At 37.0% G+C, this 60,948-nt stretch overlaps 4 protein-coding genes across 4 annotated transcripts; 2 read left to right on the top strand and 2 right to left on the bottom strand.

Moving 5' to 3' along the window:
* Positions 1-1,200: 1,200 nt before the first annotated feature.
* On the bottom strand, positions 1,201-4,802 carry LOC103042013 (toll-like receptor 13). The gene is made up of 2 exons (XM_007259068.3): positions 4,727-4,802; positions 1,201-4,110 (listed from the first exon to the last, which is right to left on the bottom strand). Exon 2 carries the CDS (start codon positions 4,072-4,074, stop codon positions 1,201-1,203), a length of 2,874 nt encoding a protein of 957 aa, XP_007259130.3. The 5' UTR covers positions 4,075-4,110; positions 4,727-4,802.
* A 5,954-nt stretch (positions 4,803-10,756) lies between these two features.
* LOC103035902 (toll-like receptor 13) lies at positions 10,757-19,751 on the bottom strand. The gene is made up of 2 exons (XM_007259051.4): positions 19,188-19,751; positions 10,757-14,198 (listed from the first exon to the last, which is right to left on the bottom strand). The coding sequence occupies exon 2, from the start codon at positions 14,116-14,118 to the stop codon at positions 11,224-11,226; it is 2,895 nt and encodes a 964-aa protein (XP_007259113.3). The 5' UTR covers positions 14,119-14,198; positions 19,188-19,751; the 3' UTR covers positions 10,757-11,223.
* Positions 19,752-21,673: 1,922 nt separating this feature from the next.
* LOC103036216 (toll-like receptor 13) lies at positions 21,674-26,807 on the top strand. Its single transcript, XM_049469846.1, has 3 exons — positions 21,674-21,901; positions 22,067-22,141; positions 22,639-26,807. The coding sequence occupies exon 3, from the start codon at positions 22,764-22,766 to the stop codon at positions 25,596-25,598; it is 2,835 nt and encodes a 944-aa protein (XP_049325803.1). The 5' UTR covers positions 21,674-21,901; positions 22,067-22,141; positions 22,639-22,763; the 3' UTR covers positions 25,599-26,807.
* Positions 26,808-28,421: 1,614 nt separating this feature from the next.
* Positions 28,422-39,950, top strand: hpxb (hemopexin b). The gene is made up of 10 exons (XM_007259049.4): positions 28,422-28,533; positions 29,651-29,673; positions 30,956-31,081; positions 31,337-31,500; positions 32,919-33,072; positions 36,577-36,789; positions 36,886-36,969; positions 37,084-37,214; positions 38,081-38,228; positions 39,617-39,950. Exons 1-10 carry the CDS (start codon positions 28,469-28,471, stop codon positions 39,841-39,843), a joined length of 1,335 nt encoding a protein of 444 aa, XP_007259111.3. The 5' UTR covers positions 28,422-28,468; the 3' UTR covers positions 39,844-39,950.
* Positions 39,951-60,948: the final 20,998 nt, after the last annotated feature.

Here is a 60,948-nt window from a genome sequence, read left to right as displayed (position 1 = left end):
GTGGTGGTATGATGTGTTTAATACACTGCTGGATATACATGATTAAACTCAGTAAACTCAGTAAATGACTGTTTATTAGCTGATCAGGTGGAAACACAATTTTGGGGCAGTGATCAGGGTTAAGAAACTGCTTTAAACTACAAACATAAAGTACTGTACTAAATTCTGTCTATCCAGCTTCTAGATAACTAGTTAGCTAAATGAATTTCCGTTCATTATAGCTCACAGTAAGTCCTGTAATCCTAAATTAATAAAGACAGTTTAAAGATGTAATAGTGATTAGCTGATCAGGTACAGGGCAAGTTGAAAATTACATATATAGTTTATTTTTTTTCTGTAACGTTGACTTCCAATCTAGCTAATTCCAAAGTTAAGCTAACTCACTAACACAACTGCAGTTTATTAATCACAGTGGGTTTTGATCTGTGTGCTGCTTCAGAGACGTGTATTTTTAACCAGCTAACAGAAACATATTACAGTTTATGTGGTTAGCCTACCGTTACCTTTCTTTAAGAAAAATCACCGTATATCCAGATCTGATTTAAAATCCACCTGTTTCAAATACGGTTCCTACGCCAATGCATGCTAGTCTTTACGTCGAACGGTTGCACAACGTCACGCACGTCAAATGTCCGGGAGACAAAGGTTCCTACGCCAATGCATGCTAGTCTTTACGTTGAACGGTTGCACAACGTCACGCACGTCAAATGTCCGGGAGACAAAGGTCCGTGTGGTATGACAGTCAAAGAGCAGTCTCGCGACACTGAAATTTGGATCCGACACAGACAATTTGTCGGCTCCGAAAAAGTCGGGTAAAAATCAGGCTAAATTCGTGTATTCTGGACTACAGCTGCTAATGGAAAAGAGCATGATCTGAGATTCATTTAAACTGCAACATAGCTTGATTTTTTGGAAAATTATAAATAAATGAAAAATGAAATGTTAAAATTATTAAGAAAACATATTTTTTAAATACATGTGTTACTTAATTGCTAAAGGAATATACATAACCAGGCAACACTGCAGACATAGCAAAAAAACAACCCAACTCACATCAAAGAAAATTAAAATGTACAAGAATTATTTGAAATTGTAGTAACATGTTCATTTAGAGTGAATTGTTACACAATATATTGTCTTTATATGAACTTTAAACAACTATTCTGCAGACAAAAAAAAATCCTCCAGAAATAATTATTCTCAATTTTTAGAGCTCCCTGTAATCTCCAAAGCTGCTCTTAGCTTCTGCCAGAAGACCTGAGTGTCTATTCCAGGTTTGGGCCAGCTGAGGTAGGTACGCTTCTTTATTAGACTCCTCATCCTGTAATATGGAGACAGATGCTGGGGCTGAATGTCCTCCAGGAACACTAAAATAAGAATGTCCTTCTTCTCGTCAAAGAGTCGGAAACTGGCCACCTGGATTTCTCTGGAACACCACTCGCTCTCCAGGTAGTGGCGACTGATCACGCAGATGGTCTTACGGCTGCTGTAGATGCCCTCCACAATGTTATCCACGATTGGTTTACCTGGCTGGAAGTCTCTGTGGTGCAAACACAACCTCCAGCCCTGCTCTCCCTCCAGCTTTGGTAACAGCTCCTTCATTACCCAGAGTTCATCATGGGTGTTGTAGGAAATGAAAGCATCGTACTGGAATCTTTGTACTGTTTCGTTCTGGTTGTGCTGTTGTTTTTTGTCATAAAGAAAAGCCAGAAACAGATAGTAGGTGTATACAATCTGCCATTTCAGAAAGTGGTAGAGGAACGAACTGAGCAGAGTCAAAAGTATGAAAAAGGTAGTGGAGATAAAGCACAACAGCCCCACATTAACAATGCATGAGTCTCTGTCGAGATCTAGAAGTCGACTTCCTCTCAGATTGGATGGGTAGTTGCATGTGAACTTGTCCAGGCTTAAAACTTGTGTGTCATTGTTGTGAACTGCCCAGTCGATAAACCAGGCATTGTCACAGTCGCAGGAAAATTCATTGCCTTGTAGGTCCAGATGGGACAACTTTGAAAAGGCGTTGATCAAATTCTCATTGATGACAGCAATAGAATTCTTTCGAACCAAGAGAACTTGTACTTCATTAATGTTTGCTTGAATAACAAAGTCCAGTGATTGAATTCCTGTCTGAATCATGGTGAGAGCGCTGAGTTTTTTGAGTGGCTGAAATATGTCTGCTGAGATTGATATCAAGTTGTTTTTGCTAAAATCCACTAACCACAGATTCGGGGTGTAAGTAAAGGTTTCAGGATGTAGAGAGTTTATGTTAATATTGCCAGCCCAGAGTTTCTTTAAGTTTGCCAATCCTTCCAGAAGATTGGAAGGAAAATATTTCATACCATCTGTGCCCTGACTAAAAATGATCAGAGAATGTAAAGAATTCAGATTTTTAAAAGGCGGAACACTGAGGCTGCTCTGGCTTGTGTACGAAATGCGATTGTTATTTAAAACCAGTTCCTTTAGATTTGGAAGTCCAGAGAAAATTGAAGCACTTATTGAAGATTTTGTGAGCTTGTTTGATTGCAAATCCAGTATAATCAGATTGTCTAATCCTTCGAAAGCACCTTCCTCAAGAATTTGTATCTGGTTATCTTGAAACTCTAGATGTGTAAGATTTAGCAAACCCTTAAAAATGCCTTTTTGGATGGTGCTTAGCTTGTTGTGAGATGTATCTAAGCGCTGCAGACTCTGGAGACCCCTCATAAAATAACCTTTTAAAGTGAAGAGTCTAGCTGAACCAATCAAAAGTACTTTCAAATTCTGAAGGTCTTGAAAAGCACAGTGTTCCACTGATGACAGAGGATTTCTATAAATATGCAATGTTATTAATCCTGTTAGATTGGTCAAATCCGAACAAGCTACAGTCGTAATGGAATTGTAGCCGAGATCTAAGACTTTTAAACAGGAAAGGTTTCTAATGGCCTTTGGAACTTTCTTCAATTTATTATGGGTAAGACTCAGGGTATTGAGTTTACCCATTGATTTAAACGTTAGTGGTGAAATGTTAGTCAGATGGTTTTCTGCTAAGTCCAATAGTATCAGGTTTTTGCAGTGTTTTAGCTCATTCTCTGATATAGAATTAATGCCATTGGACTCCAAACGAAGAGATGTTAGGGAAGTAATCAGGCAAGCATCCTTAACAAGAGATTTTGCCTTCTCTTCTCCAAAGTAGTAAAGTCTAAGATTGTCCAGTGTAGAGTTGAAGGTTCGCAGCAATTCTTTTGTTTCTTCTGTTGCCAGTTGTATTCCACTTATGTTAAGTCTGTTGACATTTCTGAAGTAGTCTTTGTTCTGCACTTCCCACTTAATGCTGGTGTTAATCAATGCCAGGTCTAAAGTTTCAAGGTGAGGAAAGATGTCAGCTGTTATTCTAAACAACTGCAAAGGATTGTGGGACAGATCCAGGGCTTTCAGTTGTATGGATGTGTTTGAAACTTGCAATGATTCAAAAGAGGCAAACCCATTTTTCCCGATGTGCAGTTCCTGAATATTAGGCATCAGAAAGGCAGGCTGGGCTTTATGTATGGAATGTAGATGGTTTCCTGACAAGTTCAGCATTACCAAACTGCGAAGAGGAAGAAAAGCAGAAGAACTTATTTCTGAAATGCGGTTTTCATTCAGTCGAAGGAAAGTGAGGTTAAACAGGTTCTGGAAGAGTCCATCTGAGATCGTTTTGAGTTTGTTGAACTCAAGATTCAATTCCTCCAAAGCAGCTAGTCCTCTGAAAGCCCCGTCCTCCACTTCCACAATCATGTTTTTACTAATATTTAGGTGTTGAAGATTGGATAAATCTCTCAAATCATTCCTTTTTATCAATGATATCTTGTTGTAGGAAATGTCCAGCGCTCTTGATCTAGATGGTATGCTGTCGGGTACAGCCTGAAGCTGCCTTTTGTAGCAGAGTACTTTCAAATTTGTGGAATTTAATGAACCTTTGACAGTGCAGTCCTTCAGTGAATATCCATGTGTCAGTGTCAGACTGAAAAGTATATTCAATGCCAGTACCAAGAAAAGGTATTTAGATTGTACTGGTTTATGAAAATTTAAACTTGGCATGGTTGTCATGGTTTTCATTGTCTTTATATAGATGGAAAATTTATTTCCGCAGTCCTGTGAAAGCAACATAAAATAATTACTGCTTTTTACATGTTACTAGTGTTAACAACTGCTTAATTGTTTTTGGTTTGATGGACTAGCTTTTAATTTGCTCAAGGGTGCCCTGGGGACCCTTGACCAAATTCTATATTTTATTGTTTTTTTTATTTTATTTTGCAAAACGTGTGTAAAATTAATGTCAAATTAATTATATTTGACGTTATTTGATATTGACTTTATCATGTTTTACTTACATCACAAATCACACATAATTACACAAAATTCAAACACTGTGAGTTTAAAACTAAAGAATACTATTGCTAGGTACACTATAACAAATATTGACATTAAACAATACTTTAATGCTACAAAATATAACAGAAGTCCTATTTTGTGACAATAAATAACAAAAGTGTTGACATTGCCCAGACAATGCCCAGACATTGGCAAATAAATTTAAAGTACCACAATACACATTAAAATATACTATGAAAATAACTATTAATATACAAAAAGTATATTGCTATGGTATGTATGAGTAATGCTATGAATATTTCCTCCTGCACTTAAACTATATGAAATAGATTAGTAGTAGATTACTAACTGACCTCAAATTTTAATATTTACTTACCAATAAAGTGATGACATTGAAACAATCTTAGTTGAAGAGATTTTTAGCAGTCGTCGTACGATGTGGACGTGTGAATGTAACGTGTATTTTAAAAATGTTTTTTGATGCTACGCTATAGCATCCTGTAAATGAGGAAGAGAAACTATCTGCTCTATTTTTAACATTAATAAGCTCCTCAGGAAATGAAAGTGGTTGGACAGCAGGGTAGTTCAAACTGAGCTGTTCACCCATGATAACCTTGATCTTTGCGCAGCTGCAAAGATCAGCAGTGAACTCCAGCTGGATCGCGTTTTGGATTATTATTCTTCTTCACAGAGGATCATTAAAATATTTGAACAGGTGAAAACTCTTATTAGTATGTTGATGTTAAGCAGTGTAGACTGTGTTAGAGCTTTAAAATGCAGATAATAAGAGAAAGTGAGCTTTTACTGTTCAGGAGCAGCACTTCAGGTTTTATTATTTAGATATGGTCATTAGTTTATTACAGCACACCTGACCAAAATAATCAACAAACAACTAACTAATCAACTAACTATCTGCCCTTGCTGTGGCAAGCTGAATTATACAGCAGGAAAACTAGCAGGACAGTGTTACTCCAGAACCACAGAGCTAACTTACTGAAGAACCATAGAGTCTAAATCACTTAATGTAAAAAGCCCTAATGTGTGTTTTTCCACTGAAACCTATTATAAGGACAAATCTTAATGTGGCTTAATGTATTAAAACATTGAGCCAGAAACACCAAACATCTAAACATGTTGGATCAGCTGTGTGTAACATGCTGTTCGCTGGTGTTGCGCCGAATATAGTCCCCTGCCAATCTCTGCAGCTGCGCTGTGTAATATTTTTCTCATTAGGAGTCATAAACAATCTCGTAATTCAGAGGATCCAGTGTTTTTTAGGAGGTAAATGTACACAGAGTAAAATGTACAGGGTTCTGAACATATTTATGTGTTCCCCCCACAACCACTTAGACATGGAAGCCATACAAGGACTACAGAAGGACGTATGACTTCAGTGGTCTATTTCCTGCTTTTGTCCTCTCCTCTAGCACAGTTAGCTCATTTAAATAATTACTACAGCCCTTACTCGTGCCGTATTACACATGTGTAGTAAGTGGAACTAGTCAGTTTGGCCCAGTAAAACATATTTAATACATCAGAATTACACGAATAAATAAGTTAGTTATAAATATATGTAAATATAGAACATACTAAGTTGTAAAAATTGGGTTTGCAACACTGAATATTAATCAAGCAATCAACCATTATTTACACTGGAGGGGGACCCTCATTTACAATGCCGCAGAGCATTTACAGTTTAAAAGGGATTAAAAATATATTTAAAAAATGAAATTAAAGCTGACATTTACTATAGACAAATAAAATATATACGTAAAAAGGAAAAATACAACATTTAAAAAAAAAATTAAATTTTAAAATTTTAAAAAGTAAAGAATTTATATATTATGAAGAAAAAAATAATAGTAGTGAAGATAAAGTAAAATAAGAATGATAAGAAATTATAAAATTAACATTAATAAACTAAGAACATGGGAGTCATGGAAATATATATATATATATATATATATATATATATATATATATATATATATATATATATATATATATATATATATATATATATATATATTTAGGTGGCAAGTTCTGCAGGCAGACATATGAGCAGAAGAAAGAGCAGAGCTGACTGCTGGAGGAAAGGAGGGGCCTTTTAAAGAAACAGTGCACAATATCTCTTCTTTAGGAGTAGAATATACAAAAACTCTTCTTTACTGCAAAATAAATGATAAAATAAGTAGTTTTTAATCCTTTAAAGTTTCCAGTCATTTGGAGAAAGAAAGTACCATTCCAAGTTTAGATCTCTATAATATCTTACCAGTAAAAGGGAGCAGTTTATAATTTTACATGGTGATTCACTTTAAAGCAAAATATAGAGCTGCAAAAACAATCCTTCCATATAAATATTTCATTTTACTTTCGTTTTCAAGTAATTCCCTGATGGGTAAGTTATTTAGGGCTGTTTAGGCCGCCGTGCCAGCTGGTTTGATTGTGTCTGTATGCTGATGCTATTTGTGTAATGTGGAGGTGCATTTAATGTGAATTAGATGTGAATTAAGACATTTTCTGAGCGCTGCTGCTCATCGTGGCCACAACAAGCTATAAGCTGGCTGCCACCACAATTTACAAAGAAAACAAGAGAAATCCCAACAGAAAGAAATAATATTTCATCAAAATAAATAAAAAGAAAGGACATTTCTGCACAAAATAAACTCAAAAGAACTGATAAAATTATAAGAACGGACCAGAAGCCTAATAATGACAGTTTATGGGGCGGGTCGAGTCGGGCTCGGGCAGAACGGGTATGGGCTCGGGTCGGGTCGGACTGGATTCTACAACATTGTCCAGATTAGATTTGAGATCGGCCCACAAAATACAGCCCGACCCGACCTGAGCCTGTGATGGTTCTGCCAGAAATAGACTTAAAACTCAAAATATTATTTGAAACTGAGAATTATTAAATAGACTTAAAACTCAAAATATTATTTGAAACGGAGAATTATTAAATAGACTTAAAACGAAATATATTATTTGAAAGGGAGAATAATAAAATAGACTTAAAACCAAATATATTATTTGAAAGGAAGAATTATAAAATAGACTTAAAACCAAATATATTTGAAAGGGAGAGTTATAAAATACACCTACATCGAAATATATTATTTAGATATTGCATATAGAAATCCATACTGCCTGTTGACCGGCGTCGGAAAGCGGAAATGTCTCCGCTCAGTAGACCGTAGACCGCATTTTAGCGCATCGTAGCGCAACGTCACTCTCAATGCACATCTCCACATTGTGTCACAATGAATGTTACACCCTTACTGGTCTACTTTTTGACTTTTGTATATGTCGCTAGTGACTGTTTGGCTGCGTGTGTGGTTTTGATATAAAGAATTTATGTAGTTGTGTATGTTTTGTGTGGTATGATGTCTCGGAAGCGTTGTCTACACAGGGGCGTAGCAGCTGATTCTGGGCCCTGTACACTGTCAATGTCAGTGGGCCCCTGTCCATGCCAGTACACAAGGAACGTGAGCGACAAAAAAAAAAAAATCAGGATTCTTTTTCATGGGCCCCTCTCCGTACTCGGGCCCTGGATAGTCAGGTCCCCCTCACCCCCACTACAGACAAGCAGCTCTCCAGCCCAGAAGGTTGATGAACAAACTTGCAGAACAGTAGATCTCAAAGCAAGATGAAAGGAGAAAAAATAAACACACAGCCCAAGTGGGTTCGAAATGAGGTGCGAAATGGAAACAGGTGGAAAACGAAAACGAGTGGAAAATGAAAACGGGCGGTAAACAAAAACGTGCGGAAAACGAAAACGGGTGGGAAACAAAAAACAGGTGGCTATAAAGGGCAGAGGTTCCAGGGTCACGGTTCGCAACTGATATAAACATATATTTTTTGTAGAAACTGTCATTGAAAGTGCTCTGATAAAAGTTTAGAGGTAAAATGTACCTAAAGATGTACTGTGATATACAAAGTTTCTGGTTATTTGAGGCGTAATAAGGATTCTCTATGTGAATGTATGTGAAATGCAAATAAGATGCAATCTTTAAGTGAACCTGCAAAAGAAAGGGAAAAGAGACCAAAGTGAATTGTCTTCTTGAAGTATCCAGCCCTGACCCCAGTAACTGATGGTTGAACATAGTTCTCAAGTACGCAAGCCTCAACAAGATTCCCAGTACCTGCACTGACCACACAGCCCCACATCATAATGGAACCACCGCCAAATTTTAACTGTGGATAGCAGGTGTTTGACTTGGAATGCTGTGGTCTTTTCTCACCATGCATACTGCCCTCCAAATAACTAAATTTTAATTCTATCAGAAGAACAAAACTGTGCCTGTGGTGATCCATTTCCTCTTCTTACAGTGGAAACTGACAGCTGAAATTGCTGAGATTGCTTTTTGAATCCTTCCCCTAAACCATGATGTTGAACAGTCTTTGTTTTCAAGTAATTTGAGTGTCGATTTGAGGCTTGCATATTGCCACTCTTTTGAAAAAGGAGAAAAACTAGCAATTGACCACCTTAACTTTCCTCACCTGTGTATAGGTTGATGGTTAATAAGCTTACCAAAAAAATGTGTGTTTCAATAATTAGTGCACTGTTAAACTGCATATGCAGGAATTGCACAGAAGGTGGAAGTATGCACTTAAACAAATGAGCTAAATGTCCTTGGGTGGGTTTCCTGAAGTTTTATACAATATACAACACAATTTTTCCCTTTTTGTGTTGTATAGGTTGAATTATTATGAGAGTACATAGAAATAACTAATCCCATTATGTAATTAATGTAATATATGCATTCATTGTATTATTATTGTCAACATCTTTTTTAATTATTTGCTGATGACCTTATTGTGGTGCGTTGTTGCGTGTGCAAAATATGTTTGAAAAAATAACAAAAAATATATTCTCACAAAAACTCATTCTATTTTATTTATTGAAGAATGTATCTCCCCGAATATGTTCGGGACTCAGACACAGTCTTAATCTTTAAGTCTAGACGGAAAACTTACTTGTTTAGTTTAGCTTTTGGTAATTAATGTTTTTCCCTTTAGATAAAGTTGCAGATCCAGGGGTTCATGGACAGAGGGAATTCTGGTAAACTGAGTTGCTGGTGCTGTTTTTCTCCCACTGCACTCAGTCACTCAGGTTTGTGGACGGTGGAGTGGGTGGATGCCAGTGTTTCAGGGAGCCTCCTTGTCTATGTTACCTTCTGACTCTCTCCCTTTAGTTATGCTGTTTTATTCAGATCTGCCATTAGCTACACTCTGATAATATTTTATACTCTCTGTTTTACATAAATCCAGTTAATTCCATCTCTCTGCCTTCCTCCGAGTTACTTACTGCCCAACAGTCTGACCCGATACCGATCGATGTTGGACCCCCAGGCTCTCATGTCCTCTGTTCGGCCAGAGTGATGGAAGTTTCTGAAGTCAGCCCTTCTCCATCACCCACCATAGATCAGCTGCTCATCATCCATCTTACTTTCCTCTACAGATTACATCCAAGCTTACATGAACTCTAACTGCTTCCATTAGTGGCGCTGCTGTACTCTTGAATATATAAAACCTATGTGGATGTATAAAGACTTTTTAAAAAATAATTTGGTTTGACCAGTGGTAGGATGGTCCCCCCCTTACACGTGAGTCTTGGTGTCCCAAGATTTCTTCCTCCTCCTCCAGCTCTGAGGGAGTTTTTCCTTGCCTCTGTGCTAACTGGTGGTTCTGTATTCTGTATTTTCTATGTTTAATATTTTGCCTGATTCTTTGTCCTGTGATCACGTTTCTGTAAAGCTGCTTTGTGACAACACCAGTTGTAAAAAGCGCTATACAAATAAATTTGATTTGATTTAATTTGATTTGAATAGAGTGCTTAATATTGTGATAAAAATTGTCATTAACCTCTTACCAGGCATTTGCATGTATATGGACTACAAATGTAGATGATACAAAATATTTTTTTTTCTCTGCTGTAAAAAAAAAAAAGGTTATTTACATTCTAAAAACTTTGGACACTCCTTCATGCTTGTTCACTCTCTATTGCATTTTTTTTTTTTCAAAAAAAAAAATGGAAAAAAAAAAAATAAACAAATAAGGGCAATAAAAATATTCTTCTTGGTAAACTAGTTTTCCATTTGTGCAGTAATTGGGCAACCTTTTTAATCTGGCTTCAGGCATTTTAATTTGAACTGTCAGTTAGGTGAATTTCTTACAGTTATTTTTCTGTATTTTTTTTTCCTTATGAACATCATACTTATTAAAAAAAATACTTATTTAGAACTTAAAACTTAGACTTTTAATGATTTTCTTTTGTGGGGTAGGTTGAGTGCTAACATACATATTTAATAAGCAAAACGCAAGAATTGGGTGCACAAATTTGAATTGTTTTCTAAAATCACCACAGCCACAAAATTATATTGTGTACATAACAATACTGTATATTGTTTAGAAAGTTCATACAATATTTGACCAGGTTGTAACTTGACCATGTGCTTTTGACAGCCGGGTTGTTGGTGGATTTTTAACCATTTTTCCCTGAAATGTTAGAATTCAGTTAAATATCTTGCTAAATATACCTGCCAGTTATGTTTAAGCAAAGTCCACATATTGTCACATATTGTCACATCACATATTGTGATGGTCAATTAATTCCAAAAAATTCATGTTAATCAATTTCATAACCATCTTTGAAGTGTATTTTGGGTCACTATCCCCAAAACCCTCCTCTTTTCTCATTGTGTAATATCTCATTTCCAAAAAACCCTCATACAATTCTTACCACCACCATGCTTCACAGTTAATATAATTTTTTCAGGGTTGAAACCCTCACATTTATTTTGCCATGAGGGTATGTAAGTGAACATTCCTGCAAATGGTTCAGTCCTTTTCCCCACATTATTAGAAAACTTCCTAGGTCCTCCTTATCCCAGAAAGTAGAAGACTTTCCTCTTCATAAGTCCCTTTGGTCTCTAAAGCAACTCTCAGCTTCTCCCAGAAGACACGAGTATCCTCTCCTGGTTTGGGCCAGCTGAGGTAGGTACGCTTCTTTATTAGCTTTCTCATTCGATAGTATGGAGACAACTGATGAGCAGGAATATTCTCCAGGAACACCAGAATGAGAACATCTTTCTTTTCATCAAAGAGTCGAAAACTGGCCACTTGGATTTCTCTGGAACACCACTCGCTCTCCAGGTAGTGGCGACTGATCACGCAGATTGTTTTCCGACTTCTGTAGATCCCATCCACAATGTTTTCCATGATTGGTTTACCTGGTTGAAAGTCTCTGTGGTGCAAACACAACCTCCAGCCCTGCTCTCCCTCCACCTGAGGTATCAGTTCACTCATAACCCACAGTTCATCTTGAGTGTTATAGGAAATGAAAGCATCGTACTGAAAACCACTGGACTTCCCATTCTGTCTCTGCTGCTTGCTGTCGTAGAGAAAAGCCAGTAGGCGATAATAGGCATAGACAACTTGCCATTTCAAGAAATGATGAAGGATGGAGCTAAGCATAATCAGAAGAATGAATATGGTGGTCGAAATAAAATAATAAAAACCCTGATCCACAGTGCATGACTCAAAGTCAAGCGCCATAAGCTTACTTCCCCTGAGGTTTGAGGGGTAATTGCATGTTAATTTATCCGCATTTAAAACTTGTGTGTCGTTGTTCTTTTGCGCCCAGTCAACAAACCAGGAATTGCTGCAGTCACAGCTGAAAGTATTTTCTTGCAGGTCTATAAAGACTAATTTGGGGAATGATGAAATCAGTGTTTGATTGATGACAGCCAGTGCGTTCCTGCTGACTTGCAAGTACTGAATTTCAGTGAGGTTTGCTTGCATGAGAAAGTCAAGAGATTGCAAATCAGCCGAGGACATAGAGAGTCTGCTGAGTTGTTGGAGGGGCTCGAATACTTCTGGGGAGACCGTTGTTAATTCGTTCCTCCTGAGGTCCAGGCTTTGCAGTCTTGGAGTGTGTGAGAATGTTTTTGAATCCAGAGAATTTAGGTTGAGATTTCCTGCTGTAAATTCCTGTAATGATGTCAGTCCTTGCAAAAAGTTTGAAGGGATGTTCGTCATCCCTTTGTGGCCTTGATTGTGAATTGCTAAAGTTTCCAAAGATTCCAAATCTGCAAAAGGTGGATCGATGAGATTGTGCTGATATGAATATGAAAAGAAATTGCTGTTCAGCATAAGACATTTTAGGTTAGCAAGTCCTGAGAAAACGGATGCCTTTAGTGAATCTGTTGGGATTTTGTTTGATTGCAGGTAAAGTACCTTCAGTTTATTAAGTCCATCAAAAGCTCCATCTTCTATGTTACTTATTTGATTGTCATTTAAAAGCAAATGAGTGAGAGATTGTAAATCTCCGAAATCTCCTTTATGAATGGAGTTCAACTTGTTTTGTGTTAAATCCAAAAACTCTAGTTTCTGAAGACACATTCTGAAGCAGTGTTTCACAGAAATAAGTCTGCTGAAGCTAATAATTAGAGTCTTCAAATTAATAAGGTTTTGAAATGTGCAATTTTCAATTGAAGACAACGGATTCCTGTAAATATTAAGAGTTTGTAACTGTATCAGGTTGTTGAAATCTGAACATGTTAAAACCTCAATGCTGTTGAAACTGAGATCGAGGGTTTTCAAAGACGACACACTGCCAATGGCTGTTGGTACACTGTCCAATATGTTTCTGGACAGACTCAGTCTACTGAGTTTTGTCATTGACCCGAATGCCATATTTGTTATGTTAGTGAGACTGTTTTCAGACAAGTCCAGCACTTCTAGATCAGTGCAGTTTTTGAGTTCCTTCTCTGATATGTATTCCATGCTATTCAACTGCAAATGTAGAGTTCTTAGAGATTTTATCAGACATGCCTTTGTAATTAATGGTTTTACTTTTTGCTCTCTGAACTGGTAGAGCCGAAGTGAGGTCAATGAGCTGTTGAAGGTTTGCAGCACGGGTTCCATTTTCTCATGTGTCCCACTTAAATTAAGGGTCCTAACATTTCTGAAGTAGTTGGTGTCCTGCACATCCCATATTATGCTTCCTTTGCTGAATGCCAGATCTAGAGATTCAAGCTGAGGGAAAATATCTGCCGTCATCTTGAAGACCTCTAAGAGATTCTGAGACAGATCTAAGACTTTCAGGTTTAAGGATGTGTTTGAAACCTCTGATGATTGGAAATAACTAAATCCGTTTCTCCCCATGTAAAGCTCTTGAATGTGGAGCAACTGAAAGGCAGGTTGGGCTTGATATATGTGGATTAAATTATTACCGGATAAATTCAGCATTACCAAACTAATAAGGGGAACAAAGGCAGAAGCAGTGATGTATGTAATATTATTTTCATCCAGTCGTAGCAAAGTGAGGTTGAACAGATTTTGGAAGCATCCTGATGAGATGGTAGTGAGTTTGTTGTAGGCTAGATTCAACTCCATCAAGGATGTCAAGGACACGAAAGCCCCATCCTCTATATCCTGGATCAGATTGTGCGACACATTCAGTTGTCTGAGCACGGTAAGGTGGGTGAAATCTGTTTTCTTTATGTTTAGGAGCTTGTTGTTAGAAAAGTCCAGCACTCTTGTTTGGTCTGGCAGGTTTTGTGGAACAGTGTTAAGTTCCCTGTTGTTGCATGACGCCGTCAAATTTACTGGCTCTTTTAGAGAACCTCTCATGTTGCAGTTATTTACAAAAAATCCATTTGATGGAGGTATCTGTACAACACAGGACAGTACTAGCAGGAGGCATGTACAGAATATCACCAATGGGGTGTGATGTCCTCTGTGAAGTATTGTGGACATGTTCATTTTTGTGTATCCAGCACTGCCGTTGTTGATGTGATGCTTCAGGTTAAACTTGGTTAGCGTCCTTGCCAGCACCAAACAATCTAGAAGGAGAGTGAAAAAAGGACTTATTGACACGTAAACCAAAAAGGTTTAAATGTACAGTAGCTAAACATATATAATAAAACTGCCACACATTTCTTGCCTTTGCACCTAATCTGAAATTCAACACCTTCTTTAGCATACATCATTAACCTCCCAAGGTTTATCCATCCATCCCTAGTGTAACGACCACTGGTTGTAATTTTCCCCTTATGTGCTGGCTTATGCTGTTTTCTGTTTGTGTTTTGTAGGTGCAGTACCAAACTTGGCGCACCAGAAGAGACACATTCAAGGCTCCTCCCCTTTCCTAACCTGGAAAAATGTCCTTCTAAGACCAACCTGGAATTTTCATTTTGTGTTCTGTTTGTTTTATAGCTTTTTGTTACAGTTTCTCATTTTTCTTTGGAGAAAAGTAGGAGGTAGATGCCATTTTGTTTGACTACCATTGTCTCCCGTTTTGGTAGCAGGGAGTTAGGGTAGTTTTTTGTGTTTGCTTTCTTTAATTTCAGGTTTAGTTGGTTGTTTCTTTATAGTTGGTTTGTTTAGAGTTGGCCTATGCTCATCCCTCAAGCAAAAGTACTTCTTTTTGTCAATACTATCACAGCCTAATCCTAGACTGAGTCGTAGTGCTTGCTACATGCCCTTGCATCAGATATAAAACCCTGATGCTAGCCGGTGAAGCCAAAAATTGTTCAAATTCTCCCAACCTGGTGGAACTGATCAAACCCAACCTGTACCTAGAGCCCTTTGAACTTCAAGTATGGCTTGACATGAGGAAGTACCTCTCAAGACACGTGGAAGACAATAATTCAGGTAATTTATTCTCTTTCCTGACAACAAGGAGGTGAAATTAACTCTTCCTGATTGTTTAAGCAACAATAACCAGCATTGATAACCAGATATTAATTACAGTAAGTGGTGTACATATCTAAAATTTAAACATAATTGAAAGCGAGAGCGTGACAGTGAGCGCTTCCTCCAAAAGTTATTTTAGGATAGTTCTGAAAGTGACTGAGGAACTCAGCTAAGAGCTCAGCATGGTTCTGTCAAGTGATTAAACAGCCCTCAACCACACATGTGAAACATCATTTGCTGGTAAGCTAGTTGGGTAACCATCATCCTGCTTGGTCTTTCTAGTCAATTTGGTCAACCAGCATGTTCTGGTTGATCATGTCAAACTCAAACATGATGCTAAATAGTCAATCATCTAAACCAGCTTGAACATCTGATTAAGCAATGTTAAATGCTAGGAATATTTGACAGATATTGTTAGAAGTTTGTAGAGCATGAATAAAGGTACCAAATAACAATGCCACATCATAAATGAAGCAGATTATACAAACAACAAAACACAACATGGCAGATGATTTTAGTGAGTCACATTTGATACAGAACAAGTTTCACCAGCAGTCTTGCTAATTACTTGCTAATTAAACATATATTTCGAACAGCTGAAATAAAGTGTCAATATATAAGGCAAGTAAGAGTAAATACAGTAGTTTAAATTTGGGACAAACATAAACATTTGAATGAACATTTCGACATCTTTAATTCTTGATCGAGATATAATTTAAAAAATACTCTAGTGGTAGGACTGCATAACCTTAAATCAAAATTTAGATTAAATAGTACATTATTATTTAGAAAACCAAAAGAAAACTTACCAAAATTACTGCAGAGATAAGATAAACAGGACTAATAGAGCAAAAAGTTTACAAACAAGACATCTGTTTCGACTTTAGTCTTGTTTTCAGTATCATAGTGTACGAGGGAGTGTGACGTACAAATACAGAACTACCCTTTAAAAACAGTCAGTGCACATGCTTTCAAATGAAGACACCAAAAAATGTTTTACAACTTTTTCTGTCAAGACAGCAAAAAAATCCTTGATGAGCCTTCTGTAATTTCGGAATTTAAATGGTACATATAACCTATTGCTACTCCAGAACATGTCAAAAAAATGATAAAACATTTCTAACAGGAAGCCCTGTTCAGTCACCCTTGCAACCATATATTTTTACTCTTGCAGGATGAGTTATCTTATCTTCTCAGTGACCATAATTAGCAAAAAAGCATCAATTTTTCCAAGGCTAGGGTAGTGAATGTAGGGTACTTTAAAAAGTACCAAAATAAGTAAAAAGAAAGGACATTTCTGCACAAAATACTCAAACTCAAAAGAACGGATAAAATTATAAGAACGGATCAGAAGCCGAACTTACTTCAGATTTTTCACCAGCGTCATATTCGGATTACTTTTGTACCTCGGGCTCATAATGACAGTTTATGGTGCGGGTCGAGTCGGGCTTGGGCAGAACGGATACAGGCTCGGGTCGGGCTGGATTTTACAACATTGTTCAGATTAGACTTTAGATCGGCCCACAAAAATCCAGCCCGACCTAACCCGAGCCTGTGATGGTTCTGCCAGAAATAGACTTAAAACTCAAAATATTATTTGAAACGGAGAATTATAAAATAGACTTAAAACTAAATATATTATTTGAAATGGAGAATTATAAAATATCCTTAAGACTAAATGTATTATTTAATTAATTCGAGAATTAAACAACATTTATTTAGTTCAATAGGCACCCATGTGAGTTCCGCATGGTGGGAAATGGAGCAGCGCCCGGTGTCATTCAGCATCAAGATTCCTACATCTTAAAGCCCTTTGCATGCTCTTGTCTCTCGCTCTCTGTACTTGCTTCTGTAGAAGCTTAAACGATGCGCTAAACGACCTTTCAGGAACAAGTTACAAGTCAAGGAATAAATGAATGTAGGTGTCAAAAGAGAAATATTGTTCGCCCTTCATTAACCATTCGATCAGCGTAACAGCCTTGATAAATCCACAAACAGCCACTGTGGTGAGGAGGAGGCACCAGGACAGCTTGATCTTTAATTGAGCGGTTGAGTTTATTTATTCATTTATTGTTATTTTTGGTCAGTTCTGAAGATATTGTATATAGAAATCAATACTGCCTGTTGACCGGCGTCGGAAAGCGGAAATGTCTCCGCTCAGTAGACCGTATACCGCGTTGAAGCGCACCGTAGCGCAACGTCACTCTCGATGCGCATCTCCACATTGTTGAATCTTGATGCATTGTGCTACAATGAATGTTACACCCCTACTGGTCTACTTTTTGACTTATGTTAATGTCGCTAGTAGCTGTTTGGCTGCGTGTGTGTTACTGATATAAAGACTTTATATAATTTTGTTTGTTTTGTGTGGTATGTGGTCTCGGACGCGCTGTCTACATATTTTTTTGAAGCGCAAACGGAGACTGTGTGCCATGCCCAACCATATCTAATCCTATGTCCAGGATAGAGGTTCACGAGGCTGACTTTAGCCTCGGTACAGGTTCACTATTGTCATTACAATCACAAATATTAAAATGAGCCATTTTTTTTAGCAATTGTGTTTAAACGTTTACTCCAGTGAGTATTGGCTCTCACATTTTTCAATCTAAGTTCTTTTCACCAAAAGAACTCTAAATTACGAGCTCCGAGTGGTACAGCAGACTAAGGCGCTGCCACAAAGATCAGGAGATCGCCAGTTCGAATCCTTTTTTCGAAAAAAGAACTCTGGCTTATAAGAATAAGGTATATATGAGGTGCTTTTCAGCGAGCCAGCCCGCATTTCCACCAGTTTTGTGGAACCACCAAACCGTCACATCATACGCCATCAACAGAGGGCATTGCACAGCGGTTGTGAACAGAAGGGGTCAAGGGTTGCGCTAAATAAACTAGTATTCTTCGAATTCCGCTGCAAACGAACGTCCTTGGTTCCGAAACCTACTTTTGTTGGAGGAAAAGGTAACGCTTCCACATTAGGTTTGCGAACCAGAAAGGTGCTGGTTCCACATCCGTAGAAAAGAGCTGTCTGAGTCTCTGTACTTTTATCACATTGGTATTCTTAATGGAAATCTTCATCTGTTGCAGCATTTAAAACAAAGCTATTTACAGCACTGTCACATGGGAACTGGGTGGCTCTGACTTATTTCAAGAACTGCAGCATCTTTCAGGAACTGAAATTACTTTTCAACTCATTCCCTAAAACTGCACAGGACCAGGCCTATTCATGTGCAAAGACAAGTACCCCACCATCACAAACCACAAGTTACAAACCACCAAACAGAAAAATAAATTAATTGTATCTGCTGTGCATTTACTTTTATTTGCATGTTTTTTTGGGTAAATTTAAGTGACCAGTTTTATTTAAAATTTGTATTTTGTCTCTGAACTTTTACCTTCATCCAACTAAGATTTTATTACATAACCTTTTTTCTTCTGTACATTTCATATTGACAATACCAGGGTTGTAAATGTACAGTAGCTGTGTACCTTTACAACCCTGGTGCTCCGAATGTAAAGTCTTCATCTATTGGTTTAACCATATAATACGGTTTAACCGTATTGCCACATAGCATATGGGTGGTTCATGATTCAGGAACTGAAATGTGTGTTCTAATGGTGTGTGTTTTTTTTAGACTGAAGCAGCATCAGACTGAGTACATCAGTGATGAGCAATCTTCAGTACGGCAGTCCTACTTTAACCCAAAGTGCTGCATGCGGTCTTTTTTTAAAAGGTAAGTGTTATTGGCTGTTTTTATTGTTTGGTTTAAGAGTGCTATTTATTAACATAATGCAGTCCAATGCAAATGTTTGGGCAGTCCTGGTACTTTTAAGTGTGTTGTTTAGTTTTAAAAAGTTTAAGTCTTAATACTTAACCCACTAAATACTTAAATCGTAATACTTAATCCACTGTAAGTCCCTGTATGTTTGCTTATATGGCAGTTTTTTTTACTACAGTTTTATTACAATGATTTACATCCATTTCTTATATCCCTACTTTTATCATTCACAGTAGTTTCTGCATTAACAGCTGAGTAATTTACCTAGGGTTCAAGATATTCAAGCCTACAATGACATGTTTATTCTCTGATATGCTCAGTATATATACTGCACTGACCAGAAACAATAGTTAAACATCTTACCATGCTAGGTTGCAGATTGAAAAAGCCCGCAAACTTCATGCATGTGGTGAAGAAGGTGGCAAAAGAAATAAGATGGCTGTGTTAAAATGTATGTGACGCATGTGTTCCTTTGACATGACTTGTAGGTGGTACTTTAGTGATTTAGTGGGTGGTGCATGATCTAAAATGATTTAGAACCATCATACACTAGCAGAGATGTATAGTAAGGAAGTAAAAGTACTTCACTACTGTTCTAAAGTAGTAAAAAGATGTATCTGTGCTTTACTGTTGTATATTTTTTCTCCTGCTGCCACTTTTACTTCACTACATATATTTCCCTGGGTTTAATATCTGGCTTAAGAACCGACAATGATAATCTACGATCCCTCTGCTGAGCACGAGCCCGCGCACGCGCGCGCAATATTAAACCGCTTTTTATTCTTCTGTTGTCTCACGTGATGTCCCACTCCTGATATGTCCTATGCGTGTCCGAGCGCGCTCGTGTGTGTGCGCGAGTTTTTGCGTGCGTGTATATGCACGCGTGTCGGTGTGTGCACGCACGCGTGTATGTATCTGCACGCATGTATGTATCCACGCGCATGTAGCTATGTGTCCGCGCGCGCATGTGTGTGTGTCCGCGTTTGTGTGTCCGCGTGTGTGTGTGGCTGGGAAAAAACATTGAGGGTGAACCTCATTTACAATGTTGCCAAGCAGCATCAAAGGGATTGAAAACATTTAATAAGAAATTAGAAATAATATGGAATAAAATAGAAAAAAAAATAAATGAATAAAAAATGCCAATTTTAAATCAACATTTAATATATATATATATGAATAAAATATATATGTAAAATAAAACATTCAAACAAATTGACACATAAAAAGTAAATAATTTTTATGATTTAAAAATAAGGGAAAGATAATAGTATAAGTAAAGTAAAAAATCATAATTAAAAGTAAAAAAAATGATTTAAAAAAGAAAAAGATCAACTAATTAAAATAATAATAAAATAATTATAATAAATACAAATAAAAAATAAAAATAAAACTAATTTAAAACAGTCACAAGCTGTTGGGTTTGTTTTCCACAATAAAGGGCCATATTTAGATACACATGAAAGAATAAATATGCCATTTCATTGCTCATTGTGAGCAGATGGTCTGGAAAATCCATACTGAGTTTTGAATAGCTTTCCACTTTTAGCTATTTTAGCTATATTAGACCAGATAACGAAGCTTCAGGAGTTTTTTTTATCTAAATAATTTAAAATGTTTTATCTCTTTATCTGCTAAAAAGTTGTTTAAAAAGTAATACACCTGCCCCTCTACATACAGTATTAGGTGTGTGTCTGACTTGAATCTAAATGATTATATTTTTCTGATATGACTCCTGGGAACTTTTCTCAAAATCATTTACAGGCCGTGTTTTTTTAATGGAGGGCAGTGTGGCTCAACACCCCTAAACCTCTGTTCCTTGAATCCCCTCTGCTAAAATGATAAAAATGTTATAAATCATTCCAAACCCACATCATCAATAAAGCCAGAGCAGTAGATGTTCAGTACTGTCACCAGCTGCTCTAATTTATTTGGCCTTCGATAGCTTTAAGTGATTTTACAATAGTGATTTTACAAAGGCTTACTGTTTAGTCTCTCTTTTGGGAAACTTTGCATAGAGACTTAATTTAAGTCTGCATGTAAATGCACTTGTGCTGTTGCTACAGCCAGAGTACTTGTACTTTACTAAAGTTTAGGTCTTTAGTACTTTAAACATGTCTGCACACTAGGGAGCACTTTTAAATATTCTAAAGCATTAATTAATGTTTAGTGTTTTAATTTTAACACAAAACCTAATAAAAATGAACATAGCATGCATCACAAGTCACATGAAATGTTTTATGTTGTATGTATGTGTTTATTTATTTAAGATTATTGGGAAACTTCCTATTTCTATACCCACTGTCCATTTCCTTCTTTGCAGACTATATAGATGCACCTTGTAGTTTTAAAATGGCAGACTGTGGTCTGCTATCTGTTTCTCTGCATACTTTATTGTTATTGTTATTCGATGTTCAGGACCCCAGAGGTCAGTCTTAGCATTGCAGTGACACTGACTTGGTGTGTCAGTCTGTGTTGAGGTGGATATTTATGGTTGGTGGACTATTCTCAGTCCAGCAATAACACTGAGGTGTTTAAAACCTCCAGCAGCACTGCTGTGTCTACTTTACTCATACCAGTTCAGCACACACTAGTTACACATCACTACCATGTCTGTGTCGGCTAAGTAAAGCAATGGATGATTTAATACTGGAAGGGTCATATGTTTATTAGCTGGTGGTGAACTGGGTGTTTTCATCAGATATGTCATCGGGACCTGTAATTAAGCTAAAGTTTCTTAAGAAATGGCAGTATAAATGAGCAAAACCAATTTTGGAGGTCTTTAATAGGCTTTAATAGTTTATCACTGTAGAATAGCTAGCATAGCAGAGAAGCTATGTCACCTTGGTCTAAACCAAAGTTAGAGCTAATTTATCCAGTGTAAATGATTTATTACTGTTGTGTTGTTTTTTCATTTTCTTCCTCTTCCTTTCTCTTTTCTTTTCTGGTTTCCTGCTGAATAGCTCCGCTTTATAATTGCTGAAGTTTCATATTGTGCTGGCTGCAGGAATCACAAACCCGGCTGGTTGGATACTCTCAGAAACCAGTGGGAGGGTCCCACTGTAACAGAATTTAAAGAGGTGCTCACACAGTTTGTTCTTGCATTCAAATGATACCAAGTCGTTGACTGTCAAAACAGTAGCATAATTTTATTGTTATCCGTGGCAACACCATCAGCACTAATAACAGCCTAATAATGTTGCATTGATAACATGAACTTTGTTTTTTTCTGCTTTGGCATACAGGTCGTTAGCTTCTAGTGTGAACAGAAACATATGTGACCTGAGGAAGTCAGGGGAAAACACAAGAATATCATCAAGGTAAGCTATTTCAAAATGACCTACCACGTCTCTGAGTGTGTCATAGAAAAAGGCCTAAAATGTATGGAGCATTGCAAATAGAGTTCATTAAGGCCACAGAGACAGGTGGGAGGCCTGACAGCATGACAAAACTCAAGCTACATGTTTATTCTGCATGTGGTGGCTGTATGAGTTGTCCAACTGGCAACCTATTTTATCCATGAATTCCATGTTCCCCCACATATGGATGCTCCCCCTAGGGGTACTAAAGGAACCATGGGAGGTACATTTGAGGATGAAGGAAGTACAATGGTCAAATGGCTGAGACAGAACCCACGTAAGATTCTGGTTGACTGTAACAATAGGTTTTTTTGGGATGCCTAGTAAGAATTAGAGCCCCTGTCCACCTGACACCCACATAGCGCATGTTCTACCTATGTGAGTCCCACATTACTCTGTCAGTTGGTACCTTCCTTATCTCATCACTCATATTGGTTTCTTTCTGATGATTCCTTTAGATCATATGAAGAGCCGGGCCAAGACAAGACATCCTATTGAAGGCTTTACCTGCAACCTAACAATTATGTAAAGAACCAATATTTCTTTGGAAAAAAAACTTGGACAATTCTCCTTACAACCCAATATGTCGGTTTTTATACTGGTGTCATTTTACCTCCACGCCACTGTGGTGCAAGGCTTCTTTGTGAAAAACTGTAACATAAAAGCAATTCCAACACACTCAACAAACTTTGTGGCTCTATGCAATAAACAGCGCCTTAGCACCGTACCAGAGAACTTACCCCACCACATAAAAGGACTGGATATATGTCAAAATAACATATCAAAGATAAAGAGCAATGATTTGGTATATTTGTCACATCTTAAATATCTGAATGTATCACACAATGTGCTTCAGGAGGTGGAGGATGGAGCGTTCAGGTGTTTGGAGGAATTGCAAGGTCTGAATCTTGCCTTCAACAGACTTACCACTATCCAAGGGTCATTCTTTCAAAATCTGCATAACCTCACTGTTCTTCGCCTTGACAAAAACTCCCTCAGAAGCATCAGTGCCTCCGCCTTTGTTCCTCTTAAGAGTTTGGTGATGGTGAATTTGTCTGGAAATCATCTACAGAACATAGAAAGACTGCAGCCACTTTTCATGTTACCCAAACTTATGCGCGTGCACATAGGAAGCAATGGAATAACCTCTTTTCAATCACTGAAAATATCAAACACATCCTTAAATCTGAAAGCCTTAGACTTGTCCTGGAATCCTTTGCAAGTCTTCAGCCTCACACAGGATGTCTTCCCTCAGCTTGAGATGATAGACCTGGCTTTTATTAATGAAAGCATGAGATGGGATGTACAGGACAAAAATTATCTGCAAAATGTTTTCAAACTGAACCTAAGTGGGATACACATGGCAACAGAAGATATCACTGCAGTGCTACAAATGCTTAACTCTTCACTGACTTACCTAAAAATTGAATACATGGGAAAAATTAAAGCACAGTCACTCATTAAGGCTGCTTGTCGGATTGACTCTTTAACAGTCTTTCGCTTGCAAGGAAACAACCTAAACTCTATATCAGATCAAGAGTTTAGATTATGCAAACAGCTCACTCTACTGGACTTGCCTAGAAACAATCTCATAAGTATATCAAGTTTAGCATTTTCATCACTTAAAAATCTCAGTAAACTAATACTGTGTCATAACAAGCTAAAAAGTGTTCCTATTGCCATGAGAAATATATCCACACTGGAGACCATAGACCTGAGCTACAATTCCATAAAAGAGTTAAAATGTGTAGATTTTGCAAATCTTAAAAAATTATCAAAACTTCACATTTACAGAAATCCTTTGCATACTGTGGAACTGTGTGCTTTTCAAAATCTGAACAACTTACAAAGCTTGATAATGAGTACAGAAATATTCACCTTAAAAGGTTATTTTACGTCAGGAGTCCAGAAATTAGAATTGCTTGATTTGAGTCAAAATAAGCTAAATTCCATTAATAAAGGAGATTTTAGATGTTTGGGCTATCTGAGATATTTATATTTACAAGATAACCAGATTACATATATCGAACCAGGCGCATTTGAAGGACTAACAAACTTAACTGTACTGAGCCTGCAATCAAACAAGATCACACAGAGCTCAATAAGACTTTCTGTTTTTTCTGGACTACCAAACTTATTGTATCTTTGGTTGAACAACAACTACATTTCTTATTCCACCCAAACTAGCCTTAGAGAACCACCTTTTGCTTTTCTTCCACACTTGGAGGTGCTAGGGATTTACAGTCAACACCATAAAGGAATGGAAAACATTCCTTTAAACTTTTTGGAGGGATTGACCTCTTTAAATTTGCTTTGGGCTGGAAGTCTTGGCATAACATCCCTACATCCTCACACATTTAAACACACTCCTGATCTAAGGTTCTTAGATCTGAGCAAAAATGAGTTTTCACTACTCTCTCCAGAAATATTTTGGCCAATCAAACAACTCTACAGGCTTGTCATGGTCCAAACCGGCTTGCAATCCATCGACTTCCTTGTGCCAGCCAATCTTTCTGAAATACGTCTCTTGTTTGTAAGACACAATGCCATATCGGTTGTCAACAAGACTGTAATCGACTTCCTTTCAAAACTGATGTACCTTGACCTTCAAGAAAATGCATTTTCATGTGACTGTACCAATGCATGGTTCATTAACTGGACAATCAATGGCAAAGAAACACAAGTTCTAAATGCAGACAAGTTCCAGTGCAACTACCCTGTAGACCTCAGAGGGAAAAAACTCATGAATCTCGATGTGAACTCATGCAGTGTTGATGTTGGTTTTATTTGTTTTATCTCCACTAGTGCTTTAGTTCTTTTGACACTAGTCACTACTTTCTTTTACAACTTCTTGAAGTGGCAGGTCATTTATACATACTACCTTTTCCTGTCCTTCCTCTATGACAGCAAGCATCAAAGAAAGCAAGAGACAAATGGCTTCCAGTATGATGCTTTTGTTTCCTACAACACCCATGATGAACCCTGGGTGATGGAAGAGCTGTTATCAAAGCTGGAGGGAGAGCAGGGCTGGAGGTTGTGTTTGCACCACAGAGACTTCCAGCCAGGTAAACCAATCGTGGATAACATTGTGGATGGAATCTACAGCAGCCGTAAGACCATCTGCGTGATCAGTCGCCACTACCTGGAGAGTGAGTGGTGTTCCAGAGAAATCCAGGTGGCCAGTTTTCGACTCTTTGACGAGAAGAAGGACGTTCTTATTTTGGTGTTCCTGGAAGACATTCCAAACTCTGAGTTGTCTCCATATTACAGAATGAGAAGACTAATAAAGAAGCGCACCTACCTTAAGTGGCCCAAACTAGGAAAGGATACTCAGTACTTCTGGCAGAAGCTGAGAGCCGCCTTGGAAACCAGGGGAAGTTCAGATGAGAATAATAGTGCATTGCAGTCAGCCCAGTAGTTATAAACCGTAGGGAGTAAAAGTTTTCAATTCAAATGGAACTTCAAACTGCGTAGGAAATAGTAAAGTAAAGATGCTTTCATGTTGAATGTGGTAGCTGCACCACTGTGCACTGAACCCCATTGGGTCCAATTGTTTCTTCGCCACCAGGGCAGTGTGGAATGCGGTTTGTTTCCATGCCCATGCCATGCCACTGCCATGCTACCGCTTGCTGGTTCAACTATGACTGCATGCCAAGCCGTAGTGCAGCAGAAAATGCATGACTTGAACTCATGCGACCAAGGAAAAATTGTAGTCCAAACAAGAAAAATCATGGGCGAGAGATACTAGGAGGAAGACAAAGATGCTGTTGCTCGCACCAAACACCAAAACACTGGTCACAGACGTGACATGTTTTCAAAAAACCTCACAATTATTAGCAAGCAATCCTCTGCGTCAGCAATAGCATCGAACAGAGCAGAACGAAAAGCGGAACATCCCTGGCAATGTGAAAAAATACCTTAATGGTTTATCAATGTATAGGTACATGTACAAAGTTTACTGTACATTTTCCATCATGTGTCTTGGGGTTAAACCAACTGGCTCTTATCACAAACAAAATACAACGCATTTAAAACATCTGGCAAATCTATTTAATTATTTATAAAATGACATTTATTTCCCTATTACATTATTGGTTACATTTACACAGCAGATTAACGTAGCCCAAAAAAGTTCCAGACCAATATCTGAACCAATGTTCATGTATTGAATGAGTATAACAGACTGCAGTCATAATACTTTTATTACTGCATATAAATATGTGCTAATTTAATAGATACAGGAGTCACAAGCATAAGCATTTGCTCCTGTACCATTATGTGCAGCGCCTGCATGCACCTGCAAATCGTAATTGAAAATGTCAGATTCAATTTGTTCCTTGTCATTTACACAGCAATGCAGATAACATGCATGTGTTGCATATTTTAAAAAATAATTCACATATTCATACAGAGATAAATAAAAACAAGATTAGACACAGATATGTTATTTCTTTTTATAATTATTCAATTGGGTGTCTTAATTTTCTTCACATGATTGGATGCGTGATTTTAAATTTGTTTTATATGTTTATACTTTTGTATTGATATGCTTTAAAGGCTGGTTATTTTTTATGTTGTTTTTTACTAAAGTGGAAGCTTTTGTTATTGACTTTTATTATACTCTTACTTTACTAATTCTAAATTTATTTTTTCTTTATTATTTGTTACAATATTGGAAATAAAAATTAAACTAATTACTAATATCAGTGTTTATTTTTAATAATTCCTGTGTAGAAACAATATTTGTACATAAGCACAAATATAAGAGACATTGAATCTCCTAAACATTAATTCACATTCAATTTAATTAATTATCTTTATGTGATGATTTACTGAAGGCAATAATGTGCATTTAAGAAAGCTATGTAGCAAAATGCTTCTTACATATAGAGCCATGGTTTGTGCAGGTTCTACCTTAATGAAATAAAGACACAAGCCATGTGATCAATAATACATCATACAGCTCTGGGAAAAATAAGAGGCCACTTAAAATGATGAGTTTCTTTTATTTTACCAAATTGAAAACCTCTGGAATATAATCAATAGGAAGAGGGATGATCATAAGCCATCATAGCAAGCTGAACTGCTTTATTCTTTGCACCAGGAGTGGCATAAAGTTATCCAAAAGCAGTGTGTAAGACTGGTGGAAGAGAACATGCTGAGAGACATGAAAACTGTGATTGAAACCCAGGGTTATTCCACCAAATGTTGATTTCTGAACTCTTAAAACTTTATGAATATGAACTTGTTTTCTTTGCAATATTAAGCCATTAAAGGGTCTGTCACTTTTATGCAAGTAAGCTGTTGCTGGCCAAACTTGTATACTCTGAGTGTTCACTTTGCTAACTGGCAAAACACAAACAGGCTAATTCATGCTTAACTGATAGAAAAACAAAACTTAATATTTGAAAGCACTTAGCAACATTCCAGTTCATTCCATTCAAGTTCATTCCATTTGTTAATTCCATTAATTAATTTCATTAGTTAATTCCATAAGTTCATTTCTTAGGTTCATTACATAAGTTCATTATTCTATTTGTTCATTTCATAAGTTCATTCCATAAATGCATTCCATAATTTCATTCCATAAGTTTATTCCATTTGTTCATTCCATAAGTTTATTCCATAAGTTCATTCCATACGTTTTTTTTTTGTCCATAAGTTTATTCCATTTGTTCATTTCATAAGTTTATTCCATAAGTTAATTCCATAAGTTCATTCCATAAGCTATTTGGACAATAATGGCGTGTTGAGTGTTTTTTTTAGAAGAAAGCTATGTCCATGAAAGAGATGATAAAATATATTTAATAGTCAGTCCACCACTGAATATGGGACGTAAGCTATTTTGTGACTCAACTAGATGGGATTTTTTGGTATTGCCCCACTCTCAACTTTCTAATCTCAGAACATTGTGTTGTGTACCATTGAGCTGAGAATGATTCATGCTGGTTTGTTTTACTTAATCCAAACAATGTTGACTAATATCGGTTTGGACAAAATACTCAGAAATAGTCATTGTATGGTCAGAGTGTTGCTGTTGATATGAGAGTAGATGAGAGTGGATTGCCTAATCAGGACATTTTGCAGCAGGACAGCCTTTGCCCTCGCTCTGTGTGACTGTGTTGGTAAATTGTATCAGGTTTACCAAATTCTTTCTAGAAACAGGGTCACCCACGCACCCCCTGCTGCACCCTCCCTCCCTTCCTCCCTCCCTCAGAATCAGTATAAAAGCAGGATCAGCTCCATTCCTCTGCACTCGGCTGACCTGGATCTACTGGATTGCTTATCATGAAGCAGCTCCTGGTGTTCCTGTGTGGGTCTCTGGCTTTGGCAGTAAGCTTAGCTGCTCCAACGTGAGTATAATATAGAGTACAGCACAAATCCATAGAAGAAGCCATTTTTGTAGGGTTGCACAATGATATCAGTATTCAATCGGTATCAGCCCAGATTTTCTTTTTTGGAATCAAAAATAATTTGCTACTATGATCAATCTTTGCTTTAGAACTATTGAGAAACCCTTTTCCTTATCCCATTATTGTCCACAAATTGTATGTAAAAAAAAATTACATGGCAATATATTTATTCAATTTCATGCAAGGTAATAAATTTTAACACATTCCAAACTTATTCCAAACAAATTTAACAGTTAAATTTTGTATTGGCTCCTGACATCATTTATTTCCATATTGTCTCACGGTCAATGTGTAGTTGGTCCCCCAGGCTAACTTTTGTTAGCTATTGAGTTGAAGTTTATATAAAAGTTGACCGACTGGTTTCATTGTTGTTGGTTGTAAGAGCAAGTTACTATTTCTTTTTATAAATAAGTGTGTGGCTTCATACTGGCTCAGAACTGCAACACAATAATGAGAATAATAAGAATAATAGAATCTTTAATTGACAATATTTTAAAATTACAATTTTTTAAAATAATTAGCTGTGTAATGTAATGATAAAGATTAGGTAGACCTTATTTTATTTCTTTTAACGTGTCACAGCTGCTCAATTTAGGTATGAAAAAAAATAAGCAATTTAGTGAGCAAATTTTAGTCTCACATTTATAGTTTTTTTATGGTGTGCAAAATTTTCTTTTATGAGCTTCACTTTAAGATTTGTTGTGCAGTCTACTAATGCATGCAGGCTTCAAAAACAGTACAATTTTATAGTAAAATATTTGTTTTATGAACCTGCATCTAGTGTTTAGATCATATCTCTGTTTGTATGTTCACATGTTTGTATGTTTCTCTCAGTGTTTGTTCAGTTATGTTTGTAGGCTGAAGAGTGAGGCTTTAGATCAATACTGCAGTGGTCAAAGTCAGTCGTCTAGCTCAGCATATGATCACCCCCCCCCCCACACACACACACACACATTGTTTACAGTGATGTATCTTCTGTTTTATTCAAAATAATACATGCATGATAATAAAAAACACTTTTTATTGATCTAACATGAGCTTTTCTTTTGTGTTACAGGCAGCATGATGCAATGATGGCAGGTATGTGTCATGGCGGGGCAGAACTCAGACACATGTAGATGTAAATCAAAATATACTTTACTTACAAAAGGCAGAGGAATAGTCAAACAAAACACTGTTGATACCAGTAAACAGCAGTAGTATTGATATAGCGTATCAGAAATAGGAAACAAGAGATAAAAAATACAGGCAAGAAAATGCACTTTCTTACAAGGATAAACCATCAGTACTCAGCAAAGGACAGGTGGAACTGAGCCACTTAAATAGGGCCTAACACAGCTGATGAGAATTCCAGTGATTTGCTTTCTGGAAGTGTCATGTAATCAGGATTGGGTGTGATATCAGTGTGAGGTGCATTTTGGGCAATGTAGTCTGGAGACTGGAGATCACAGACAGAGCTGAGTGTGGGAGATATACATTTAGAGCCAGATTTACCTTTATTAAGCAATTAAACACATTTTGAAAATCACAAGATTTAAACTATTAGTTCAGTTAAAAATACAATAAACATAATATATCCCAGATGTAATTAATCAGCCAAGACAGGTCTAAAAATTGTATCATTTTTAGAATTTTCAACCTGATATCATAAGCCTATATTTTTAGGATCTCTTTTCAAACGTTACATAAAAATATTTCATGCTTGATAAGAAACATTTCTAAACAATGTAACTTCACTTGTAATGGAAAATATAAAAAAAATTGAATTAAATCTGCAACTGTAAAATTATCATTATCATTATATAACATTTATATAAATTATATACAATTTTAAAATTGTATAAAATTTTATAAAAAAATCAGTATTTTAGTGAATACAAACAAACCACACAGTTTATGTCCTTCATACCTTTCATTTAGTTACATTTGTCTAGTTTTTATATCTGTTTTTAAGTTTAAAACACCACGTGACCGTCCGAAAACAGATTTTGACACATTACATTATACATTCGAAATGTTTCAAATCTTTTTGCAAGCAGCTGATCTGAGATCAGAATGTTCTATCCCTAAATGTTTCAAAAAGGGGAGTTGAAAACTCTTATCTCTTGTCTCAGAACTGTGGTTTGAATAGATTGCCTCAGAGCATGTTTTCACCAAGATAAGATTGGGGTAAACTGAAACTGAGAGTTTATTACAAATTATTAGAATTCCAGCATCTTCTGTTCTAAACCAGACTAATCTTTTGGGGGATTGAAACTTAATCATGTACATATCATGAATCACATTACTTAGATTTTTTTTGTCAAATTGCAAGTAATACACTAGTTCAATTTAGAATTCTCTTAATTATTATTATTTTTAGATCCTCCGGTAGAAAATCCAAAGGCTGATGAAGATTCCCACTACGACTCCAAGTTTGACCGCTGTGATGGCGTTGAGTTTGATGCCATCGCCCCTGATGAGACAGGACAAATGTTCTTTTTTAAAGGTAATTAGTAAATGTGACGCTACCTTTTTTAGCCATGCCTCTCAAGACCAGCTTTTACTGGTAGTCATTTTTGAATGGTTTACTCTTTATGGTCTTTTATGGCAAAGGTGTTAGAGGAGGATTTAGAGGATTACCTGCTTTAACACACCCACTGTAACTCTGAAAAGGCATGTTAATGTACTGATTAGTTGAAACAAGTGTGTTAATAGAGGCCTGGAGTAATTGGAACAGACAGTAAAATTTTACCTTCAACAGGTGACCATTTATGGAAGGGTTTCGCAGGCCCCAGTGAGCATGCAAATGGTACATTCCAGGAGCTAGATGAATATCATCACCTGGGTCACGTGGACGCAGCCTTCCGCATGCACAATAAAGATGAGGAAGCTCAAAAAGATCACGACCACATCTTTTTCTTCCTGGTATGTTATAGTTTCACTGTGGCTATTTATTTTCATATCCTAATTTTATGTTCTGTATTTGAAGTCAAGAAATGTTTACAAGAAATATTTTTCATGGATACTGGTCTAAAGACTTCAGCAAATGAAGCTAATCACCTTTGCAATTCATTTTCAATTTTACTTTTAAAGTACTAATAAGAATCAGTATAAGTAGCACATTCCTGAACACCTGCTTTGTGTTTAATAAAGACAATACCATATTTTTCGCACTATAATGCACACCTAAAATCCTTTATTTTTCCCAAAAATCATCAGTACGCCTTATAATCCGGTGCGCCTTATGTATGAATTGTATCAGTCATGTTGTGAGGAGCAGTAAAGCCACTCTGCTGAAGTGCAGCGTTACACAGGAGTTTCAATAAAGATTCTCCAGCACCGAGACTGGAGCAGTATTAGTATTAGCCGCTAACTGTGCTAAGTGCTAGCTCTTTCGCCATTCAGAGGTAAGTATAACAGACTGTAGCATGTGGCTAACCCCGGCTAGCACTGCTGGAGCTGTATTTACATGAGCTATAACCGCACTAAGCCCTAGCTCTTTTGGTGTTCAAAGGGGAGTTTATCAGACTGTAGCTTGCATGTTTACCATGTTAAAACAAGCTCTGTGGAACAGACAGCTAGCTAATATCACCCTGGCTAACCGGAACACTCAGGGTTAATCAGTGTAGTGCTTTTGGGCAGTGAGACCTGCTGAATTAGAAGGAAAACATGGCAACACCCCTGTTCCTTACTAGTCTCGCTTAATGTGCCTTATAATCCAATGCGCCTTATGTATGAAAATAAACCAGAAAATAGACATTTATTGATAGTGGGACTTGAAATCTGGGGCATCTTATTGTGCGAAAAATAGGGTATCTTGCCCAAAGTATCTACTCACCCAGCCAAATTATTGAACTTAGGTTCCAATCACTGCTTCTCCAAACATTGGTGAAACCTTGGTAGGACGCAGCACCTGTGCGACAAGGTCGTGAAATTTTTATCACTGTTAAATATTCCATAGTCAAGTATCAGAAATATTACTTCACATGGCCTTCGGATTAGCTCAAGAGCTGTAGGGTATAGATAGCTTCATGGAATGGGTTTTCATGGCCAAGCAGATCCATAGTTCAAAAAAGTCAAAAAACAGGCTGCCCTCCCAAATACTTCTCATGTGCTGAATCTGCAATAGATAATCCAGAAATTGAAGAAGATCGGACAGCACCCGTATTATATCCAATATATTTATTTAACTCACAGATAAAACACGAATGTTTCGGCCCTTAGGTTTAATAAATACATTGGATATTATACGAGTGCTGTCCGATCGTGAAAACGTTGATTAGATACGTTGGGCAATATAGTGCATGTTCCTGAATACATTCCTCAATGTCCTTTTTCCACAGGATGATAAAGTCTTTAGCTACTACAACCACATTCTGGAGAAAGGCTTCCCCTTAGAGATCCAGCAGGTGTTTCCTGGAGTGCCCAGCCACCTAGACGCAGCAGTGGAGTGTCCTAAAGGAGAGTGCATCACTGATTCAGTGCTGTTCTTTAAAGGTATGTAAACAAATTATTACAATAAATCTCTACAATAAATTAGAGTTTTGTTTGGTCTCCACTGTTGAATGTGAGTCTGCTAAGAGTTACCTAAACATAAATGTAGCTGATCTGAAACAGAAACAGAAAAAAATTATGGAAAACTTGAATAAATGAGTGAATACATGTCTCACATGCATGCTAAATTACACCATTTGTACACATAGGCCTAATTCAGCTAGAGTAAACACAGACTCAAAGCAAGTAAACCCCAAACCAAAAGTAAACACCTACTAAAAGTCTGTAAACTACATTCATACTAAACTAACAGAACATACCCACTAAAACCCCCACACAAATGCACTGTATGAAATGTATGTTTATTTATCAAGAGAGATATTTCCAAATATGTTAGCTATAATTTCTATGTGAGTGTGTATATGTAGAGTGTTTGGCTTCCGGGTAGTGCCATGTGCATTGTCATGTGATTGTGAATGGGAGTGATGTCAGTATGTGCTGCATCCTGGGAACTGTAGTCCAGAGACTAGGATTGTAGGTACATAGGGTGTGAGAGAAACAGAAACGCTTTCGGGGGCCGGCGTGACGTATAGGATTTATTTTTATTTGGTATTATTTATTTTATCCATATACTGTATGTTAGACATATATGTTTAGCATGTATGGCCAGAAATTTTGTCAATGGTCTGCCTGAAATTACACCCTTAAATCTTGAGGATTTCTATTCAAGCATTACATAAAAAGCTTTTTAATGTTTGATAACATTACTGAAAAGTATGCTATTTTAATTGTAATAGAAAATATTTAAAAATATTTAAGTAAATCTGCAAATGTCAAAATATAATAAACTTCCTGAACTTCATTTTAAAAATCAATATTTTCCTAAATACAAATCAAAATGAATGTCCTCCAAACCTCTTGTTATGTTTGTCTAGTTTTTATGTCTATTTTAAAACTTGCAAAACTTGAGTTGATTCCTGCTACTGATCTGAAATTATTAAGTGGAGTAGAGAGAAAAAAAACCCCTCAAATTTTCAGAATATTAAAAAGTTATTTTACTGCAGAAAAAAAAAAATTGTTAATTCATATGTGCAAGTTTATTAAAACAACTTTTTCTGGGTATTTGTATTTGGTAAAACATGTTTAATATGCAGGTTTTATATTTAAATGTATAATATTTACGCATATATATATATATGTATACACAGTATATATGTACATATGTCTTTAATATGAGCATATACTGTGTCAGTTCACACCTTGTGTGAACTGTTGGCCATATGTGTGAAGAGCGTGACAGCAGCAGGTTGTTTTCTAGCACTATAATACACTGTGGTTTTCCTCTGCAGATAAAAAGATATATATATAAGCCTGCAAACACCTACTAGCACTATCAGAGTGTCAGCTGCAGTGGTACTTTCAAAATTAGATGTTGGGCCCTATCTTACATCCTGCGCAAAGTGTGATGATGCTCACTGGTGTTTTACACCAGCAGTCCTTTTTCATGCCTTGTGCCTGCGTCCTTTAAATAGCAACTGACTGAATACCACCTGGACAGAGGTCAACAGTCAGACGTTCTTGGCGGTGAATTTTCAACAGGTGCATCCTCAATGCATCCACAATACATTCCCGCTAGTTACAAACACAAGGACATGCAGTGGTGCACAAACCCATAATGCATGCCAGTTGGCAGCTATGCAAACTTTTATATCAACAATAAGCAAAGAATTGAGCAAAGAATGAACAAGTGTGAACAAGCAGCTCAGTTTCCTCTGCTGAGAAATTTTGGACACGTCCAGTTAGCTGCGCCGCTAAAATAGCAATGCGATTCAAAGTCAAGTTTCCTCCGAGTTTGGGGAAAAACAATCATACAGACACAGACAGAAGATTTCTGACTTGTGCAACACTCTTTATTTGCATATAAGTTCAAATAAGGTAATAACTTGGACCAAGTTACACTGCCTTCCCCAAAAAAAAGTCTCCACCTGGATTTATCTAAGTAAATGATCTGGGGTTGCTGGAGTTGATCAGGTCTATGTTCAACAAAAGTATGTGCTGAAAGAATGAGGTCAGCTAACTACCTGAATATACTGATTACAGACCAGTTTATTCATAACATCAATGGGTTTTTTTCTTGGACTTTTTTTTGGCCTGGCATTGTAAGTAAAACCTTCTATCACTGTATTGAATAATTAGTGTGTATGTGTGTGGAGGCCCATGTTCCAGACAGAAAAGGGGAAGTGACCAAAGGCGAACAGAAATCTGACTCTTTTTATATTGAAACTCTGGACACACATCATCTGCATTAACTCTTCTGTTGACTGTAACATTATAGAAGAACATAATATAATCCCTTCTATTTTTATTTAGATTTTTTCTTTACTCATAGTTCATTGGTTAGACTTCTGTACCGTACAGCACTTTGGTTAGCCTTGTGGTTTTCAAATGTGCTCTAAAAATAAACTTGACTTGACTTGTGTCACGTATGGGACAGCAATGTGAGAATATTGCAGAGTACAAGACAGTAAGAGGTTTTAATATAAACAGGGCAAAAACACAAGGGTAATACAAAATCATGTCGAAAACAGTCCTGGTCTTACACAGGCAAAAACAGTATCAGAGAGCAAAGCTAAACACGTAAATAGGAAAAAAAACAAAAGTTTAGTACACAGAATTGAAGAGAACTGAAACAGGACAGGACATGGAAATGTAAGATGTAAGCAACATGAGGTCAAATACTCGACAACCAGACAATGAGAAAACAAGGGATACCATTTGGATACACCTTAAATTCAGTTTTTTTATTTTTATTTAAAAATGTTCTGCATTGTAGATTAACACTAAGGTCATCCAAACTATTAAGAAAAATAAGGAATTATTTAGTAAACAAGAAAAAAGTGTTAAACAATCCAGAAAATGTCTTATATTTTAGATTCTTTCTTTTAATTTCTTGTCCTCTTAATGTGTTTAACAGCATCAGTTGTAACATTTTGAATATGTAGAGTTTGAGGAATGTTTTAAACTATGTTATGGAAAGAACTACTCTATAAATAAATAAAAATGCTTTAAGAAATGAAGGTCAGTCAATCTGAAAATGTTCGAGAATTTTGAAAGTATCCTCAAGTGCAGTCATCGCAAAGACCATCGTAAACTGTATGATGAAACTGGCACTCATCAGAACTGTCCTAGTAAAAGAAGACCAAGAGTTACTTCTATTGCACAGAATAAGTTCATCAGAGTTACCAGCCTCAAAACAACACAAGTTAACAAACAAACAGCACCCCAGATAAGAGCTCATCTATTTTGGTTTGTTTAACACTTTTAAGTTACTCCATAATTCTTATGTGTTTCTTCTTAGTCTGAATGACTTCAGTATTCATATACAATACAGGAAAAAACATAAAGTCTGTAGTCTTCTAATTGGTTTTATCCCAGTTTTGGAAAGTATAGGATCATAACCCTCCACTGTAACCTATTCTCCTAAACTAATTTCTGTATTTTCCTCAGGACATGAGGTGTACAACTTTGATATCAAGACTAAGACAGTGAAGAAGAAGGTGTGGGATCACTTGCCCAACTGCACCTCAGCAGTCCGCTGGCTCGAGCATTACTACTGTTTCCACGGCCACAACTTCACCCGATTCCATCCCGTGTCTGGAGAGGTAGTTGGAGATTATCCCAAAGATGCCAGACGCTACTTCATGCGCTGCGCAGATTTTGGTGAGAACACAAACAGTGCTTGATAATTTTTTTAGCCTAATTACAGTCTTTTTTTAATAGCTTATAGTTCTGTTTGTTTTTAAAAATGTATTTTAGGTCATGGGGCCGGCCACAAAAAGCCACCCTGTAAACTCGACGCCATCAGCACTGACGACAAGGGCAGGACTTATGCATTTATGGGTGATTATGATTTTCTACAATAGTATATACAGAATATTACAGTTATTAAACATTTTTGTACATTTGAATGAGCCCTTTTTCTTTATATCTTCATTATTTCTCATATCTACACAGAGAATGTATACATTAGGTTGGATTCACACCGTGATGGAAGCCATCCTTTCCCCATAACAAGATCATGGAAGGAGATTTCAGGACGCGTGGATGCCGTTTTTGCTTATGGTGACAAGTTGTACATTATCCAGGTAAACAGATATGATAAAAACTGCTATTAATTGAATGTTTATTTTTCATTATAAATCGCATTTAAGACGGTAAACGCTCAGGTCACAGGCTGATAATACTCACCTGTGAACGACAAAAGAGCTAGCTCTTAGCGTGAATAGTGGCTAATGCTAATGCTGCTCCAGCAGTGCTAGCTAGGTATAGCAAAAGGCTACAGGCCAATAATATTTACCTCTGAATGACAAAAGAGCTAGCGCTTAGTGCGGTTAGTGGCTAATGCTAATGCTGCTCCTGTCTCGTGTCTCAGTGCTGGAAAACTAAACTGAAACTCCTGTATAACGCTACACTTCAATGGAGTGGCTTTACTGCTCCTTACAACCTGACTGGAACAGTGATGATTTTTGGGAAAATTTAAGGATTTTAAGTGTGTCATCTTTACCATAGTAACGAATGGGCTGCAATAGTTTGTTCTGCCACAAAAATACAAATATAGTCATGTCACAATGACACACTAGCAACCATCTGAGACACCATCACATCCACTTAAGACACTTAACAGCATCATAAGAACCGATTTAAACACCCTAGCAACCACCAAGCAAAACCGTACCAACCACATTACAAGAGCATACCTAAACTACCTGCCAACCCCAAAGCAGCCACCTGCAATACTGTAGCAAACATCCAGCTGCATCATAGCAATCACATAGAAGCAACACCATAGCAACCACTCTGCAAATAAGATGTTTTGTCACAATAGTGCCTTAGGTTCCAGAAAAAAAACAAAACAAAAACAACATCAGTAATTCACCAATTTGTGTTTTATGGAAAATTACACTTTTTAACGGTTTCTATGTTTTTCTGTTTGTTTCTGATTGATTGACAGGGTAATCAAATCTACATCTACAAATCAGCAGCACATTACACTCTAATAGAGGGCTATCCTAAACCCCTGAAAGAAGAGCTGGGCATCGAGGGACCCGTGAATGCTGCATTTCTCTGTCCAAATCAACATGTGGTCCATGTTATAAAAGGTTTGCCACCATGATAAACAATACGACTGTTATCAAATATAGTTACTTTATTTGCTAATACTTTTTTCATACTATAATATCGCAGCTTTAAATCAAATCTGCTTTGAATGAAGCACTTTTTACTCATTTAAAGAAAAAACAGAAGAATGTAATAGTTTTTATTTTCTCCAAAAAAAAGGTCTTAATTCACTTTATTTTGATGGTCCTTTAGAGATTCCTCATAGATGCTCACCTAACATTCAACTGAATGTCTTTTAAACGCAACTTAACCATAAATTATATGTTAATGATTTTGTGTAGAACCTAAACCTACCCCTAATCCTGGCCTTAAGCCTAACCTCAACCATTAATCAACCCTAAAACCTAACCCTAATCCAAACCTTAAACTAAACCTTAAATCTAACCCTAAACCTAACCTCAACCACGAATCACTCCTAAAACCAAACCCTAATCCAAACCCTAAAACTTACTTTAAACCTAACCTGAACCACGAATCAACCCTAAAACCAAACCCTAATCCAAACCTTAACCTAAACCTTAAATCTAACCCTAAACCTAACCTCAACCACAGATCAACCCTAAAACCAAACCCTAATCCAAACCTTAACCTAAACCTTAAATCTAACCCTTAAATCTAACCCTAAACCTAACCTCAACCACAGATCAACCCTAAAACCAAACACTAATCCAAACCTTAACATTAACCTAAACCTAACCTCAACCACAAATCACCCCTAAAATCAAACCTTAACCCTAAACCTTACCTTAACCATGAATCAACCCTAAAACCTAACCCTAAACCAAACCTTAACCTAAACCTTAAATACAACCCTAAGCCCAACTCTAACCATGAATCAACCCTAAAACCAAACCTTAAATCCAACCCTAAACCTAACCTCAACCACGAATCAAACCCTAAACCAAACCCTAATCCAAAACTTAACCTAAACCTTAAATCTAACCCTAAATCAAACCTTAACCTAAAACTTAAATCCAACCCTAAACCTAACCTCAACTATGAATCAACCCTAAGACCAAACCCTAATCCAAACCTTAATATAAACCATACATCTAACCCTAAACCTCACCTCAACCCTGAATCAACACAAAAATATATATCCTTAACCTAAACCTGAAATCTAAACCTAATCTCAACCAAAAATCAACCCTAAAATATAACCTTAACAGTACACTCAAGTACACGTAATCAGGTACTAAGCAATTAAACTGCTTGACAAACAGTAAACATATCAACAATGCATAAAATGAATACAAATATTTACTTACATGACTCACACTATACAATGTTGACTATATATATATATATTATTTTTAATACAATTTAATTCTCTAGAATTTTTTTACTACTTTTTCATTTTTCCCCACAGGTCAGAAAATGTTGGAAATTGATCTGACTGCAACTCCGAGAACTGTTAAAAAAGAACTTCCAATCACCATTGCACAAGTAGATGCTGCCATGTGTGACACTGATGGTGTGAAGGTGTACGTTGGCCCAGTGTACTACAAGTACCAGAGCCCTACCATCATGGCTGTTGCCAAAATCAGCCCAGCACCCCAAAAGATCTCACCTGAAAAGTTTAGCTGTGAGGCATAGAAAGCTCATATGAATTACAGCAAATGCTAATTAGTTGTAATTCTTTCATTCTTTGTGCGTATGGAGTTTCTGCACATGAATATAAAAATAAACTTTGTAATTTGTAATTTGTCTCATTTTATTTCTTATATTGTAACAAATAAAAAAAACATTACATTTACATTAATTAAAACAAGAGCTTTATAAAAATCAATAACAAAAGGTTTATAATTTTAAAAATAAAAAAATATTCCCTACACACTATATAGCATGATATCAGCTAAGGAAACCTCAGATTTTCAAATTCTAATTTGGGACACTTCCATATGTTATTTATGTCTTATACAGTAACACACAATTAATACAGTGATATGAAAACGTTTGGGCACCCCTGATCATTTTCATGATTTTTCCTTTATAAATCATTGGTCGTTCTTATCAGCAATTTCAGTTAAATATATCATATATCAGATGAACCCAGTGATATTTGAGAAGTGAAATAAAGTTTATTGGATTTACAGAAAGTGTGCAATAATTCTTTAAACGAAATAAGGCAGATGCATAAATTTAGGCACTCTTGTCGTTTTATTGATTTGTACATCTTTGGCACTAATTATTGGAACACAAAAGCTCATTGACCCTTGACCTACATACACAGGTGAATCCAATTATGAGAAAGGGTTAAGGTGGATAATTGCAAGTTTTTCTTCTCTTTGCATCTTCTCTGAAGAGTGACAACATGGGAGCATCAAAACAAAACTCTCAAATGAACTGAAAGCAAAGACTGTTCAACATCATGGTTTAGGGGAAGGATATAAAAAGCTCTCTCAAAAATTTCAGCTGTCAGTTTTCACTGTGAGGAATCACTGTGAGGAATGTAGTGAGGAAATGGAAGACCACAGGCACCGTTTTAGTTAAGGCCTGAAGTGGCAGACCAAGAAAAATCTCAGATAATCAGAGGAGAAGAATGATGAGAACAGTCACAGTCAACCCACAGACCTCCAGAGCTCCAAAGACCTACAACATCATCTTGCTGCAGATGGAGTCACCCAAGTGCATCGTTCATCTATATAGTGCACTTTACACAAGAAGAGGCTGTATGGGAGAGTAATGCAGAAGCAACCTTTTGTGGGTGCACACAATGGTGGATAAAGAAAACAGCATTCCTAGACAAACACTTTACTGCTCCCCACAGTAAATCTGGAAGTGGTTCCATCATGCTGTGGGGCTGTGTGATCAGTGCAGGTACTGGGAATCTTTTTAAAGTTGAGGGTTGAATGGATTCCAGTCAATATCAGCAGATTCTTGAGAACAATGTTCAAGATCCAGTGATAAAGTTAAAGTTGCTTCAGGGCTGGATACTTCAACGAGACAACGACCATAAACACTGCTCAAAATCTACTAAAGCTTTCATGCAGAGGAACAAATACATTGTTCTGGAATGATCATCTCAGTCTCCAGACCTAAATTGTATTATTAATCATCTGTGGTGTGATTTAAAGCAGGCTGTTCATGCTCGGAAACCATCAAACCTGACTGAACTGGAGATGTTTTATAAAGTAAAATACTCCAAAATAGCTTCAACCAGAAGCCAGACTTTCATTGGAAGCTATAGTTAGAGTTTAGAGGCTGTTATTTCTTCAAAAGGAGGATATACTAAGTACTGGGGTGCCCAAATTTATTGCACACTTTCTGTGGATCATATAAACCTAATATCCTCACTTCACTTCACACATAACTGTGCTTGTCTGCTATGATTTTTTTTTAACTGGAATTAAAAATCCATAAAGGAAAGGAAAAAAAAACTTGAAAATGATCAGGGGTGCCCAAACTTTTTCATACCTCTGTATAAGGGAGATATGTACTAAAATCCTTTGTCTTCAATTATCTTCAGAAACGAAGATAATTTTTGGATTTAACACAAAACAAGTTGCACTTCATATGTAAGAGAAATTTCTGAGATTTACAATCTCTCACACACTTCAATTCAACCACCATACTGATGCTTCTAATGATTCTTAGTAGCATTCTTCAGAATTCTTCTATGCCTATTTTCTACTATGACTTCTGGTTTCTTTCTATGACAGCAAGCAGCAGAAAAAGAACTGGAAGTCCAGTGGTTTTCAGTACAGAGCTTTCATTTCCTTTAACACTCAAGATGAACTTTGGGTTATGAGTGAACTGATACCACAGGTGGAAGGAGAGCAGGACTGGAGGTTGCGTTTGCACCACAGAGACTTTCAAACCTATCATGGAAAATAATGTGGATGGGATCTACAGCAATGGTGTTCCAGTTAACCAAGTCCAGGTAGCCAGTTTCTGACTTTTTGATGAAAAGAATCATTTTGGTGTTCCTGGGGAATATACATTACATTAAACTTTTTTTTCAATGGAAACACACTTAAGATTATGAAATAAAGCGAATAAGCAGGACATGCAGAAATTGTCAGAGTAAATATTGATTTTTTGAGGTATTGCTTTTTCTTGGAAATTCTGCCATGAAGTCCAGCATCCTAAAATTGCCTCTTGACCGTTGATGCTGACACTGGGGTTTCAGGGGTTGACAGCCTGTGAGGTGTCTTTATCTTTTTATCTTATCTTCTTGTACAGTTGTGCGTCGTGGCCTCCCACTCCTTTTTCTGTCCTTGTTAGAGCCAGTTTGTCTTACTATTCAAAGGGAGTAGGTAACATCATGGTAAGATATTTTTAGTTTCTTGGCAATATCTCGCATTGAGTAATCTTCCCTTCTTAACAAAACAATGGACCGATGGGTCTCTACAGAAAGTTGTTTCTTTCCAGACATTTTGAGCCTGTAAGCAAGCCAACAACTGCTGATGCTTCAGATACTAAACTAACCTAGAATGATGTGTTCCCTTTTATACTAACTTATTAGTATACCGTATTTTTAGCTGTGCATCACAATTGAGCAAGGGTGTCCTTACCACCAATGGTATGGCCGCCAGTACAAGTTAAGCTAATAGCCCAATAACATCCTTAACTTGTACTGGCGGGCAATACCAGGAGATTTAGGCAGATGACTGAAAATTCCTGATAATAGGACTATATGCAAAATTAGCCTCTATACAAAAATAGGCTTTAATACAAACATTTTTATTCTTTAAAAATAATCAGATACATTTAAATTAATTCTGAAATGGACAATATTATTTGTGAATTGCATTTTTGTTCTTTCAAAAAGAGGGAAATTTGCAAGTGATCCTTTTGAGCAGTAGTGTACCTGCTTGTAATGACTGTAAATATTCAGTTCTGCATTATGGTATGTAGACTGTTGAACAGTTTTAGCATCCCTGCTGCAATTTAGTTGTGGCTTCTAAAATGTCAGTGTCTGGTACAGATTATATGGTCTGTTCGATTATTGATCTGAACTCAAAAAGTGTTATTTTTGACACCTATGACAGAATCATTTTTTTGACATTCTTAATAAGTCAATGAAAATATACTTAACACACAGAGACTGAACACCACACTCAGTTTATTTGGTACTAAATCAAATGATACATAACACTGTTTAAACATTTATTGTAATATTGATTACAATTATGTCTAAAATGTCTATAGAAATTGTCAGTACAACAATAATTACAATATTATCTGCAAATAAGAAGCCTTCCTAAATAGAAATGGTATATGGTAAATATATATATATATGGTATATAGGAAGGAAAACAAATATAGGAAGTAAAATAACCAGAACAGAGGGCCCACGTGATCAAACTGTTTTACATGATAATGTTCAAAAATATATATTTTCTTTACAGAACTCACTTAAAAATAAACATTAATCAAATCAGGAAATACACAGCAAAATTTGCACTTTAAATGTAATTAAATGTGCTTTAAATGTTATATGTTTAAAAAAATGTTATATTCCTGCCTACACGTGAATTAAAAAAAGAAACTGTCTTGATGTAATGTATTTTAAGCATTTGCAATCACTTGTCCAATTTAATTGTATAATTTATTTTAAAGTAATGTATTTCTGTGTATTAATCACATTAAACAAAAGATGCATACATAAAACAAGACTATTCTAAATATTTAACTGCTAAAAGCACAAAACATGATTTATTTATTATGAATCTTGACAATCTATTTATTTATTTATTCAAGAAATCACAAAAATCAAATATTTGTGTCTGAAATTAAATCATTACAGTGTGATTGAAATGAAGAAATTGGTTAATCACAAATCTGGTTAATCCCATCATTTTTACTTGTATCTGTAAATCTTAATGCAGTGGTTCATGCTATCTGATACCACAAGATGACCCTCTGGCAGCAAAGCAAGACCTCTAGGGCTGCTGAGACCTTGGGTAATAATGGATCGACCCACGCCAACAGCAGGGTAAAGTACCACACGATGCTGCTTGCTCCAGTCTGCCACTAAGACATCCCCATCTGCATCAATACAAATACCCCAAGGACTTGAAAGAACAGGCCCCATACCAGAGCATACCCCCAAAATGCGAATGGTGTTCCAGCCAGGCTCAAGAACTCTTATACAAGGTGCCTTTCCAGTTTCATTGCCTCTCTCGGATACAACCATTAAACCTGTAGTCAGACATGCCGCCACCAGGTAAGGCCTGTGAAATCCTGTGACGACTGTGCGCTCAGTCTTGGTTCCAGTCTTAGGATCAAGCTTGAGAGCTGTCAAAGTGCCACGTCGAATATCAGCAACAAGGAAGTCATCTAGCCTTGTTACAGTGACGCCTCTTGGGGCCTCAAAGTCTTGTTGAGTAGCTGACCCTCCAAAGGTTTGAAGAAGGCGGCCATGACGGTTAAACACCAGCAAAGCCCTTTCTGCTGCACATGTCAGTGCTATCAGTCCCTTGGAGTTCGCGGCAACATCAAAAAAGTTCCTGCAGTGACGCGAGGTGCCGTCACAAGCTGGTGGAGTAACCTGTTGCACAACATTCTTCTGAAGGTCTGTTACCTGCACACGGACGTTTCCACAGTCCACTACAAACAGCTGGCCTTGCGGTGTGGCATGAACTCCACTAGGCAAAGTGAAGTCAGTGCGGCCAGAGCCCTGCTTGCCAAATTTCTTGACCAAATGCCCGACTTTAAGTCTACGCCTCTCTTCCTCGACCTTCGGCAGCCCTGCATCTGCTCGATCTCTTCTGCCTCTGTCTCCATTTAGTTCATTCTTGCTTGGGCGCGAAGCTCTTCCTTCTATTGCAGACATAGACAAAGACCGACACACTCTGTTGGAAGCCTCAGGGATGTTTTTCAGAGGCTGATCTCTTGATTCTGGTGTTTCTGATCTTTTGTGCCCTTGAACAGGATTTGACTTGGGAGTGGACAAATCGGTCTGATTTAACCTTTTCTGGTGATCCCCTTTCCCATTAATTAAAGGGTGACCCCTGGTAGATAGATCAGCCGTAGAGATAGAATGTCGACTTTCTCCTCTCAGGGAGCTACTGCGACTACTTGCTGACCTGATTGTAAAGGTATAGCTGGAGTCCATGCTGTCTGTTGGGGAAGGGGATCGCCTTGGTACAGCAAAACTTTGTCCATAATGTGGTTGGCCTTTGATAGAGAGATCCATGCAGCTGTAACTTGACTTAGATCTAGAATAATCTGTTTCAGGATAGGACATTCCTCTTTTGAATCCACGACTTCTCCCAGAGCTTTCAACTCCACTGTCCTCTGGTGGACAGGATGGCTCCTGACTTGAAACGGGCACAAGGGTCCTTTGTTTTCTGTGACCTTTAGAGAAAGATCGTCTTTTGAGGTCATTTCTTCCAGATCCAGGGCTCTCTCCCTCTGATTCGCCTTGGCTTGACAATGGATGGATTGCAAGAAACAAATCTTCTCCACGTGAGTCTGACCCAAGCGACTCCAAGTCCTCCTCTTGGGAGGATTCGGAGGTATCTCGCTTGCGAGGCCAAAGCTTACGTGGTTTTGGGCTGGGCAATTTTACCTCTTCACCTAACACGTCTTCTTCAGCTGTTGATATGCGAATCTTCCGCACCACACGACTACTCCCACTGTTTGATCTTGAGGAATCGTTGTCTCCACCATCATTACAAGAGGCAGATATCTGCTCTGAAACAGCCACATGACTTTCGTGAGTCATCTCACCAGTGTGAATAGCACACTTTTGCCCCTGTGGTCCGCAGACTCCAACAGGAAAACTCAAGCTGTGTTCCTGCACATCAATCTCCCCAAAGGGAATAGGATTGGGCTCGAGACTGGGCTGGAAAGTGGCTCTTTTTAGGGAAAGAGAAATCTCCCAAGGTTGAGTCAGTTCCTTAACTCCTCTCAATAACTGACTTTTGTTTGGTCCACTAGGACATCTACCCCACATATTAATTTGCTCCTTCAATTGGCTCATCTTTCTTAGCTGCCTGTCCAAAAGAGACTGGCCCACTCTAGCTGCTGCTGCATTCTCTCTTTTGAGCTGCTGGAGCCTCTGATGGGCTTCTCTGTGGTCCCTCTCCACTTTCTCCAACAGGCGGCGCTCTTCTTTCTGAGCACCAAGCATAGCAAAGTCAAGGCTCTCGTTCACTTCATCCACTTCAGCTGTTTGTTGCTCTCGAAGACGCTGGAGCTCCTGCTCACCTTGTGATAAGTCGCACAGTGCCTGTGTTATCCAGCTGGGAAGGGAGCTAAGGCTTGAGCAAGAGGGATCTGATTTTTCTGGAGATGCAGTGGGAAGTCGCACAGGCGTGCTGTGCACTGGCTGCGATACTGTCCCGGGGAAGGAACGTCTACTGAAGTGTGATCCAAGAAGCATCATTTTTGTTTGTTGTTTGAAGGTTCACTGATGAAATTTCTGGTTTAGGGAAACACAAATAAAGATATTGTTAAAATTTGACAATGTGACAGGTTGTAATGCTATTCGGTAGGAAGATCAGGTCACCAGGAACAATACATGATTTAAAAAGACTAATGTAGTCAACTCAGGGTCATATTTTTTTAAACAACACACACAGTTCTTGACTTTTCAGTTTTTGGATTTACTGACCTTCATTTTTTAAAATATTTACTTAGTTGACTTGTTTATGCCATAATATGCATTACTCAAATAGAGCTATTCACTGTATACCAACTCTACCTCTTCACAACTTTACAACTGATGATCTTAAATTATGCTTCTGGTTTGTTTAACACACATTTTTGTTTACTAAATAATTTCATAAAATAGTTTTTCTTGACTAGTACTCAAATTGGAGATTCTACAGGTTTTGCAGAACAGAACAACAATGATATATAATAATCAGAACATACAATTAATTTAATGAGATACCATGTCGCTACATGCTACAATAAATATTGTAAACTCTAAGTTTCTTATTAGCCTTCTACTGCAACAGTCCACTAATGTCCTGCCCTTTACTTTGTGGAAGCAAAGCTCCAAGGTATCTGTTCATGAGAACACTAGTCCTCTGTTGTTTAATAAGTCACACAATCTTCTCTTCTAACCACTGGGGGCACTTTTATCTGGGACAGTCCCACAGAAAGGCATTTCACCCCTGAGTGATACCAAGGGTGTTGATTGATTGTTGACTTTTTCAACTGTTTTTTCCTGGGGTTTTTTTTACCTCATGTGAATGAATGTGCTACTGTAAAATCTTCTCAGAAGCATCATATAAGCTGTAGGAATGTACTATGCATATCTCTCTCATGGCCTACTTGGAAGCTGCTGCCCTAAGTCAGCAACAAGAGAGCTTTTTTCAAGTGATGAAAGGTGGGTGGTGTCAATTTACCAGGGTGCTCTGTCAGATAGAGTCCCCCTGGAAACATATGACCTCTGAGACTGAATGGACAAAAAGCAACAGCATCAGATAATTCATTCAGACTTTAAGTCCTGCCTACTGTAGCCTGCTCTGGCCTACTGTAACTCTTTCAAAAGACTGTCTGTTGTTGGATGTATTTGTACAGTTAAGATTATCCAGATAGTCATATGTGAGAACCAGATCATCCACAATACATTCTGTTTTACATTAAGAAACAATAATTAAGAATATGTGTGTAAGAATTGTTTTACTATAAAATATATTTAGTTTGTTCCAGGCTTTCTATCATTCCAATTCCAAAAAGTAGGTAAAATGTAATGTAATGTAAGTAAATGTAATTTAAAACAGAATTAAATTATTTATATGTCTCAAAGTCCCATATTTTATTCACAAGAAAACACTGAACATATATCAGGTGCTAAAAGTAAGACATTTTAGCAGTTCATGAAAAACATTAACTGATTTAGAACTCAGTGGCATCAACACATCTTTAAAAATTGGCACAGGGCTGAAAAAGGCTGAAAAAGTATCATATTTTTCACACTATAAGGTGCACTTAAAATCCTTTCATTTTCCCAAAAATTGTCAGTGTGCCTTATAATCCGGTGCACCTTATGTATAAATTGTACCAGTCAGGTTGTAAAGAGCTGTAAAGCCCCTTAGCTGAAGTACAGCGTTATACAGGAGTTTCAGTTTAGTTCTCCAGCACCGAGACTCAAGACTGAAGCAGCTTTAGCATTACACACTAATTGTGCTAAGGGCTAGCTCTTTTGCTGTTCAGAGTTGAGTATTATCAGCCTGTAGCCTGCTGCTAACCCCGGCTAGCACTGCTGGAGCAGTATTAGCATTAGCCGCTAACCACAGCGCTAGCTCTTTTGCTGCTCTTTTGCTGTTGCGAGTATATCGGACTGTAGCCTGCATGTTTACCATGTTAAAACAAGCTAAGTGTGAAGAACCGCTAGCAGATATCGCCCTGGCTTACCAGAACACTCATCATTCTTCAGTGTAGCGCTGTCTGGTAGCATTAGCCACTAACCGTAGCTAACATTAGTGGAAATCTAAAATCCTAAGCTTACTGTAAATAAACGGAAGCACTTTATAATCTTTATAAGCACTTTACAATCCAGGTCAATAGACCAGAAAATAGAGGTATATTGATAGCGTGCCTTATACTCCGGTGCGCTTTATAGTGCAACAATTATGGTAGATGCTACTAATAAAAATCAGGTGCAACAAAAGACCAATTCAAACTCATACAGAGTCTCTCAGAAGCGAGAGATGGGCCGAGGTATACTAATTTGCAATACAAACTGCACAGCGCCACCTAAGGATGAAGTTCCACAGTATCCAATATTTTCCAAAGTCTCTGCATTTTTTAAGCTAAGATACATTTTCTACAGTTTTTCACAAATTGGTGAACCTCTACTGATCTTTACTTTTGAGAGACTCTTTTTAAAACATGTGGGTTAGATAGTAAGTTGCTCATTCGGCTGTTTTTTATTAGTACCACTTACATTCCCAGCCTTTTGTTGCCCCGTCACAACTTTATTTAGATGTAATGCTGCCCTCAAGCTGTAAATGAGGTAATGTTTTTTTTCTATGAAATGTCTCACTTCTAACCCCTGATATGTGTTCTATGTTACATTGTGGACAAAATATGACTCTAAGAGATTTGCAAATCATTCAAACATTGTGTTTGTATCTACATTTATTTACATTTTTTTTTTTTTTCGAATCTTTTGTAGAATAGCTTGGTTGTGCTATTTTGTAGGATTATCTAGGTCTATGTTTGTATGCGTATCTGTATAATGTTGCTGTCATGTATATACTGTGAATTTCCAAATTGTCAACTTTACAGTAGTAATTTTAGATAATTTCTATTGGTTCATTTTTTAAAAAATGTTTCTACAATAAATAATTAACAATTTAAGTAGGAGAAATATTCCTATATACCTAGTCATTTTGGATCATTTGTATTGGTTACTTTTATCAAGAAAGTTTGATACAAGAGTCAGTGCAGTGTTTTCCCAGAAAAATGTACACCACTTCATGCTTCCCTCTGCTGACAACTTTTATGAAGATGCAGATTTCATTTTCCATCAGGACTTGGCACACTGCCAAAAGCACTAATTGATCTTAATTGATCTTAATTTTTCATTGGCTGTAAGACATATTCATCAGCAATAAAATAAGTAAACACTTAAAATAGATCAATCTTTGTGTAATACATCTATATAATATATGAGTTTCTTATTTGGAACTGAATAACTGAAATAAAGGAACTTTTCAATGATAATTAGTAGAAGGAGCAACTTCTAGCTTTATATTTGTGCAAAAAGTAAAATAAAATAATAATAATTTTATTAGTTATAATATGTAATGAGGGAAGTTACTGATCTCTACAATTAGTAATTAACAATGAAAGTGGGTGAAATATCTTTTTAAGGAAATAAAAATGAGTTTGGCATATATAAAACGCCAAAAAGTAAAAGACTATATTTTATTGTGATAGCAACAATATGAAATGAGGGCAGTTGCTGATCTCCACAATGAATAATGAACAATGTAAATATTCCAAAATACCAAATCATTCTGGAATATTTCTATTGGTTTATTTTATCAAGAAATTATTAGACAAAATTTTCATTTTGACAGTAATAATATGGAAGGAGGGCAGTTGCTGATCTCTGCAATTAATAATTAACAATGTAAGTGGGTCAGTTTTTTTGGGTCTTTGTTAAAATGCCAGTGTGTGCCACTGAAACAAATCCGCACCTCCAGCACGGTCACCAGTGACCTATCAGATTACTCCACATTAAAGATGAATGAGGGCTTGGGTTGCTAATGTACCGAAGAGTCTGCATAGCATTAGTGCACGGATCAAAGGAAATATAAACATTGGATTTGCTGTGGAGAACATTCCACTAAAGGCATCCTAGGAAACCATTTCAAACAATATTGACATGAAGATCTAAAGCAGAAGAGATGCCAGGTCATATTTCAGTAAAGATTTCAGAAGCAATACTGTTCTACAGTCTCTTACTGATATTTTAAACATTACAATGCACAAAACACATTTCCCTCTTTCCCTGCCTGTTCAATAAACCACACAATAAAATCAATACTAAATAAAGCAGATATTTTAGTCAGACACACTCTAAACTGCAGATGACGTAGTTCTCAACAGGTGGCATAATTCAATTTATCAGTACCTTATTTGCATTCATAGTTATTAGCATAATAAAACATACCTGCAAAAACACACATTTAGCACACTTTACATCATTTTCATCAGTTTAAAGCAACTTAAAATATTCTTACCTGATCAGAGGTGTCCTTCACCTGTCTCACTCAGGATCTAGGTGCTCTGGGTTTACATCAGAAACCCCACCTTCTTTTTTCCACTCTGCATCCTCCCACAAACTCTCATGTTACTTATCCACACACTTCCTCACACTCACCTGTGCATGTCTTTTGAGGCATTTTAAGGCCCTGGTTTGTTTAAAGCAGCAGTCCCTGAGATTTTTTTTTTAATAGTAAAGCAGTGGTATTGTTGTAGTAGAGTTCTGAGGTGTCCTGGCATGACTCTAATATTCAGCACTGGAAAGTATTATGGGACCACTTCAAAATCGTTTCTAAATCAGTTTCTCTAATTTTGCTATTTATAGGTATATTTTTGAGTAACATTGTTGTTTTTTTCTTTGAACTACAGACAACATTTCTCCCGAATTCCAAATAAAAATATTGTCATTTAGAGCATTTATTTGCAGAGAAATAAATGAGAAATGAGAAATTGCTGAAATAACAAAAATATACAGAGCCTTCAGACCTCAAATAATGCAAAGCAAACAGAGTTCATATTCATTAAGTTTTAAATGTTCAGAAAATCAATATTTGGTGGAATAACCCTGTTTTTTAATCACAGTTTTCATGCATCATGGCATTTTCTCCTCCACCAGTCTTACACACTGCTTTTGGATAACTTTATGCCACTCCTGGTGCAAAACATCAAGCCGTTCAGCTTGGTTTGATGGCTTGTGATCATCCATTTTCCTCTTGATTATATTCCAGAGCTTTTTAATTTGGTAAAATCAAAGAAACTCAAAGAAATGTAATTCCCTGTATTCCCTTTAAATGCATAATATTTCTTAATGCATCTCAAAAATGGAATATATGATTGAAAAGTTACTTTATTTCAGTAATTCAGTTCAAAATGTGAATGATTATGGATTACAGCCAATGAAAACCCAAAAATCAGTGTCTCAATTTTTTTTTATATTATATAAGAACAATCAGTACTTTTGGCAGTGTGGGCAGTGTGCCACGTCCTGCAGGAAAATGAAATCCACATTTCATTAAAATATGTCAGCAGAGAGAAGCAGCATGAAGTGCTGTAAGATTTTGTGGGAAAACAAAACTGCACTGACTTTAGACTTAATAAAAAACACAGCGGACCAACACCAGCAGATGATATGTCTCTCCAAACCATCACTGATTGGTGGAAACTTCACACTAGACCTAGACCAGGCAGCCTGGACTGGGTGTCTCTCCACTCTTCCTCCAGACTCTGCTCCCTTGATTTCCAAATTGCAAATTGCTAAATTTACTGATGATCAGTGATGGTTTGGAGAGACATATGACGTAATGGGAACATATGATAAAGAACAGTTTTGATCTGCTTTTTAATGTAATGTTTCTTATTAATCTTATTAATATTAAAACCTTTTCTAGATCTCTAGAGCATATAGTGATACAGATCCAGTCTTAGAGAAACAACAGTAAAGTCTATCAAAATTGTGACTTTTTTTAAAACTGCATCACAAACACACACTCAGTTTCACAGATTCTCCACTAGGTGTCATCAAATACTAGGCATTCCCTAAATCCGTGGCACCACTGTCTATATAGGTTTGCCATAAAGTTGCTGAGGAACATGACAGCGGTGCTCAATCCTGGAGCTGGAGATTTACCACCTTACAAAGTTCACATCCAACACACCTGGCTATAATATCCAGAGGCTCCTTAAGGCCTTCATTAACTAGATCAGGTGTGTTGGAGCTTTGCAGCATGGTAGATCTCCAGGAACAGGACTGGGCACCCCTGCTTTAAAGCATATGGGGTCTTTTTCTTGGGAGCATGCAGTTCAGTGGTCTAACTAGAGAACACTTTTTGAATAAGTTGAAAAATACTATACTAAATACTACAATACTATTCTGGCCGCAGGAGGGACAGAAAATGTGTTTTAATAAAGTGTGAATCTGGCAACCGGTTACCAATTTTGTTTGTTTGTTTTACACTTTTTTGCCATCTCTGCTACCAGAAAGTTTTGAATCTGTCCAACCCCTCCACAAACACATAGCTCACTCGGGTTGCCAGACTGAGGACACGGAACCTACATGAACAAGTTCAATAATGAGTTCAATAACTTCCACCAAACAGGTATCTAGCATCATATTTACTGCATTTTACATTACATATCGATAAATAAACAGCTGGTAGCTAGGAATGACCTCGAGTAATATTTATCATTACATTCATAGCATTTCACAGACTGTCTTATCCAGAGCGACTTACGAAAAGGTTATTCCTCTTACAGTTGTGGACCAGTGTAGTGTTAGGAGTCTTGCCCAAGGACTTGCTTATTGGTGTAATGCAGCATAGTCACCCAGACTGGGAATTGAATCCCAGTCTCCCCCATGATGTTGTAGCTCACTGGCAGGTAATGGTGTTATCCACTGTGCCACACTAACCGTTACTGGTTTTGGACTTAGAAAAACACTCAACCTTTAGATAATCACATTCTATATTAAAATCTAAAAATCTAAATTAAGTCAATATAGAGTCTATCTTTCGGTTTCTGATGTATATTTTTGTCATAATCAGTATGTTATCAAATACGACCGATCTGTTCCTTCATTGTGACTGATTGCAGATCATGTTAGCATGTGTAGCATTATTAGAGTCCAGATCAGTTTTGCTAAACTTGCTAGCTATCTCAAGTGTCCATCCCTTATAACTTATTTACTCTCATGTTATTCCATCTTTGGTCATTTTGCATTTTAGGCTGTGTAGCAGCTAAGGTTTGCTTGCTTGCTTTCATGGCTGCTGCCCCGCTGTTGTGTTTAAACATGGCAACCTCTGGGGTGGAATCAATTTTAGGGAATGAGCAGCAGGTGGAGTCAGAGGCCAAACCAACACAAACTTCCCTGATGTACCACACAGTTCTAGTAACAAAATACTGGCTTTAGCTCTGGTGACAAAAGACGACAATGTTTGAAATTTGCATGTTACTTAATATCTGATCACACATCCTGGTCATTTTATCATTTACTACTGAAAATATAATCCTTATTGGTCATTTAAAAGCTTCAATTTATCAGTCCACACTGAAGTAAATTAATATTTGTATGTATCTTACTTTATAAGAAAAAATAGAAAATAAATAATACTCAAGAAATTTGACAAAAAGGGGTATTCTCATTTGCTAATACATCCCTAAATAAGCTATATCTCAGCTTAGTTGCTATCATGATGATTATTTAAAAATCCTAGTACAAAAAATATATATTTCCAACTAAATACAAACAAGAAATGCACATTTAAGCATCAAGGCAAAACTTTTATGTCACAATAGTCACTATATATATATTTATATTTTTTCACATATTTTTACAGTTATAACTTGTGTAACTTGTGACAGTGATATATCAGCATACTAGTAGGGAGTTTGTGTAAAATTACAGAAAATGTTTCAATTTTTAAAAATTCATATGATTTTTCATATGATCTTATGAATTAATTGTGTCTTTTTTGAATATTGTATAATATTGCTAAAATTCTCCTGCAGAATGTGGTTACAGCTCACACTGCATCTTAACATGCTTACCTCCCATTTAAATTAGATCACCACTTGTTGTGTAGGATATGGAAGAGAAAACCAGGAACAGAGTATCCAAAAATTACAGTTATATACAGTATTTTTTGCACTGTAATAGGGTGACCAAACGTCCGTATTTCCCGGGACATGTCCGTATTTCATGTCCTGTCCCGTTTTTTTTTTTTTTTTTCAGAAAGTGAGGAAATGTCCTGTTTTTTAAATTACCTTCATTGACCAGAGAGCAGTAGACAGCGTGACTGTCAGCGTGGAGCCCTCCCATCCCCCCCTCCCCCCCTTCCGGTGCAGTCTCACAGTAAGAGCACACACACAATGCTCCACCCCTCAACACTCGTCTGAAAAGTTTTTTTTAAAGAACTACTGTTTTGTTTACCTAACTTAGCTTAGCTTTACAAGTCTGGGCACCTGCTGAATTTAGAAGGAAAACATGGTGACACCCCTGTTCCTACTGCTAGTCACTAATTACTAGTGTCGCATAAAATGCACCTTATCATCCAATGTGCTTTATGTATGAAAATAGACCAGAACATAGACGTTTCATGATAATAAGCTTTATAATCCTGTGTACCTTATAGTGCAAAAAATCCGGTAAAAAAAACGGTAAAGTTAAACTGTACTTTAAAGGGCCAACTGGGGCATTTTGCTTGAGTTCTCCTAAATCTCTGCCACAAATCATCTTTATACTAGACTACATACGTCTGCTATGATTTTGCTGGAGTGTGGTCCTGACGTGTGTCGGTGTGATGGATAAACTGTGTATAAACCAATAGGTATTTGGAATGAAATATGTTTAAACTTTTCTTCCAACAACAGTCAGATTATTATTTTGTTTATTAAACCAGTTTAGTTGCTTATATATGGTGCCTACAGTGCTATGTTTATTATTTGTAACACTTTTAAAGTAATACTTTATATGGACAAAGTATTTGGGACAATTGCACATTACCGTATTTTTCGGGCTATAAGGCGCACTTAAAATACTTATTTTTTCCCAAAAATCGTCATTGCGCCTTATAATGCAGTGCGCCTTGTGTATGGATTTTGCTTGTGTTTACTGACCTCGATTTTTATGTGGTACACGGCGCTCTGTTGTGCAGAATTCCTCACCCACGCCAGAAAAAGATCCCCCTCTTGGGCTAGCGCGCGGTTACCTTTGACTGCCGTACTGCCTCTCGGCTGTGGTTCAGGGTAGCTAGTTTCCACTGTAGCTCCGTGGCCAGAACAAGGTGCCGGTAAACTTTCCTTTCCACCCGTTCTGGGGTAATAGCACAAACTGTTTCTTTTTAGCGCCCACTTCTAAGTAAAGTTAACCTCTTAACACGCGCTGGCCCACCGGCGGGCCAGAAATATTTAATATTTCATAACTGGCTGTGTTTCTGAATAGTTATGAACAGTTACAGGTTCAATATAGACATCCAATATACCATTTTGAGCTATTTAGCCTATTTAGCGGAATATCCTTTCAGAAAATAAACATTTAGGGCGAAATATGCCTTGGTTATGATTTTAATAATTCATAACTCTCATATTTGCGTTTATCGTTCGTCCATATTTCATCGAATGCGGTCATGTCATACACCATTCGAACCGTCTGGCTCTCCGGATTCCAGAACTGTGCTTTTACTGTAGGATGTATGTTTCATGAATTAGAGCTGCGTCAGAGCGCATGTTTCCAGTAATAAAAGGCTCTCCTTTTGTCCTGGGGTAACCTCCGGTCACTGCCGCCACCCCCCGAACACACACCCGCGCTCAGCCACAGGTCCTACCTTCAAAACGCGTCCAGACTAAAGAGAATCCATCAATCCAGTCTCCTGTAATCCACAGTTATATCCAAACAGCGCTGGAAATCACTTCATCCAGAAATTAAAGTTATCCAATCTTTATCTCTGTTTTAAAACCGTTTTATTCACCGAATTCGGCACAACACGCTATTATAGTCAGAAGCCTCGCGGAGTAATGCGGTACTTGCTGTGCTTCAACATAATATTATGGTCTGTCGGAGCGTTGCGGCTACCGTTGTCAGGAGCCTCGCGGAGTAATACGTACTTGCTGTGCTTCAACATAATATTATGGTCTGTCGGAGCGTTGCGGCTACCGTTGTCAGGAGCGTCGCGGAGTAATACGTACTTGCTGTGCTTCAACATAATATTATGGTCTGTCGGAGCGTTGCGGCTACCGTTGTCAGGAGCGTCGCGGAGTAATACGTACTTGCTGTGCTTCAACATAATATTATGGTCTGTCGGAGCGTTGCGGCTACCGTTGTCAGGAGCGTCGCGGAGTAATACGTACTTGCTGTGCTTGTTGATTTCTTGCTCAGAGATGTTGTTATTTTTCACAGATATTGTGAAGGATTTATTGCTCAGAGTTATTGTTACTGATATAAATAAAGTTTCATTTAGTGCGCCTTATAATCCAGTGCGCCTTGTGTATGGACTAACACTAAAAATAGACCGTTCACTCATCGTGCGCCTTATAATACGGTGCGCCTTATAGTCCGAAAAATACAGTAATTTTTGATTCTGAAATTGATTCTTATTTATTTAATTTTGGATTTTAGATGATCATCACTCTATACCTAAACCTGTGTCATTCCAAAAGCACTGGATGGATTACCAGAGAACACAGCTCCACTGCTCCACTCCTGGCAGTAGGCATGGTGCCAACAGGTTCATGTCTATCCTCTCCAGAGAGCCATACTCATGTCAGTAGTTCTCTAAAGTGATGATGATGAAATAAGCTATGTGGATGGAACTTAAAAATAACTGAATTTATTTCTTAAAAGGGGTGTCCACAAACATTTAGATATATAGTGTAAGGGCCATTTCACTGAATGGGTGGCATTTGCTTAGTCTTCCAAATGAAACTTACTTTTTAAATCTTTTTTTCAACTCAATCAAATTACACATATATTTAAATATTCAAAAAAATATCCTGTTCAATCGCAGGCAGCCTAATTTTTTACAAAGTTTTTAAGCCAAATATTGTTATTTTTTCTGAGTCCTATTACTAAAACTCATGTGACATTTAAAAAGCATGTTTAAGAGCAATTTTAATGAAATTGTTGACTGCGTGTTCAAATAATTGATATGTTTGACAAAAGAAAAATTCACTATATATGCATGCACATTCTATTTTTCTAAAATATGCCAAGCCATTTTTATCTTTTCAAGAAGACCCAAACCTGAAATTAATCAAATTTATTATCATGCAATTTATTAAACAAATGGATAAATTATGAACCAAACAGAATTGGAAAAAAGTGGTTTACATTAACTAATATTCACATTAATAAATCAATAAAACAGAGGACAATATTTTATCCTCTCCCAACTCATGAATACTACTGCTTTCAATTTAAAAGAAATAAATCTGTGGCACTGTTGCTTTAAGTTTGGTTAAAGTAAAACCACACACACACACACACACACACACACACACACACAGCCATAGTAGTCCCGTGTTCGTCTACACTATAATCAGTGTGGTTTCTCAGGTAGCATTCTCTTTAAAAACCCGATGGTGAACTTTTAAATCATCAATCACGATCATTCATTATTCATCCTCTAATTATTTTGTCCATCTGGCAGACTTTTTCATGAAGAGGAACGAATATGACTCATATGGTTAAAATAAGAGACTTTGGCATCGTTCAGCCAAACAAGATTAAACCATTTGTTCTTGCACTAATTCAGCATTTGTACATTTCATATTGCTTTCTCAGAGTGCAGGAGGTTAGCAGGCGTTTCTTACTCGCAATCTGGCTTTTCTCCATTTCAAACTGAATCATTTGCATGTGAATGATGAACTCCTTCATCGTCCTGTTCCATCTGGTCAGTGTGCCCAGAGCATTTATAATGGCTACAGAATTCCTGTCTAAGTTGTTCATACACTCTTCAAAAAGATTCCTCTTAAAAAAAAATGTTGCTAAATTGTTTTTGGATTGGATCTATACAATCACATGTTATTTATTAAAAATAATCCTTTAGGGAACCAAAGCTGGTTGTACTATGGAATCAGTGGACTGGATAAATCTTTTATAGAATATTAGGAAATGGTCTTTGTTGTTTGTTTGTAATTGTTGTATGATAAATAACTAGATTTGCATTTCCTGAAAAATAATTACAAGTACTTGCAAAGAAAAAGAAATAAAAGATAAGTTTAAAATTAAAAAGAAATGTTATACATTTAAAATTAAAATGTAATCTTTATGTTAAATATTTTTGAGTTATCGATCCTTGAGGTAGAATTTGGCATTATTATCATTGGCATGGGACACAGGCCAGGGTGCTCATGGCAAGGCAACATGAACAAAGCCTAAAAGTGGATCCCAGAGGAATGGGTCACTCTATTTGATGTAAACGTGTGCAGACAGTTAACATTCCTCGATCCACAGTGTCTTGTATGTTCGAGAAATACATCGTAGAAGGCATTACTACCCACAGTGGACAGTGCAGTGTGTTAATGATCCAGAAATTATGTATTTATTACATATTGATAAACAATATTCTTCACCACAGGTTTACCCTATTCTTTAAAAAAAACGCCACCACCTGGAATAATAAAGCAATAACTTTAGTGAGTTAAATTGAGGGCCGAGTCTTAGATAGTTTTGAGCACCTGTGTTTCAATGAAAATATTGATATCTGACATTACATATGATAATGTATTGTAAATTAAACTGATGCTGTGTATTGCAATATCAATATTTGTGCCTACCCCTCATATTCAACCTATTGAATCATACACAGTTTAATAAGAGAGGCATGAATGGAGGAAAATTACTGAGGATTCTTGTGAATGATACGACTCTCATAGAGGCCTTTATAATAACTTAAAAACACAGCAAAAAACGAGAAACTTTAGCTCTTTATAAAGGAAACAAAGGTTACAATAACAGGAGAACATGTCATCTTAACTATAGACGGTGAAGATGTACAAGTGGTGGGCAGATTTTGCTGGCTTGGATCAATTATTAACTACAAAGGATCCAGAAGGCAAGAACACAGATTGGCACTCAGCAGAACAAAGAGGAAGAGGCTTGAAAAGACACTAAAAAGTAATGATTTGTCTCTTCAAACAAAGATCAGAATTGTCCAGGCTGAGGTCTTTTCTGCAGCTATTGGACCAAAAGAGACCAAAAAGACCAAAAAAGCAGGATAGGACTTTCGAACTGAAGACATAGAGATTGGTTTGGATTCCTGAGCAAATTAAGCTTTTCTTATATTTGAAGCCCGGGTTAACCAAACTGAAGATTCATTATCTTATTTTGCACAAATCAGAAGAACCAAGTCCTTGAAAAGACTATTATTATTGGAACACTTGAAGATAAAATAGAAAGAAAACACAGTCACAAACAAGATGGATACATTCAGATAAATCAAAAAAGACATATTAAACAGCATAAAGACCTAAAAAGAAAACAATGTATCAGAAATTAAATCGCACATGATTGCATATAATAGCAATAATTATAAAAATACTAGTAGAGGCAAACAAATAACTTTATCCCATGACCTTAAGCATGTAAAATAGTCAGTGTTATTAATGTAAGAGTTTTTTTCAACATCCAGGGTAGTACAAAAAAACTGTCCAGGGAAGACTTTCTACTAAATTGGATTAGATGAAGCTCTATCATTCTACAGATCAATGCAGAGGGCTTTTTACCCCTCTAGCCCCTATACCCTCAAATATGTTCATATTTATCTGCTACAGAGTGTGCTTTTCTTTTTTTTTACTCTTTTTTTATACATTCCAGTTGTCCCACCCAATTAAGCTGCTAGACAGCTATATATCCCCCATCACAAGTGATCCCACAACACTAGGACAGTGAACAGTAGCACATGCCTCCTCCTCCGTAGCACGTGCTCTCTCAGGGCTCCTGCAGCTGATGGCAAGCTGCATGACCAGGATCCAAACCAGCGATCTCCTAATCATAGTGGCAGTGCTTTAGACCACTGGACCACTCAGTGCCCCAAGAGTGTACAGGGATTTTACAAGCTGTTGGTGTGTGCATTTTCACATATATGTCAGCAATGGGTCCAACTTATGCAGTGTAAGCAAGTTACAGTTGAGGATAAAAAAAAGTGGTATTGAAATGTCACTAGGTTCAATTACGCACATATGACCCAGAGTAACCCCTATAATGCTATGCTCATTATTAACTCATTATTAAATCAAAGCTACTTGTGTAACATATTATCTATTCACATTAGCCAATCTAAATTCAATTTATTTAGTTAATACACGCCTCCTTAGCAGATTCATTCGCAGGGAAAGGTCATATCTCAGCATGTCTTTAGAGATGGCCAAAGCATATTTTTTTTTTGCCAATTTTAAGTGCTTTCTAGCTAATCTTTATTTTAAACTCTCTGAATTGTATTGTTTCTTTTATTGCTCTACACTTAATCATATTTTTTTGCAATATAAGGTGCATTAAGCATTAAGTTTAGATTTCCAGATTTTCACTGA

Source organism: Astyanax mexicanus, chromosome 21 (assembly GCF_023375975.1).
Source record: "Astyanax mexicanus isolate ESR-SI-001 chromosome 21, AstMex3_surface, whole genome shotgun sequence".
In the NCBI taxonomy this organism is placed as follows: Eukaryota; Metazoa; Chordata; class Actinopteri; order Characiformes; family Acestrorhamphidae; genus Astyanax; species Astyanax mexicanus.
The sequence above is the reverse complement of the archived record's forward strand: the minus strand, read 5'-3'. Positions and strand labels throughout refer to the sequence as shown.

Coding starts and splice junctions, on each gene's coding strand:
- LOC103042013 (XM_007259068.3), bottom strand. CDS start 4,074: ATGAAAACCATGACAACCATGCCAAGTTTAAATTTTCATAAACCAGTA.
- LOC103035902 (XM_007259051.4), bottom strand. CDS start 14,118: ATGAACATGTCCACAATACTTCACAGAGGACATCACACCCCATTGGTG.
- LOC103036216 (XM_049469846.1), top strand. CDS start 22,764: ATGTCGGTTTTTATACTGGTGTCATTTTACCTCCACGCCACTGTGGTG.
- hpxb (XM_007259049.4), top strand. CDS start 28,469: ATGAAGCAGCTCCTGGTGTTCCTGTGTGGGTCTCTGGCTTTGGCAGTA. Junction 29,674..30,955: donor GCATGATGCAATGATGGCAG/GTATGTGTCATG, acceptor TATTATTTTTAG/ATCCTCCGGTAGAAAATCCA. Junction 31,082..31,336: donor ACAAATGTTCTTTTTTAAAG/GTAATTAGTAAA, acceptor TACCTTCAACAG/GTGACCATTTATGGAAGGGT.